The 68047-nt window shown below is 42.7% G+C and overlaps 1 protein-coding gene across 1 annotated transcript; it reads right to left on the reverse strand.

Moving 5' to 3' along the window:
* Positions 1–23690: 23690 nt before the first annotated feature.
* dbpa (D site albumin promoter binding protein a) lies at positions 23691–58377 on the reverse strand. The gene is made up of 5 exons (XM_084379826.1): positions 57402–58377; positions 50316–50587; positions 49611–49848; positions 30989–31242; positions 23691–28465 (listed from the first exon to the last, which is right to left on the reverse strand). Exons 1-5 carry the CDS (start codon positions 57595–57597, stop codon positions 28250–28252), a joined length of 1176 nt encoding a protein of 391 aa, XP_084235952.1. The 5' UTR covers positions 57598–58377; the 3' UTR covers positions 23691–28249.
* Positions 58378–68047: the final 9670 nt, after the last annotated feature.

Here is a 68047-nt window from a genome sequence, read left to right on the forward strand (position 1 = left end):
GGAAGTGGAAACTGCGAGTCAGAGAGTTGAAAGAAATTTGGTCAAAATGGTTAAAACTGACGGTAAAACAGACGTTTAACTAAAGATTTAGTCTGTTTGAATTCTGCATTAAAATGTCGTTAAACAACGAGACCTGTTATATATTTTGTTTCGTTAACGACTTATATTATCCAACAACAATGTTCAAACCAGAGAAATCCAAGTTTACTCAATGCAACAGTTCATTACATGTGGTCGTCTGTCACTATAACCTCCAGGAGAGTCTGAGAGTGAGCAAGTCTGCGATCGTTACCGGTGTTAGTCTTTGCTTACTGCTGCAGTCGGGTCGATGAACAGGAGAGAAGATAAATCCACTTTTTAAACTGGATCAGAGCAGAATCTGATGTGACTGCGGGTGTTTATTCCTCTAGAAAGCCTGGCTCTGCACACATCAGCACAAGTCTTTTGTTTTGATTGTGTAGCGGTAGAAATATTGTGCGTTTAAAGGCAGAAGTTTGACATTTTTGGAAATATGTTTTGCTGAGATTTAGATAAGAATACCGATACCACCACTCTTGTATTTGTTTACTACACAGATACAGCCAGTAGGTAGTTAGCTTAGCTTAGCAATAGGCCTGATAGTAATGATCTTGATCTATCAAATGTTTTCTCGATTAAGCGATCAGTTGTTTGGTTTGGCCGAGCGTTCAAAGATGACGTCCTCAAATGTCTAGTTTAGTCGATAAACTAAAGAAACAATAAAATATTCACATTTAAAGACGCTGGAAAAAACACAAATCAATTAGTCAATTATCAAAATAGTTGGCAGTTAGTTCAGCAGGTGCAGCTCTAGTTAGCATCACAAACTGGAAACAGTTCGCTCCGTCCAAAGACGAAAGGAAATCGACCCACCGGCACCTCAGAGTCTCACTATCAGACGTGTTATATCTCTTTTATTTAATTCATACAAAAACTGAAGTTTAAGTCTCTCCTGGTTGCCTGGCAACACTGTGAGGACAACAAGATGGTTTTATCTACAAATGACTGTAATTCACTTCACATCCAAACGGTGGACAGAATTAATACCCGACTCATTTGTCAGGTATCCGCTTTGGAAAATCAGCGAACAAAAGCACCCGATCCTCCAACTGATCCCACTCCGACCCACACACAGCTCAGCCATTATTCCCATATTAATTACATGAATGGTTCTCCCACTGCCGTTACACACTGCTCATTCAGTTCAGCTGAATAGAGAAGTGATGAGGGGTGAAGAGGAGGTGAGAGGAGAGGGCTGATGTGCAGTAAGGGATTATTGTTTTGGGTTTGTGTTTAAAGCAGGAAGTGAAAAAGACGGTATGAAATGAAAAGGGGAGACTACGGAGAGCAGAGAGAAGAGGAAGAGAAGCGATTCAGCCTCTGAGTCATGAAGAGAAGGAAATGAAAGAAATAGCCAATAAGATGGAGGAAGGATGATGGAGGGAGGTAAAGAGAAGAAAAGACCACAGCAGGAGGAGGATCAGCTCATCCTCTGCTGAGGCATCTTTATCAGGAGGACGTTTCCTGGCTCCGTCCAACAATTTGTGACCAGAGTGGATAAATCTGAAAACAGAGATCTTACAAAGCGACGCCACAAAGTATCAGTATGCTTCAAGAGAAAGTCTTGTCCGGTGGTACTGCGTCCATTTCCAGAACCAACGATCACGGCGACTTCTTGCAGAGTTTTGGCGAGTCGTGTGAGAGTGAGACGCTACGCAGCTTCAAATACTTCTGTCTGAGATGAGTTTGTGTTTCAAGCTCATCTCAGCATCATCGTTGTAGTGCTGCCGGATCGCACAGGACCGCCAGACCATTTGGCCATCTGGCCCGGTCCTCCCGTTTGAGTTTCTCTGCGGCTCTTTGTCAGACACACCCAATGTGCCCTGGTGAACAACAACACAAGCCAGTGGATGCAGTTGTCTTACGCAGAACAGGTTTTGTTTTACATTGGTATTTTCTCACACCTCATATAAATTCTGCGTCCTCAAAATAACTGCAGTGCTCGTAGCCTGTTGGAGAAGCTAAGAACCACGATAATCCTGACTGCAGCTTCCGGCGCTGACCCGCAGCTGAGAACTGGGCCCCGGAGCGCCGGCCCATCTGTCTCCGCTGAGTGGTGGCTACTTAATAAGTGTGTTAAAATCAATAAATAGTAAACTGTGAGCAGCATGTAGACACAGACTGAATTCATCTGTTCGACCACATCGGTAAGAACCCAAAACAAGGAGATTTTGCTGCAATCTGACTGCAATAAATGGATCAAACGACTTTTAAAACGGTTGTTCCCTCGCTTATTTTGTCCCGTCTCGAGTAGATGTGTCATCGTTCAGCTCTGGGTGTCTGCAAACAGCCACGATTAGTGATATTATCCTCTCCTCCAGTGCTGTTCATGAGTGTTCGGACATCAGCGAAGTTAACGCCATGTCGGTCTGTTTTAAAGAAATTAATCTGAACTCAGTTAATCCAACGTTTGTGTCTGTCTTAGCTTTTCACTGCTTTTCTGCTTTAAACTTCATTAATGACAAACTGAGCAGTGTTTGTAACTTACAACTGTTAGCTGATAGCTGCTTCTGCTAATGTGTGTCATGGGTAATGAGCATCAGAAACACGTGTGTGACATCTGGCAACAATAGGCAAACCTCCTCCTCCTCCTCTCATCTCCTCTGGCAACCGGCATCTCCCTTGAATCCTCTGCCCTCCACTCTACCACCCTTCCTCTTCCTCTTCCTCTCTCCTGGCATCCCTCCCCTCTGCTCCTCTTCCACACCCCCACCTCCCTCTCTCCACATCTTAAATCCTGCACTGGACAGATGTAAGCAGATGGGGAGTGACGTAGCCAGAGGGAGGATGGGAGGTTGACAAGAAACGGGGAGATTTGGTAGGAGGTGGGAGGGAGGTGGTGTAAGATGAAGGCTAATGAGGCGGCATGATGAGAGGAGATGGTGAGAGCGAGGAGTCATCGCCGGTGGAGAGCGAATGAAAGAAAATGGCAAAATCATGAAGGGAGATGTGAGGAAGTAGAAACACTCAGAGGACGGGAGGCACTTTGTGGATCACAACAGGAGGAAAGTGGTGGTGAGATGGAGTGAAAGCTGAGGGCGCACACACACACACACACACACACACACACACACACACACACACACACACACACACTCCCTGAGAGCGTACAGACCCATAAATCCCTCGGAAGCCAGCAGCAATGCAGCTCAGCTCTCAGCCACTGGATCCTCTCTCCATGTGCCAAAATCCCATGATGGTCTTATTACCATAATCGGCTCTGAAGGGGAAACACAACGAGAACACACACACACACACACACACACAGCCCGTCAGCCTACAGAACCAAGCATCCAATGGGCCAGTCAACCACGATCTCCAAGTCCCAAGATGTCCCACTCATCTGTGGTTGTGCCGACGCCAAACGTCTATTTGTAGCAGCCCCTGTCCCCTCAAAAGGTCTGCATTCATACGAGAGTCAGCAGAGACTCGAGACATGAGATGTTTTTAACATTTAATCACAATCTTTCCAGAACCTGAAGCAAAGTGCTTCTGTTGACACCTCCTTAGTACAAGAAAAGCCCAGGCAGCAATTTTGTTGTTGCAGCTCAGCTTATTATGAATAAAAATGTAGAAATGTATGAGCGTAATTTCTACGAGGCGGGGAACTTCGTTTGAAAACCGCTCGTTAATTTAAGCAGACGAGCAGAATGAGTTTTAACAAAGAATGAGCTGCAAAAAGGTGATTTATGTTTTATCAAAACTTTTTTTCTGACATTATATTTTGATTTAACAAGAGAGAAGTTTTTAATGACTAATGGGTTTTTGGCAAATATGCATTAGGATAACTTTCTCCAGCGACGTCGCCAGAATAAAATGTTGGTACTGTGCATCTCTGCAAACCACAGATGTACTTTTCATTCGTGTCATATCAACAGATCACACGTGTGTGAGCTTATATTTGTTATGAGGGGATGGTGGGAGAGCTAGGTGACTGCCCAGTGAGCAGCTTGTGGTCATTTTCGTAGCCATGTTTGCGGTGACAAAACACAACTCTTTCCTGACCCGTGTTGTTTTTTTATGCCTAGACTAACCACAGTGTGAGCACAGTGCTGTCACAACATAAAACTGACAACTGAAATGTAAAGTTTCCACATATCATAACGATTCTGGCGACCCAGGTCCGTCTTCCAGTCGGTGGATAAGACTAAAGAAATGTGCAATTAAAAACCAACCAACTGACACAAATCTCACCTGAGGGTTTTGGGCACCTGATGGTGCGTGTCGCCTCGGGGCAGTCGCTCGCTGTCCCCGGCTGGTAATCCAGACCGGCTTATCTCAAGTACACAGACAAAGACGGAGCGTGACTTTGTGTTTTTTTTTTATTTGAATAAGCCTCAAAAAGCTCAATTAATTCAGATATTACAGGTACAGTGTGCAGTAGAGATGCAGCTTAATGAGGAACATGAACTGTGCACGTCACATTTCAAGGTCCATCTTCCCGGCGTGTTTTCTCTGCGGTGGATCGACTCGCAGGCTGATTCACACCTTTTCAGTCAGCTGGTCAATTAGCTTCTCAGTCACCACGACAGCCAAACAGACCGGACGGCCAAACTTTGCTCTCTGAGCAGCTAACCTTTGTTACACCTTCACCTCGGTGACATTACACACAAACTCTCGCACACACTCGGCTCGATAACAAGAGCCTGCAAATGAGGCTAACCCCGTGTAGCGGAGCAGCCAATTAAACCCCAGCAGCCTCGCACTACGCCGCTGCTGCTCATAATAACGATGATGACGGCGATGATGGTTGCCCGCGCCGCCGAGACCAAACAAGACGTGAAACATCGCCCGCCTCTAATCGCTCTTTGATTCCCCGCGGAGACAAAAAAACATGAGCGGAGCGAGAGGAGGAGGAGGAGGTGAAGGGTTGAAAGGGTTTACTGAGGCTTAGTTTAAAATACGCTTTTTATTTCTCCTGTCTTCCATGAACTAAATTTAGACGCTCGCAGAGCTGTGTGGCACTTAACACAGCAAGTTAATGAAGCGTGCACACCACCGCCAACAGCTCCCCACTGTGTGATCCTGCGGTAGCCTTTGGTATATTCATTAAATGGATGTTAGTGGGTTACAGTCGGGGCTGAGTGACCGAGGTCGCTCTAAATAGTTGACTCGCCCTTCTCGCTTTTAAAAAAACACGTGGTTTTGTTTTACTAATCACACATTTCCCAGTTCTGGCAATATACAGAGTCAGTCATAGGGTTTTTTACAGGCTGGGAACTGGCTTATATTCAGGCCAGTTCTGGCAATGATGGCCTCCAGAGTTGGGTCAATTTGTGTGGTCCGGTTCTGGGGTTTTGTTGGGGTGATTGCAGCAGAGAGAGGGCAGTCAGCCTGAGAGTCTGTGGCTTCAGTTGTTGCTGTGTGTCCCGCACCGTTGGCTCTAGTCGGCCCATGTTGGTGGCCGATTGGGTTAGAAAAAGATCCTGGTTTGGCTTAAAATACCTGAATGGGTCAGGGTTAGGGCCGGCTTTCATCACCATCCCCCCCTCCCGACCGCCCCCTCGTATAAAACCAACATCTCCTGACTCGGCGGACTGTAGGAGACGAGTATCAGCGAAGAAGCAACCGAGTAGTTGGATAAATATACATACGGTCACAGCTCAGTCTGCAGGATTAAATGTTGGCAGTAAATGACTCGTGACAAGTTCGCACCATATTGACTTTACGATGAAATGTGTCCTATCACGTTCACATTACATGTTTATGACCTGACTGTTTCATATGGAGAGGAGGAGGCCGTGGAGACGGAGTTACAGGAGAGAAAGCTGCTGAGTCAGCGACGGCAGTGTGAAAGCAGTGAATATTTTGAAGGAGATTAGAGGCATTAGAGGCGCTGGAGGCACGTTACTGGCTCGGGCGCCTTGTTGCCTAACACCACCAGCATCCCCTCCACCTGCTGACATGGAAGTTAGGTCATATGTGACGTGAACGAGAATGTGACTCGTACAAAAGTGAACATTCGTCCTCCTGACACCAGGGTTTCAGTCAACCTACTGTATAAACTAAGCTGGTCATGTGAACTTCTGGATACAGAGTAATAAACAGTAAGACACTTGACTTTCTGTGGTTTTAGTTTAAGTCACAAGCGACAAAGATGAAGACAGAAACAAGAGGATCTAGAGGATTACCACCTCAAATCCTTCTTCTGCTTTATGTTCCTCCTCCTCCTCCTCCTCTGCTGCTGCTCGGACCGAAGCTTCCCTTCAGGGGATCAATAAAAGTTAATCTAAATATTTCACACGATGACTTCGGCGTTGGTTTATTTCTCTTCCTCGAGGCTCTCCTAGTTTCTATTCTTAAAAAATACGATCATTCATAATGTTCTCACTTTATTGAGTTCTGGTGGTATTAATACTGCACGGCCGTCTGGAAATGCATTCGAAACGCGGCGCAAATGAGGTTTTTTTTTTGTTATTTGTCCTGCACAGATGGTTTCTCACTTTAAGGATTAAGGATGTTTTTGTTGTCGTCCGTCGCTGCACTTGTGTTAAACGTCGCCGTTAATCCAGTGGAAGCACGAGCAGAGCTGCTGTCATGCTCGCTTTAAGTCTTCACAAGACGTTCTCGGCCAGATTTGCTTTTTTTTTTCTATCCGTCCTTGTTTTCGCGGATTGTCACCTCATTCTTCCCCCCTGGATCTCGTTTGGCAGCTAAGGGCAACGTTACAAACACAAACACACACACAACACTCACACTCACACAGCTCCAGCTGAGCTGCTCCCTGATGTGGAGAGGGAGCTTAAGTGTGTGTGTGTGTGTGTGTGTGTGTGTGTGTGTGTGTGTGTGTGTGTGTGTGTGTGTAAGCCCATCCTACCTTCAGCTAATGCCACCCACACATACATCCACACGTACACACACTCACGCATGCAGAAAGTATGATTAGGTAGAAAAAATTCAACATTACGCTGCATCGTCACTGACACGCATGAATATTGATGTGCGAACAGGAAGCTGCTGTCAAACACACACACACACAGGAACAGAATACAAATGTACAGGCTGTCGAACACACACACTCATGCATACACAAACACAGCTGAGCATCCAGAGGTGTGGAGAAGACCACACACACACACACACACACACACACACACACTGGTCATGGAAGGTGACTGAACAAACGATATCCTCTCTCTCTCATTATCTCGCCCTCTCACACACACACACACACACACTCTCAGGGTGAGAAATCCATTTCACACACATCATTACACGTGCACGCCACACAAGCACGTCGAGTACAGCAAACTTTTACACGCTCGTCGAGTACAAACACGCCTGAGCACTTAAGCCTTCGCACACACACACACACACACACACACACGTACACGTGCTCAGCTGTAGCAGAGCATCACCTCCTCCACCTCTGCAGGACCAGAGTCCCCCCTCAACCCCCCACCCCCCCTCCGGCGGCCGTTTCCATGACGACATCCAATCGGCAAGCTCGCACAGAGAAACAGCCAGTCACCTTTTTTAGAGCAGAGCGAGGCTGATGAATTCCAACGGAGGGAGGGAGGGAGAGAGGGAGGGGAGGAAGAACAGACGGGAGGGAGGTGAGGAGAGGAAGTACAGACGGGAGGGAGGGAGGGAGGTGAGGAGAGGAAGTACAGACGGGAGGGAGGGAGGGAGGTGAGGAGAGGAAGTACAGACGGGAGGGAGGGAGGGAGAGAGAGGGGAGGAAGTACAGACAGGAGGGAGTGAGGGAGGGAGGGAGGGGAGGAAGAACAGACGGGAGGGAGGGAGGGAGGGAGGGAGGGGAGGAAGTACAGACGGGAGGGAGGGTAGGAAGTATAGACGGGAGGGAGGAAGGGGAGAGTGAATCAGGAAGGAAGGGGGGAGGTAAGGAAGAGAAGAGAAGGAAGGAAGGAAAGAGGAGAGGAATAGAGGAGGGCAAAAGAGGAAGGAAAGAAGGGTGTGAGAAAGGGATGAGGACAAATCAGGAAGGAAATTAAGAAGGAAGGAAAGAAAGGAAAGAGAAAATGACAAGTGGGAAAGAAATGAATAGGTAAGTAGGAAAGACAGACAAGGAAAGTAGGAAAGACAGACGAGGAAGGTAGGAAAGACGGACGAGGAAAGGAGGAAAGACGGACGAGGAAGGTAGGAAAGACAGACGAGGAAAGTCGGAAAGAAAGACAAAGGAAGGAAAGTAGAAATCAAAAGGACAATGAATGTAGAAAAGGGCAGTAAGAAAAAAATAAAGGGAAGGAAAGTAGGAAATAGGAAAGGTGGGAAGAGAGGGGAAGGAAACAACTCATAGTGGTAGAAGCAAAGGAAACAAGGTGAAAAGGAAGATATCAAGGCAGGACATGTAAAGGAGAGAAGGGGTGGAAGTAAATCAGAAAAATAGGAAGGAGGACGTGTGAGAGAGGAAACAGGAGGAAGTAATCAGGCTAAAAGGAAAGAAGAAGAAGTGTAAGGAGGATGGGGAAATATGATAAGGAGGGAGGAAGGAAGGGAAGATGGGAAGGATTCGTAGGGAAGGAGGGGAGAGAGGCGAGGAATTCGGGCGGGTGCAAGTATTAAGGATCAGACGGAGAGCAGGGAGGGAACGAGGAGAGGAGGAATGTGGGGTCAAAGGTCACGTTAAAGCTGGAACAGGAGAGGGAGAGTCGCAGAGATGAAGGGGAGGAGATAACCTGTGATGTAACAGGAGGGAGGCATGACTGGCAAGAACACAGGGGTGTGTGTGTGTGTGTGTGTGTGTGTGTGTGTGTGTGTCTCAGTGTGTGGTCAAACATGTGATGTAACACAGGGGTCCCTTTTTTCCTAGAAAACCTTAAAGCTCTGAGAAAAGTAGTTTCAGGAAAAGCTTCCTCTGACCTGCTGACGCTGCGTGTGTGTGTGTGTGTGTGTGTGTGTGTGTGTGTGTGTGTGTGTGTGTGTGTGTGTGTGTGTGTGTTTTCACCTGTGAGACTGAAAGAAAGTCTTTTTTACTGTTAACACATAAGTCATGTGACTGCATCAACAGCAGCAGCAGCAGCAGTCTGTATGTTTTATACGTCGTCTTGGCAGATTTTATTTATTTTTCCTCGATGAGTTTCCGAGAGCAGCTGTTGCTTTTTGAGAAGAAGCCAGTCAGTCGTGTAAATCCAAGCTGTAGCCAGTAAAAAAAAATAAAAAAACTTTGCTTTTTCAATTACTTCAACATTGATCCAGAATCTGAACTGAATGTTTATCAGGCGTCTACGAAATAATGTCCTCGGCTTCGGTTCAAACGTCAGCGCCACACGATGATGATGGATTACAGTGAAATTCACCTGTCAGTCGTCTTTCTTACATATTTACGGCCACAGACTTGAACCTTTAAACTCTCACTGCATCAGATAACAGAATCGTGGACGTGGTGATAATGTCCAAGACGTCAACCTTTAGGTTGACGTCTTGGACATTATCACCACGTCCACGATTTCTGAAGAGGGAGTGCGAAGCCACACCCTTAATTATGCACGACTTAAAGCCTAAATATAATTTTCTAAAATAATAATATTAAATTATAAAACACGACATCTGAAACACAATCCACCGTTATCAACTCCAATTTTGGGGGATTACCATGAAGACTTACATGCTTTTTATCCAAATCTCTTCTGCTTATGAAACTCATCAAAGAAAAACACATCAAGCAAGAAAACTGTCTTCTCATCCTCCGTCTGATAACGTTTTAACCATCAAAAGTTTTCACCCCGCGACGACGACGTCTACGATAATCACGTTGGATCTTGGAGATCTTTCGTTACGACAAAGTCTCGACCTGACGTCGCTCCTCGTTCACAACGTCGTGCCGTGACGGTCGCTGTGATTAGCCCACGCAGAACAAAGTGGTGATGCAGCCGAGGCCGACGACTCTCTCCGAGGCAACACGACGTTAATTAGTGTGTGTGTGGAGGAGAAACAACTCGATACGCTGAGAGGACACGGTTCAACGGGCAAATGAGACGGCAAATGGGGCAAACCACACTGGTGTGTGTGCTGGAGGGAGGCACATGTGTGTATGTAAATTTTAATCCAAGCATCCGTATGCATGTAGCTCATGTTATCTGTGTGTAGGCAAACAATGTGACATTATATACTGTACGTGTGTGTGTGTGTGTGTGTGTGTGTGTGTGCTCATAGGAGCTTCTTCAAAAAAGCTTTTTTTCCCAGAAAGTCATTAACATTCATTCACACAGGCAGCCTTCCATAAACAGTCATTAGAGGAGGAACACTTAGCGTAACGCCGGATCACTGAGCCTCTTCACGCTTCACATCGCCGCCTTATTCCTCAGTCACCAATTTAATTTGAAAATCTATCAAACGCTGGAAGAAAGAAATTAAGACTTTCAAGCGGCTGGAGCTCCGGGTTTGCAAACTTTGTTTTTTCTAAAAAGGCCGACGTCTCCTCCCCGCCGCTGCGCGGAGACGTGTCACGGTGCGATCGCACAGCTTGTGTTCTTTGTGGAAACGTTTATTTCGTTGCATTTTCTGTTTTTGGGCTCGTTAGTCTAATTACTCCCTGATTTAGAGCTTGTAAACAGAGATTTGGTAATCTGTCATCGTGTCAGGTTTCAGCTCTCACTGATCTTCTGAGGTCTTTTCTCTCCCCTGGTGTTTCATATCCAGTTAAACATTCAGAAATAATCAACATTTTTCTTGTTGTCGTCAAATCCCACGAGAAGCCAAAACCATCCGTGAATTCACGCTAACAATTATGTGCCAATGAAGCCGACGACTAATACATCTTCCTCCTCTGTGCCTGTGAGATCCATTGTTTGCCCAGAAACTATTAAAAACACATTAATGAGCCACAGTGAACACACACACCGCTGCCCCAAATACTCACCAGAGCACCAAATGTGAATTAATATGCAGCAAAAATAGTCTCCAACAAATTTCCTCCTTCCTCCTGTTTTTTTTATTTTTCTCCTGAGTCACACTCGCTAAAACTACAGAGTGCAGCTGTTTTACTGGACGTTAGAAAAGAAAGGAAACACCACAGCGGCTGAATGTGATCGAGCGTCAGGACAGTTTAACTTTATTCTGCTCGGCTCTCTGAGCATACGGACTCAAAAGTGTCAATAATTCGTCTCTTTCTACCTTCAAACTCTGGTGTTTTGGGTCATTTCCTGCAGATGGGCTGGATTTTATTACCATCCCTGAAAAAAAAAAAAAACTCCAAGCTTCTTCTGCCCTCACAAGAGCACAACTACCTTAGGTCAGGTACTTCACCTTACCTTTAACAAGTGTTGGATAACACCAAACAAATTTATGATTAATGACACACAGAAAACCTAAAGCCTTCGAGGCCCCGGGGCAGTTTGCTCCTTTAGCCAGGAAGTAATCCAGCTTTGATAAAAACACAACTAATTCACTGATAGAGATCACAAATTATAAAGTTTTGTTAGCTAGCAAAAGTTAGCCCAAACGTTGCCATCTTACATTTTGGATACATTCAAATTTTAATGTGGCAAATTGACATTTCAACAACGAGGCGAGACGGCTGCCAAGACAGCGTTTGTGAGCATTAAACCCCGGACACTGGATATTTTCAATACATGTTAATGAGACTGAAACTGGATAATTTTAATAAGAACATCTAGACACGTTTGCGGTGACAGAACTGGATATTTTGGATGAAATGTCGAGACATTTTCCAGCCGTGTTAGTGAAAACGGAACAAGCATTTTTAAGCCAAAACATGATTAATAAGTCTGCAGGTTTTGCCGTTCTGTTGCCTCCTTTGTAATCAGACCTTCATTTTTCCAGAAACATGGATGGTGTCATTTTTCTTCAGCTTTTAGTATTTTCTTCAGAATAAGTAGAAGCAAAAAAGTTGTCTATTGCCAGTTTAAATCAATCCCATTATCCCTCCAGGAGGAAAATATCACATCAGAACATGAAGGTAATTAATCTGGTGCATCGTCCATTATTGTGGATGTAAACACAGTAAAACAAATAACATTTAATGAAGTGTTTTATCAGCAACATCAGCCTCAGACAAATACTATAATGTTTCATTTCTTTCTCTCCTGCCTGTCTGCAAATGAAGCTTCTGTTGGGTGTGATTACATAATTAAAGATATTGAAAAACGTCTCCTGCAGCCTCAGTTTGCTTCGATCTGAGCTGAGACTCAAGGAAACACTTTTACTGTTCTCAGAAGGAAGAAGAGGCGCCCATAAACCCAGCAGTGTGAGCTCCTCTCAGCATTGTCAAAGCAGGTGAGCGTTTTTTTAAAGATGTTAGCGGCTCCTCTGTTTTTTCCCTAAAGCTTGTTTAAAGGTCTCTTTTTCCACATGAAGCGCCCTCGGCTGCTCCCTGCAGACCAATTAGACTCGAGCTTTGGGGAGAGTGTCCTCCCTCTCCGCTCGGAGCGATTCCCACCAGCCGCCCGTTTACTTCCTCTTTATTTAACCGGGATAATCCAGTTGGTGCTAAATCGTTTCCCAGGGAGAGCCGGTCAGCTCGAACTGAGAGTCTACAGATGCGGTAAACAGAAAAATATCGATGTGTTAAATCCTTCAGAGCTGCATAAATGTTTATCTGACATTAAATCAGTTTATCACCTTTGGGGAGGCGGAGTTTGTAACACAGTGACCCGTCGTTCACTGATCCATCACTGAATGTTTGCTTATTGTAACAGAAGCATCATTAAATATAGTTTCAGTTGACAACATACTGCTTATTTTCATATTAGGTCACATGTTGACCTAAAACCCAACAGTGTGCACCATAGACGGGTGTTTTACAAAGACTAGTCCGACTTTATCTTCAGCATTCGAGCTAACTGTTAGCACACTGACACGCGACCCATTGATTGATATAACTGAGGTGAAACAGACGTTTTAGTGTTTTTATATATATTTGCAGCTTTAATTGGTTAACAATTAAAGCTGCAACTTTACTATTTTGGCTTTCGTATGCGTTGTATCCAGTTACATCATGAACCGATTTTCAGCACTGAACAATAGTTAATAGCTATAGTTTATAGCTAATGTTGCTCTGCGTGACTATTTGCTAACATGCTCGCCAAATAAACATTAAAACGGCGCTATTATGTCAGTGTTTTGTTCCACCCACTAGCTTGTTTAACTGCCCTGAAGTGGCCAAAAAATCTGGTAAAACATATTTAAATAATTGTAAAATGACGTATTACTATGTGTACATCTCTTTTAATCTTTTTAAAGTTCATTCCTTCAGGTTTTTATACTCTGGTTTTGTGTAAGGGTGGATTTCCACACTCTATTATATTCAGTTACACTGTATATAGCTTAAATCAGCCTTAATTCAATACACTCTAATAGAGAAAACAGAGGCTAATTAAAAAGCTCCTCTCTGCTGGTTATTTGCACACGTGTACTTCGACACGCTTGATTTACCCTGATTTTTCCTGTGTATAATAACTCTTGTTGACAGCCAATATTGGCAATATTCAGTGTATATCTGGAACATTTTCAGCCGTGGTGTTTCGGCGGTGCACCTAATGAGGACAAATCATGCAGAACGAAGCCTCCCACTGTTCCAGCGGCCCCACGAGCGAGCGCTCCGTCACATCGTTAGCGGGTCTCCGAGTCACACCGAGTCAACGTTGTCATCAGGCTCAGGGGCAAAAAGTTGGAGAGCAGGAGAGACGGGGACAATTGATTTATCTGTGGTCACATGGACGGACAGTATAGGGACTATTGACTGCATGAGACTGTATGTACGGGTCAGTTTGATTCACTGTGCGAGTGTCCGACCCGGCTGAAGCCCTAATGAGCTGCGGATGAAACCTCCGTTGGAAATAAAACCTTCTCTCCTTCAGCCTGTTTTTTAATATTTAAAGTCGGGATAAGAAATATTTTAAAAACACGGTCTGGAAGGATTTTTGATCAATAGCAGAAACATGACAGCATTTCACAAACTGAGATCAAAGACGGAGCGAGGTAACTTTCATCTTAACCCCAGATTTGCTCACTCTTCAAAGGTGGCTGACTTTTGACCCGGGTTAAATCACCATGCTAATGTGGCTATCCTGCTGTGTAGCCGCTCAGTTCAGGGATCAGATCTGTGCTTGGACTGGAATAAAAAAGTCAGAGTCGTACGTAACATGCACATGCAGCATTTTGGGGGTATGAATCCGGCACACGTTTTAAATTGGAGGACACAAAATTGCTGATTTGTTGTGCAAAAACAATAATCGATCTATAATATATGAAACAAAGTTAAGACCAACCAACTAAACTACAGCTAAAACTAAACAGAACATCTGGATCTGAATCATTTGTTCCATGAACCGGCTCAATAATTCAATGAAGGCATGAGGCAACGCTGCCGACACTGTTTAAACTTTCAGGTCCACGCTTTCTAGTTTTCAGGCCAGCATTGTTTTGAAACATCAAAATTCATGACCCATTCTCCTTTTAAGACGCCGTCACTCCCCAGAGTCAGACCGCAGCGGAGAGCATCCGAGACAATGTTTACGAATCATAATAAAACAGCACAAACATGTAAAACTGAATTAAAACTGTGTTACATCCTGGAAGATAAATGAAGTGTTAATAGCATTAATGTAGCTACATTAAACAGGAGCGTGTTGTGTTTCCTTCAGGCTGCTCGGTCAGAACAAACCACAGCGATCACATCCGTCTGCACATCAGCCCCGACGCTCTGCTCTTTCAGGTTCACCCCCCCGCCCTCCTCTCGGCTGCCACCCACACTCGTCCATCTTCTCATTAATCACGCTTCACCTTTCCGTTAACTCTCGTCCCCACAGAGGAACCAGGAAATGTCAGCCGGGCCTGACGGGGCCACGTCATCGCGGCGGAGTGGATGATTACTGGACCGAATCACAGGGCGGTTAGGATGCTTTAAAGCTGGAAGTCCACTCTGACAGGATGTTTGCATCGTCAAGATCTGAGCTGAGAAAGTGTCCACACTTTCAGTTTATTACACCTAGGACCTTATTTTTATTAAATGGGGTAGTTGTAGCCACAGTTTCTGTCAGTTATGATAACATTTTACACACCAGGGTCCTCTTTGATCTCAGACAACACTCAATCAGTTCAATTTCTTTAAGAGTTTCCTGAAGCAGCACTTAAGAGCAGCAGTACTGGCTGGTGCTGATGATGATGCTGAACTCTTGAGTGAAGCAGCTGTTCATGACAGCGACAGCCACCCTCCTTCTCCAAACCACTCACAGGTACACTTTCAAATTATTGCCCAATTTATTCATACCCACGGGACATACCTGTTGATGCTGCACCACCAGCCTCACGCCGGTAGGCTGGGCTTTACTTGGACATGGCATGGTTCATCACGGCCCAGGACAGGAGGGCTGATTAAAACCGCCCACAGCATCACTGGTACCTCATCTACAGAGCATCAGCGACATCTGTGAAGTGAGATGTCTGCACTGAGCCCAAACGATACTGAAAGACAACACCCACCCCAAACAGCCTGTTCACCCCGCTGCCATCTGGCAAAAGATACAGAAGTATCTGCTGTCGTAACACCAGACAACACAGCAGCTTCACTCCTCAGGCCGAGAGACTCCTGAAGGCATCCTCAACAACAACACACAACACTCCATTAAATAGATACATATAACAAAAAGTATGACAAAGAATTTAATTTGTTTATTGAGATTCGGGGAAATAAATATCATCAAACATAAACAAACAAAAAAAACGTTTACTTTAATTTCCTCTAAATCTAATCTAATCTAATTTCCATCACTTTTAAACTAGACAGACTAGTAAAAACTAAACTGAAAACTGGAAGTCGAGTCTCAAGTCATTTAGTTTTTCATTAAAATAGCGACTCGAGTCCACATCTGTGAAACGGCTGTGCTGTTGAACACCTGATTTAGATTTCAGGGGGTTTTTTTACCCAAATTTCAAGTGTTCTCATTTTCACTTCATTTTATTCTCATCATCACCTAATAAATGGTGTAAAAAGTCTGGATCCACTTCTGGTTCATCTGACCGCTTGATGTTGCTGTGTTCAGTGAGAGAAGTGTTTTCATTACACAGAGAAATAAAGAAATAACACAAGTTGTAATTAACCACAATTATTCTGAAAATATGTTCTACATCTTGAACTTGCTGCTCGATCGCTGCATTAAATTAGAAGTGCTTGTTTTTTGTGGTTTTATCAGTTTTATTCTGACTCTGCTAGTTTCAAATTGGACCAAACCCCTTTAATGTTAACCCAGTTTTATCATCGTCTCTTCAAATTAATTCAGATTCAATTCTTTATTGTGCAAAACAATGAACCGGTGAAGCATCTCCCTGAGCTGCAAGGTGCAGAGTATGAGATAAAAGCAATTAGAAAATAGAATAAACTCAAATAAAATAGTGCTGACGAAGATGACGAAGATAAAATTGTTACTAAGAATAAAAAAGGCATCAGAAAGGTTGTCAGCACCGCTCCGAACATAAAACAGATAGAAAGAAGAGTTATTTTATGTAACCTGTCAATAAGCACGATGAACAGTACAACACATTACATCACTCGGCCTGTGACGCTGAACTCATGGCGGCATTCATCACACAGATATTGGTGCTAGAGCGTCACACAGAAATCGCCGCGATCGAGGCCCCACAATGCATTTCTGTCTAATAGAGACCCTGCAGAACCTCAGCAGCAGCGGCAGCCTGGAGACAATTAGATCAGAGCGCCTGATTCTCTCATCAGTATGCTGCCGCTGACATTTCACTGCCCGCCTCATCATCACACACACACACACACACACACACCAAAACACCAGAGCTGTCAGGTGTGGAGGAAGGTGTGTGTGTGTGTGTTTGTGTGTTTACTCTTTCAACTGGAATCAAGTGTATAACACAAGAATTAAGATGGTCCTGCATGATCGTGATGTTTCTTTGCTCAGTAAGATCCAGGTCGCACTCCCAAAGGTGTCTGACGCCACACCAAACTGGGAAAAACCATCTCTGTGTGGAGCTGGCTTTGTGCAACGGGGGAGCATTGTCATGTTGAAGCAGCACGCAGCAGCTTTACAATACTGCAGGAGTAGAGTTTCCCCTTCACAGGAACGAAGAGGCCGAGCACAAACCATAGAAACCAAGTCCCAGGCCAAAAAGCATGTGGGGAGCTGAATCTGCAGAGAGAAAGCCGGCATGTTTAGTCTGGTTAGAAACCAGAGGTGGTCAACACAGAAGTGTCTCTCCTCCAGACGGTCAGATACTTGTGTCAAAGAAAAGAAAGACTAAGTAAGAAAGTAAGGACGGACATTTGTGGTCAAAGCTAACTGAAGCTCACGTCATGTTAATATAATTCAAAGACTATTAAAGTTAAAGGTAGAATCAGTAGGATTTGTCCCAGCTGTTCCTGAACGCACCACAAAGATAGTTGATTGTTGAGTCTCATTCCCAAGTGAGAAAATAAAAAACTCTCTTAATAATGGACTGAGAACAATTCCCCTCCTAATCAACACATTCATGATTATAACAGTTACATTTGTGATGTGAATTTCCACACCAGGCGGAGGTTATCTTGTGCAGGAAACTGTGGCGGCAACATGAGAGTAATCAACAGAGCAACAGTGACGATAAGTATCAGGAAACAAGGGAAGTATTGTTCAACTAAAACCACTATAATAGAGAGCAGAGACGAGAATCTAGACACACTTTTGTAAGCCAGGCCGTCGCTCCCATAAAAAGATAAGGACTGAATTAAAATGTAAACAGGAGTTCAGCTGTAAGATTCTATTACGATATGAACAACCATAAACCAAATGTTGGGCGATGATCGAAACAGTTTGCACGGAGGTAATATAAACTCCCCCGAGCTCAGAGCGAGCCACCGGAGGGGAATTCAAATTTATCACTTTGGGACGTTATCAACAAGACCAGCAGATGCAGGAAAAACACTGCAAGAAATTATCTGAGCTGCTTGATTTGTTTTTTTTTTTCATTTGAATGCAAATGAATACGCAGATTGGAAAAAGAATATATAGAGGTTGAAGCGGTGATAATAGCAAACCAGGCAGCCGGCGGCAAGAACACCTGCAAGCATGCAGAAAGCGTAAATGCCAGTGATTCATGTTGAACAGCAGCAGCAGCAGCAGCAGTGAGGACGGACTGAGGAAGAGACGATGCAGCTTCACACCGACGCTGCCAAGCAAAAAAACATGTGACGCCACCAGCCATGAATGAAAACACGACAGCACAGCAGCCTGGCAGAGCGTTCGAAGTCCAGCAGGAGAAACTGGAGCACTGCCTCCGACCAGACAGCCTAACAGACAGCAGTTTGACAACCAGCTGACAAACCGAGGACAGCGCCGCGATTATTCACTCCTTCTTAACGCTGTCCAAAAGAAGAGAAGCAAAGACTGATCATCAGACAGCCCGGACGCCAGGATGTAATGTTGGCAGCAGATACGTCCGAGGTTGACATTTGTACCAAACGTGGCAAATCACAATCACGTTACGTGGTTGTTAGCCACCTGTCGCAGCTGGAGGTGGAGAGGAAGGTGGTGCCACTATTACAAACCAACAAGGCTGCCAAACACCGACCTCGGAGTTACTCCACTGGATTTTTAAGGAGACCCAAGGACATTTCCTTTTTTTTTTGTGGCAACCAAAACCAACTATTTGTCTCAGGACGATCTTCATCTGCAATCGTGGCGACCAAAACAGCTTTTTTCAGCCAAACCTGGATGTTTTACTAACCCTAACACAGTGTTGTGACGAGAAACACAAAAAGATATTTATTCACAAAATCAACAAAGAAACAGGGACGATGCCGTCTTCGAGGAAGAGGGCGGCACCTCAACGCTCGGGCCGTGACAACAGACGTAAAGATGCAACATAAAGAAATGTTCAGTTTCAACTTATCTGTACTTCTGCAGAAACAAACTTAGCTAACAAGACTTTTTCCCAGAAAGATTGAGGTTGAATTACGGCGTATTTTGCAACCGAAACAGGAAGAGGCACTGTTTCCCCAGCCACCATCTCCAGGTCACAGTGGGACAACTGGAATAACTGTGGGAAAGAAGCCAAGAGGGAGTGAAGATGGAGAGCGCCGTTGTGCTCCGGGACTCGGGATGTTTCCCTCTGGTAATGTTGAAGATGTATAAAGTAGCGTACAAGTGGGAATTAGTTATATTTCACTGCTGATCGTACTTCAGAGTCATGATGTGTATTTCTACTTAAATATGACCCCGGTTGTAATAAATCCTTTAATAGACGAGCTTCACCTCGACAGACGGAGACAGAACAACATGTTTTATTTGTGTAAGAATCAATAAATGAAACTCTGACAGAAGACGAGGTTAGTTCAAGGTTCGTGGGGTTTTTTATATTCCCTCACTGTTTCATCTTTGCGTTTGTGGGGAGTGAATACAAACACACACACACACACACACACACACACACTGAGCTGCTTTTCTGTGGAGCTCGGTGGGTCGGAGGAGGCGGCGTGTGATTGACAGCTGGTTGGGATCAGGTGGAGCCGCTGCGCTGAAGGTTTTTGAGGGCAAACGGAGCCTCGGAGAGACATTTAGAGCGACGACGTCACAGAGAGACGGACGGCGACACGGCAACAGATGTGACAGTTAAACCTCGATGTGACCTGCTGCCTGCTCACACACACACACACACACACACACGTGATGGTATTTTTGATAATATCCATTAATGATTCAAGAGTCTCTCGTCCCCTCGCTCCCTGTGTTCAGCAGATAAACACTCAGAGACGTGTTCACCGGAGGGCTGACGTGGCCTCAGACAGTTATTTATTATTATTATTTGAGAAAAACTGAAAAAGATCACGACAGTTTGAAATTAAAGTCGGCCTTGAATCTGCCTCTGAAGTGCCTCTTTCGGGTTCGTCGCCTTAACAAAAAAACAGAAGAAAAAAACACCCGAGTTAAGTCAGTGTGGCCGTCACAAAACAAGACCTCGAACATCAATCACATGAAAGTCGTGAGCAGAAGGATTTAAATGTCTTGTTTAGTTAAAGTTCACAACATTTCTGCAAAATAAAGTGTTTACTTTGACAAACTCAAGTTCAGAAAGGCTTCAATTTTACTGCTTAACTTCAATTTGTGTCAACAGTCCTTGCTCCAGCTGTCATTATAAGCCTGGCACTGACCACCTGTGATAGGCTGCGTATTAACAATTTCAAAATCTTTGCAGCTGCGGGGAAAAACAGAAACCTGCGAGCCTGCAACTACGCTGAGAAGGTGAGTTACCCCAACACTTACCTGTTCACTAACGGCGCGAACATGACAACAGACAAATGCTGGACTTTGCTAGCTGTCCTTGACCGTAGCTAGCGTCTGTTAGCTAGCCGTGGGGCCAGCGGATCTGGAGTTTGTCTGGACCGGGCCTCCGGACCTCAGCGTGACGCTGCCCAGCTCAGCTGAACTTGGCAGCCTGAGAGTGAACACAGCTGGACAACGACCCGGAGCTGAACTCCAAAGTAGCCTAAAATCTATTAACGTTGCCTCGAGCTGAAGACGAGTGGTGCAAATTATCTCAAAATATCTGTAAAACAACTAAATTAATTTTATTAATGAGGAGACAGTTTTCCCTTTGTGTCTTTTGGGTAAAAAGTTGTGTTGTAAACAAAGAGCAAAACTAATTAGACTCCAGTTAACAATTAACAACAACAGTTTAGGATGCGCTTTAATCAATTTCATATGTAATTTAGTTGATAACATAATTACCGCTGCTGAAAGTGAGCCCGAGTTTAATTACTGCTTTATTAGTTCTTTGTGATGATCTTTTTAAAAGAGTCGAGATCGCTGCCGCTTCATAAAAAGACACATTCAAAACACACCCTGACTGATTAATCACTTTCTGTTGTTGCCCTGCAGATGTTTGATTCCTCTCGGCTCCTGAATTTCTCCTCAGTGATGCTTTAAAAGTTTCATCTCAATTCAACGTTATACAGAAACGTGAGCCGACCAGCAGGAGGCGCTGCAGCTTCCCCCTGCATGACCGTGATGAATCTACGCTGATGATGACACTTTTCTGTGGCGGGTTCAGTGAGTGGAAACTGGTGGGGAAGCATTTCTAAGAATTGGAGGAACACACACACACAGAAACACACACACACACACATACCTGTGTTGCCTGTGTTGTTGTCAAGGCAACCGAGCAGACTAAAGGGACGACAGCAGCGTGTCAAAGAGGCAGGAGTGTGTGTTCGCTGCGTCTCGGCGACAATCTTTGAAACAATTAAAGGTTTATTAGAGACTTTAAGTCATTTCAGAGTCCAGATTCTCAGTTTAATCTTCTTTACGGCCTGTTTATGTCGCCTTCTCCCTGAATGTATCTTGATTACTTTAATAAAAGTAATGAAGTTACAGCCTGATGGAGGAGGATTATCAAGATAAACCTCAGTTAGATTCAAATAACTGGCCGTGTGTGAGTGTCACAGCGAGGGATATCGGCCATCTGGTTCCCATCGAGACTCGAGGTGGAACACTGAACTCACCTTTCACCCAGTTCTCCTCTGGGCCTGAAGACGACACACACACACACACACACACACACACACACACACACCTTCATCATACTCTCCTCTCGAGTCAACACAACTTGGTGTCAGTTGAAAAGTTTCTTCACAATGGTCGTCGTCTAATTAAAGGGGACCGCGAATGCGTCCGCAGCAGGGTTGTGTATCACCCGGCACGGCCCGGCACCGGCCCGCGGACCGGGCCCCACCCCCCCGATGTCACACGCTTTGGCATCCGAGTATCTGCCACCAGCTCGGGCAGATGGTCTGCGTGGCGCGACGAGAGGGGGAGAGCTGGTGACGCAAACATCAACCGAACAGCTGAAACAACCCACCAGATACAGGTGGTGAGGTGATCCACTCCCACACACACACACACACACACACACACATATGTACACAAAGGGGCACACAGACGACCGGGCTGGTGTGTGTGTAAGTGTGTGTGTGTGTGTGTGTGTGTGTTACATAACTGAGAGGTTGAGGGGCTTCACTGTGGAGGGGGGACCCATGACTCGTGGCAGTTGTCATGGAAACGCACACACGTGTTCAGTTAGAAAACACGCACATGTAACTTACTGTACGTGCACATGGAAGTGACACACACACACACACACACACACACACACACTCTGTCACCGTGGATCTGATGTCTGAGCAGAGAGAAGCTGTCAGAAGCGTCCGAGTGCCTCCCAACGGTCTGCTGCCGCACCTTCTGTCTGAAACACTCATTTTATTATTCAGTATCTCACACATGCAGACGGCGGGGGGGGCAGCGTAATGACACCAGAGACAGTATGTGTGTAAACTGTGAATGAAACTTCAGATAAAACACATTAAACGCTGCAGGATTTGACAGTGAAACAAGCTGAAATGACCACAGCTGACCAACAACCGTCTGACCTCGCAGCTGTCACATCTCAGGGGTGGATATGGACGCAGCGTCTGCGATGTCACCTTGTTTCTGAAGGATTACGTAGCCGTCTGGGACCAGGACAATCCACAGGTGGAGCTGAGGAGGGACGAGCGAGCGGCGGCCATGACAGCTGACCGTGATTGGCTGAGGTGCCGATCCAAGACACCAATCGAAGCAAAACACGGGCTGACGCGTTCGAGGATAACGCTTGGTCCGTCGCTCAAGACGTACATCTTTAAAAACACGGTTCATTTTTAAAAAAGGCTCAGTAATTTCCTGAAATAACGAGGCTTTGTTGATTTTAGTAAAAGTTCCTCAAACATAAGGAAATCGTGAATTTGCTGGGGACTATTTTTAGCGGTGGATTAATACACATCTGCTGCCCCAGTGAGCATCTGAGGCAGCAGGATGGTGTCTGTGGGGGAAAGACACACGATATTTGATAGCAGCATCAAGACTTTGTTGGTTTTGGGGCTTTTTTTTTTTTACTTTATTGACGAGAAACCAGCCTCCATCTTTTTTTAAGTGCTTTTTCTTTAAGCCATAATATCTTCGGGGGGTAATACATTTTTTAAACCATCAGAGAAAGAAAGAAGTGAGATGAACCTCTTACATTTTTTATTTGTATTATTCGAGTCTTTTCTTGCTTCTTGTGTGCTGCTCGAGCAAAATCACCAGGATGAATGTTGGCAACGTTCATTTCTTAAGCTATATTTTTAAATTTCATGTTGTGACAGCGGTGTGCTTATTGTCTGGTTAAACTCAGGCACAGAAACCACTTGGTTAGGGTTAGAAAATGATCTTGTTCTGGCTGAAATAACTGGTTTAATCACCACAAACACAGCTGGAAAATGTGTCGATGTATCCTAGTTTTGTCGCCACAAACATGATTGAAAATATCTTGACATCTCGTTGGAAACATCCGGTTTTGACGCCTCAAAAATGGCTGAAGATTTTCCAAAGTCTTGTCAAAACTATCCCAGTTCTGTCGCCACAGACATGCCTGGGAGATTTCCTGGCATCTTGTTAAAGATATCCAGTGTTTTCACACATACAGATGTTAAACAGCAGCGGTAATATGTCCAACATTTTATTTAGGCGAAGTTTACTTTGGAAGTTTAATCACTGACCTTATTATTATCGTCCTTTTCGTCTGTAGAAACAGCTTCGAGTGGCCATGTGAAGGAAACGACACATTTGTTTTTGAGTTTGTAGTTTCGGATCGGACAGCAAGACACCAGAAAAGCTCCGTCTGTGAGTAAGTATAAGCCTTTATTGGTGTTTGGAGGGAGAAAAGCCAGACCACATTATGCCATCGTCCCCGTGGACAGCACACAACACTGGTGAGGAGTCGGGGGGAAGTGTCGCGCTCTTGGGACTTGTAGTTCATAACAGTCAGTCACAACATGGAGATAGTTAGCTGAGAATCCACAAAGTTGAAGGAGAAAGAACACGGCTGTGTACATTATTGTTTCATCGTTATTATTGTCATTATTACCCGCAATGCTGTGTGATCAATGTAGCGGCAATGTTCGCTGCCACCAGGTGAAGACGAGCCTCGAGCGCCCGCCAAGGAAAAAGTTGTACCACGCTCAACAACACAGTTACATAGAAAAATAGCAAAAAAGTTTCTGAAACGTCTGTGAAGAAAATCCAAAAATCCCAGGTATCAAAACAGAAAAACAACACATGGCTTTCTTCTCCCATCGACAGATGGAAACGTAAGAAGCTCTGAGACGTTTCTTCTTCCGGGGATTTCAATTCAAAAGTTTGTGTCTGTGTATCAGGTTTAAACATAATCCCAAAAAAACAAGAAAGAAGACGAGGAAAGAGGAAATAACACATATATCAAGGATAGAACTACAACTCCCATGATACACCTGGGGTTCACGTTAGTCTCTGGACGGTGTGGACTCTCGAGAAGTTAAAGTTGTTCTTGGGCATCAAAAAGTTATTTACGTGAGATCTGATCACAGATTCAAGCTTTTCATGAGACGACTTTTATATCAACAACAACAGTTTTATTATACCAGCAACTGTGTCTGTAGAGAAGGCGACAATAACTTTATTTTCCTTTTAAAATAAGGTTTCGGTACCAACTCTGAATAAAGACACGGCAGCTCTGAATGAACCGTTCACTAAACCCCGCCCCCCAAACAGCAGGCAGCCAATCATGCGTTTCCAAAACTGAAAACACGAAAGCAAAAGTAACGAAAAGGAGAAATAAACTTATTGGTTTTTCTAAAGCCTCATTCTGATTCGACACGTCCACCGAGTGTCACCTGCTGTATTCTTGTAACTGTTTTATCTGTTGAGGCGAACACAAGCAGCTCAGACTGAGCTGTAATAAATTTTGGAGAGTTTACACAATACGAGGAAAGTTGTCGTCCTCTTCTGCAAAGAAAAAACATGAAAATACAATAAAGCAAACGGCTGCAACAGAACAACACCGATCAAGATATCGATTAGTGAGCATGCTGACATTTTGCTTCAGACTGTGATAGCCTGTATGACCTTTTACAGACATCTTGTTTTAAAACGAGCGAGCTGGAAACAAAATGTCAGCCGGAGGCAGATTTTTCACAGGTTGGTGTTAGCCTGATTAGCTAGCTAGCCACAACCGATCAAATCTAACAGCTGTAGCCTCGTCGTCATTGGCTTCTTGTGTTTTCTGAATTTTACACTATTTATGTTGCACTCAAAAATGTACATAATGGGATGGAAAGAGTGGTTTATACCTGTCATTTAATTTACTGTCCATATTTTCTTAAAAAAAAACAAATGTCAGAAAAATGTGCCACTGGACCGTACACCACTGCTAACTTAGCATAGCTAACATACTTATTTATACCCAAACCACGGTTTTTCTCTAAACCTGACCAAGCTGCGACTATTTCACATTAATAACCACATATTTATTTAAGTTACGGTGACAAAAAAGGTAATCTGACACTAAAATATAAAGGTTAACTGTTTATATTTTCCGAGCAATGGGCCTTCAGAGCAGTGGGTGTTTGGTTTTCGGGCTAACAAACTGGGCTTTCGATCCAGTGGGTCATCTTTTCGGAACAATGGACTACCCCCGGAAACAAAAAAGGAGTGATTTCAGACCCAGTAATTAAGTTGTTTTTCAGCCAGTGGACTGAAATAAACTGATTTATGTGAAGGTGCTCGATTCTTACTCAGCAGGAAATTAAAGAGCCACATAAATGTTAATGTCATGCATCAGAGAAAGATGTCAGTCATCTCCACAGTAAGCAGACACTTTCCTCCTGACGCTAGTTAAAACGATGGCGGTGGTGTCGGCATCATCACGATCACTTTCCAGGTGAGTGACATGAAAGGAAACCACTGAACGACCTGTCATAAATCAGGTGTATGTGTTAAGGACCCATTGTTTAAAAATAGCAGAATTGTCGCTGTCGACAAAGTAGTGAAGTCCTACAATGCAAAGATTAACGACCGACTGATGGAGCGGGGTTTAGTGAACCAGGACAAAGTCTTCCCTCACATAGTGAGTTAGTAACAAACAGAATCAGAACAATAAAACCCAACAGCTCTAAAAAATAAAATATATAACTCCCCAACAAAACATAAAAAACCAAACCACAAACTCTGTGACCAAATCTTTTTTGTGTTTTCTTTTTTTTTTTAATACGTGTATTTAATACCTCAGACAAAAACACCTGAGAAAAAACTGACAAAATGATTCAGATGGGTTTCTCTGTAATATATTCAATTATGTATATTACAACTATAATCACATAATTCAAGCATATATCATATACATATATATATATCTAGTGAGAGAATAGTTTAATATTCAATAGTACAGTTTGTATGGTACAGTAGCAGTAGGGTGCATTTCTCGTTTCTCATTGGGTAAAAGTTTTAAAAGGAGAGGTATAGACAAGTGTTGGTGTGTAAATCTATAATACGATTTATCGATACAATATGCAACAAAAGAAAAGAAAAAAATAAACTAAAAAGAAGGAATAAAAGACAAAGAAAGGGTTTAGGCAGTTCAGTACTGTGTGTCTGAGATGGTGGAAGTGTTTGCATGTGTGTGTTAAGGATTTCTGTCAGTGTGTGTGTGTGTGTGTGTGTGTGTCAGGTGAAGGATCAGAATCAGCACCATAGAAGTCCATAACAACATCAACAACAACGATAAGGGGTTAAAAACCTGGGTGAGGACCGTGTGTGTGTGTGTGTGTGTGTGTGTCCGTGTTTGTTGTGTGTCTGCATGCTGAAGGTTTTTTTCAGTCACTGTTCAATCCGGGCGAATCAACCCTGAACCAGTTTAGTGTTTCATTTTTGCACTTCCTGGACAAAATCGAGGAGCAAATCGAGAGAGAAAGACCGCAGCCGTGTCGTCGTGTTGTCGTCAAAACACAAAAAATTGCGCGTCTCGTCGTCAAGTGTGTGTTCGAGCGCGGCGTGTGTGTGAGCGAGACACCGAAAAAACTTTGAATGCAAAAAAACCTGCCAGCGAAATCCTCCACCGTGTTTATTTTTCAAGCATCTGCTCACATCCAGATGCTCTGATGGCTAATGACTTCCTGTTTAGTTTCCCCCCTCTCTCTCTCTCTCTCTCTCTCTCTCTCTTTTTCTCTCCTTCGCCTTCACACACAAAAAAAAATAAAAAATAAAAAGCCCTGCGATTTTTATTATTTCCAAAAAAAATCAGACACGGAATCAAAGAGAAGATAACAAAAAAAATCAAGTGCTTCGAACGAGCCCACAAAGAAAAGAAAAAAAACACAAAAATTTCATAAAACTATACAATTTTTGTTTCACCGTCCTCCCCCTCCTCCTCCTCTAACGCCACCCGTGCCCAAAACAATCGTTACTAAGATTACCTTGCCCCTCGTCTCGCACCATGTGAAATACCTGATTCAACCGTGATACATTCTCTGTTTCGCCTCCGACTAACCAGCCCCCTGTGAAATCGAAAATAGATTATTTGTTGTTTAGCAATAAACAGCTGGGAGGAAAAGCGCTTTGTGTGGCCCCGTGACTGTCCAGCTAACAGCCCCTCCCCGCCCCATATATAAAATATACAAAAGATTATCTCCAAAATCCTCCTCCCGACTATCTCTGCTAATAGAAAAATATACAATAATCCTATGTCAAAATCTCTTTGCGTTATGGACGTAAAACCCTGCACCGCTTCCTCCTCCGCCTCCTCCTCTTCCTCTTTGCTGGACTAGTCTCGCCTTCCTGCCCAGTTCAAAAATATACATGTTTTTTTTTTGTCCTATTTATAGAAAAAAATGACACATCTGACCTCTCCTGGCTTGAATCCGTGCCTTGAGCTTAAAAAGTGAGATTTCACTGGCATATTGTGAATTCAACACCCTGTTTGAACTGGCCGGAGCAGCGGCCGCGAACGCACTACCTGCAAAAAACGCCGTGCGACACCGGCCGTAAGCACACAGCACCGGGGGGGGGGAGGGGGGTGACGTAAGCTGCCGAGGTGACACAAGGTGATACAGTACGTCGTGTGGGTTCAACTAAGCAGCATGTACAAAGAGAGTCAAACTGGGGGGGGGGGGGTGGCGCCGCTGTGCTTTCCTGTGACATCCTGAAACACAGCGAGCACGCTCAAAAACACGTTAATGTTTACGCCCGGTGTCGCACAGCGCTTACTGCAGATCTACGCCGGCCTCCCGCCTCGCCACTTCAACTAAAGTGCTGCTGTTGTTGGGTTGCCTTGTACCCTTTTTCTCATTTCCTCCTCCCTCTCTTCCCGCCCCTTTCCTCCTTCATCTTCTTCGCCGTCGCCGTCGCCGTCGTCGCCTTCCTCCTCCTCACAAGTCTCCGTGTCGACTCTCGTACTTGTTGATGACGTTCCTGCAGCGGCCCAGCTCTTTCCTCATGTCGGCCACCTCCAGGCGAAGGGCGGCGTTCTCCCGCTCCAGGAAGGCGGCGCGCACCGAGATCTGGTTCTCCTTCAGCCGCCGGGCGTCCCGCGAGCGCTTCGCCGCCTCGTTGTTCTTGACGCGCCGGCTCCAGTACTTCTCATCCTGCGTCGTCCGCGCCGGTGTGGTATGTTGGGGTGTGTGGGAAGGAAAAAGGTAGGGGGAGGAGAGAGAGGGGGAAAACAAAACACAGGAGAGCGGAGTGAGAAGGGTCAGTTATGTGATGAGAGGAGGAGAAGGTGGAAGAAGAAGAAGAAGAAGAAGGGAAGGAGGAAAGGAGGCAGAAGTTCAACAGCCGCAAATACAGAACACAGAAGCCAAAACAGCATTTACTGGACAGCAAGAAAAGACTGAACATGTCATTTAGACCACAGCCGAGGAGAATACTCACTTCTGATTGGCGGAAAGAAGAGCACGCTAATTGCTAATTTTGTAGCCTCGCCAAAAAAAATGTCAACGTAGCCAAATGAGCTATTTCTTTCATGTCAGGCTTCATCTGAATAAGTATATAAATGTATAAATTTATAAATGTTTTAATCAATTTTAGTATTAAAGGTGCAATATGTAACAACTTTAGTTCAAAACACTCAAAAATGAACTAAAACTATCAAACAGAATGTGAAGAAACCACCGTGTTGATGTTAGCATGCTAACCAGCTAGCCCTGGGACTGAAAACCTCGCTCTCCTAGCGCTGGTGCTAGCGGTTTAAACACCAACACTCCCCTGGTAGTGCGGCTAGTTGCACTGCTAACTGAGCTAACAAAGCTAACAGTCATGGGTATATAGACATAATACAGTTAGCAGCAGTCTGCAGGTCCTCTGGTGATGTGCTGCCCCTATTTGCTGGGTTATTCTTACGTATTGCACCTTTAATATAGATTTTATGCATGTTTTCAAAATAATCGTGTCAATATAACTTCTTCTTTGTGCATGTAGTTGTCGGCCGTGGTATAAAAAGGTGTGAAAAGCAATAACACACTCCAGGATGTTCCCATCGAGAGAATAATGAACTCGTCCTCGTTCATTATTCTCTCGTATCAGAAAACCTCCTCGTGTTTTATTGCTTTAAGCACATGTTGGCATCAGCAGCGTTAACAGACACTTGGAGCTCACAGACGGACACATATAGACACGGAGCAGAGCTTTCTATCTTGTTATATCTATGATGGAGATCAAAGCTGATATAGAGAATAAAAATGACTCGTGAAAACACATCTTGTTTCCGTACAGCCGTGCTGAGCTGCTCAGCTGAATGAATAAATACTCGACGCTGGAGACATAAATACCCTGCAGCCTCACAGAAGTCTGCAGCATTTGTATTTTTGGGGCATGAAAGCAGTTTGTTGGCAGATGAAGGTCTCGTGAGAGAAAGATTGGATTGTTGTGTTAAACTTCTGGACCTAAAGAGCCAAAACAGAGGTCCAGATTGAAAGTAAAACCATGTAGAGATCTCAATCTGAAAGATTTATGCCGCTGGAATCGCAGCCCGCCCAAACAGCTCAGCGTTTCCCTCAGCGGACCTTTCACAGGATCTGTTTACATCTGACAGAGTTAACATTATTCCTCCATTAGAGTCATTTTTCACTAATCTCAAAGCTCTGATCGTTGCTTTGAGATTAGTTTGAGACGTTTCAGCGCAGAGCTGGTATTAAACTGTTGAATCTCATTCATGAGGAGCTGCCGAGCGATCGCAGCTTCGTCTCTTTAACTTTGGTCTGAGATCACTTTTCCCAAAAAACCTGCACACGAATGATTTATACAAAGCGGCTCCGGCTGAAGGCGGCGAGGTGAAGCGCCTTCATCTCTCTATAAATTACAAGCGCCCGAGGAGCTGCAGCTGCTCGGCTCTGAACTGTGAAAACACCGGCCATCGATCAGAGCTTCTCCTGTTGTGCGCTGAACTGAGGACCAAATATTTTAGGGATTCTCGTCATGAGGCATCGATACGAGTGGGCGTCGTGCTCTTCAAGCTTTTTCCACATCGGTGCAGGATGTCAGAGAGCCGCAGCCTCTGTCGTGATGAAGTTCAGGGTTTTTTAAATAAACGCTGCTGAACTGAAAACCTGACCGCTTTTCATCTGCAGCGGAAACATTTAGAGACTCGAGTGGCTCTTTTTTTACTGTCATTTAATTTAACTGATGGTTCAATTTTCTATTTTTTACTTGTATCTAACTTTAACAGTGATTGATTTTGTTCTGTGCTTTTATTCCTGTAAAAATCTGATGTTGTGAATTAATTTCTGTCCCAAAAGTTTTATTTTCTGTCAGTACAGGAAGAATATTTCAGCCTATTTTCATAATCCACTAATTTTTCTGGAAGTTCGTGTCGTTAAGGTTGAAACATCTTTGTTTTACTGGCAGACTTATTCTCTTATTCTAAGAAAATAAGACTTTAAGGACACAAATTACAGATAAAAATGACTTGATGATGAATATTTTTGCAGATTTGAGACAAAAACATCCTAAAAACTCATTAAAGTAAAAGTAAGAAGTTGTTTTTCACGAGTCATTGATAAATACAAGCGTCAGAAGTTAGCTAACACACTTAATCACTGGACCGACACTGAGCAGTTTACAAGCTTGCGTTGCTTTTGTAAGGCAGCAAAGAATTGTGGGAGATGTAGTACCTTCTGCTCGTTGGGGACCAGCATCTTGCGGGCCTTCTTGATCATCGGCTGGGGTTTCAGCTCCTCGTCGGAGAAGCGGTGCCGCCGAGGATCGAACGCCTCCTGGCCCGGAACGCTGGACAGCGCCAGGTCTGCTGGGTCGGGGTCAAAGTTCACCATGACGTCGCTGCTGCCGTTGGCACCTGCGGGAGGTCCGGGGGGTCCCGGAGGGCAGGTAGAAGAAGGTGACGGGTCCTGAGGCACCGCCTGACCACCTGAGGGAGGAGACGGAGAGAGATTTTCAGCTGAGCATCTTTGTTTTGTTGTTATTTTATGCAGGACACTTGAAACTGGTGATTAGTGACAGTCGGATCAATAAAACATCACAGAGAGGATGTCGGGCTGAGGTTAACTGCTGGTTCATACATTTCCAGTGAAGTATAATCTGCTCGACGGTCCGTTCAAACACAGAATCAGCAGGACTGGCTTAATTACTCATTTAGCTGTCCAGTCATCGTCATCTGGTTTCATCTGCAGATTAGAGTCCATCTGCCCTCACAGAGAGAGGTCACATGTCAGAGAGCACGGGCCGAGCTGACGCGCTAGAGATAATGACAAGACAATCCCCGACGGAGGTCTGATCACATCGAACGTGACCTCTGGACGGGATCACGTGACACAACATGATGACGACGTTGTTGTGATGTAGTTTTGACTCGTGTTGTCGACGTTAAGTTGTTTTAAGCTGTTGTTTGTGCACGTTCCTGTCGTGCTCTCCTGTCGTCTTTTAGCGCAGATTGCCATCCTGCGTCTCGCTGCACATATTGTCGAGCATGTGCTAAATAAAACCTTTGAATCCTTTAAATCGTGAAACTAAACGTTGATCCCAGCGGACGGAGAGGAACATAAACAGGAGGCTCAGTCAGTCTGGATCTGACGCTCTAAGAGGCATTTTACCTCCAGCAAGACGACATTTCAGGTTAAAAGATCGATGTTGTCATTTTGTAGCTCAACATTTGTAGTTTAGTTACATATTATTAGTGTCTCCACCGAGGAGGTCGTATCTGAAAGGATTTGTCTCAGCACAGAATAGAGCCCGTTTGCAATAAAAGGGACGGATCCTTGAATATCTTCTCACTTTCTTTAACATCGCTTTAACATAACATTTTTCTTAATTTCTCAGGGATCTTGTTGAAAAAATCAGGCGTATTAAGGTGGCTGGTATCTGTGAGTGAGTACAAAAGGGGGACGGTTGGGCTTTGGCGGAGGTATGCGCTCTACTGAGTGCCTTTCTAAGACCTGCCTTTGGTGCAACAGCAGAAAAACCAATATTGGAGACAACCTTGTATTTGTAATTAAACGTATTTGTGGTCGCATCTTGTTTTTATTCATTAATTAATCAATCCCACTGATCGTCCATCACTGTTCTATAGATCTGTTGTATTATATTACATTAAAGTTAATACAGCTGCACCATAAACAGGCACCTTCACTGCTACATGAGGGTCTGAGGTTCTGGTGTTGAACTCATCTTCAGGCTGCAGGATTCAGATCCAGTGTCACATGTTCTGTACATTCGAGCCAAGAATGAGGCCCAGTGTAGATGAGTTGACCATAAAGAGGATTACCCCTATAGACAGCACACAATGTGTTGAGAAAGTAATTCAAAATGCAGGAGGAGGAGGAGGAGGAGGAGGAGGAGGAGGATGCTTGTCCACCCACTTCTATTTTATCAACTGTTGTCTTGCACGTTTTCTGACAGGTGGAGGCTGAAACTCTCCAAAACAAAACAGCATCTTCTCGTCTGCACTCGCCTGCCGTGACGCTGATTCACCACCAGGTGGCAACATCGAGCCAGAAACGCAGCGAGCGGGGCAGCGAGTTCACATCATGTTGGATTTACAACGTGCAGGAGAGATCAGGTTTGTGTTTAACCCTCTGTGGTGCCTCGTGTGAGAGGAAATCAGCTGAACGCAGACACAGAGCGATGACATCCGAACCACAGCGAGGAAATAAACGAAGACCAGATCAGAAATCAGGAATTTTGTGCGTGTTGAGGTTTAATAATGCTGAAATAAAAGCATTATCTTCCCCTCTAGTTGGACTCCAGCAGGCTAAACCACAAGATGTAAAATGAATCAGTGTTAGAGAGTGAAATAGAATAAACAGGAAGAAAAAAAAACAAGATCTTGGAGCCAAATCAGTTCAACCTATCCTTCAACGCTGCTGCTGGATTGTGTGGCAGTGAATGTGCTTCAACCCTGAAGCTAAATACATTAGTGCTCCTTTTCTTTCCTAAAAAAAAAAAATCAGTGGATCTATTTTTGGCTGTTTCTCCACACAGAATTCAGTCTTTTACATTTCTGATATCTGAAGAAAAACAACTCGTTTTTTCTTCCAAACGATTCCTCTTTGAAACACCAGCGTTAGTTGAGCAATCATCCAGCACCAGTCTGAACTCTATTGTGGCAGCATTTGTAAGACGGCTCTGGGCTCCGAGCCACAGATTATAAATAACTGCAGAGCTGGTGACCAATATCGAGTGAAAACACTAGTGGAGGAGATTTCAGATACTTGAGCAAAAAAGAAGCCGTGTTTACGGCACGTAGTTCGACTCGTGAGTTATTTATACCGGCGCGAGATGAGAGGAAACGACGGTTGGCTTGTTCACAGATAAAAAAAATCCCTTCCCGTTCGTCTCATTAATGATGGATTTTTAAGTGTGAAGCACACAAACACGCCCTCGGCCGCCAGGGACCCGAGCGTTTTGTAAAACCTGGAAATGTCAGTCAGAGCAGCGACGACTGACACTGATTTTCGCTACTCGACGTGCCGCTGTGAGCTGTCAAGTCGTTTTATTATGCACATCGACGACAAAGACCGCAAACCGAAATCCTCCACGGGCTCTGGGAAAAAAAGGGGCTCGTGCTCCGTGGCAGGCGGGGAGGTGGGAACGAGATACACCCCCGTGTTCCCCCCCCCTCCCCGAAATCCAGCTGAAAACACTTGACGACACACTGAGCGTGCAGTGTTGGTACAAGGGAGGGAGCAGCGAGTGTGAAACCTGAAGTGAATGGTGGTTTTTGAGTTCAAACAGATCCGAGAGTTTACGTCTGATCGTGAGAATGGAAAAAATCTTGACTCCTCTTCATGGAAATTCGCATTCGGCTGTTTAACGACGACCTCGTCTTGTTCTAATCGTGTTCGCACCGACTCTGAAACTTTCATCCTTCGTTAATGTTTCAGCTTCTGTTTTCTGCATCCGTCAAAAAGCCTTCAGAGGGTTGTTTGACTACACAGGGCCACCGTACATGCAAACATCACCATCCAAAACGGCATCGGAGAAGCTGATCCGCTGGTTCCAGCTCGCAGCGTAGCAAACTGGACCACCGACGATCCTGAACCAAAGTACAAAAACTGCATTTCCTCCAAATCGCCACTTGAGTCCGGCGCCGAAAGCAAGTCATACTCACACAAGTTGCGAGGTTTAGCTAACTAGTCTCGCTTGAAGCGAGACTAGTTAGCTAAACCTCGCAACTCGCGTGAGTACGACTCGCTTTCGGAGTCGTAATCCACCACAATCCACCTCTTCCAGCATCTAAACACTGGGACTAAATCTAAAATGGCTGCCAAACTTGACAACAAACAAACACATTTCCTACCAGCACTACATGATATATCTGATATATACAGACACTCCAGTGTGGCATGAACGCATCACCCTGCTCTCCAGTCGTTATCCTTTACAGATGATTTTTTTTCTTTGGTTCGAGCCAAGAGTGGAAAAGTTGACTTTTATTTGTGTGTGTTTTTGGTTATTTTGGGCTCCCGGTTGTAATCAGGGCTTGTAAACAAAAGTCACATGGACCTGACGGGTACAGTAGCCCGATGATTGGCCGGCGTCCTGCAGAGTTTGACATTTTGGCAGAGAGTCATGAATCTGATTCCTCTTTTCTCTTCACAGAAGCTTCAGTTTCCAGGCTTCTTGGTGTCGTTACCAGGAGCCACCAGCGTTCAGATGCCAGTTTTGCTACTAAACAAACTAATTAAATGACTCCAGCTCCAACAACCTGCAAATAAACCCGCTCCGAACACGCATGTGATGTCTCTAACGGGCCAACTTTTCTACAAAAAAAAGGGGGATAAAGCAGGAATGTGTACAAACCTCCTGTAGGAAAGTTGCTGTTTGAAATTATTATTAAGAACATGAGTCACATGTTTCTTATTCTGAATGTTTCTGTTGTGGAAATTAAATCAAAAGTTCCCCGAACTATCAGAGTTTTTAGATACAGAAGGATCTTTTGTTGCAGCGAACTCAGCGGCCCGTTTTTAATTTCTGTCCCGTAAATAATCCGTCCGTCGTGGAGCTTTTATTTGTCGTGTTTGCTGTTTTAATAAATCTCTCCAACCTGAATCCTGACAGCCATTTAAAGATATTCCACTATGTGAGCTGCTGTATTGATAATAATCCTAATAATAACCGTCTGTGAAAGGAGCAGCAGCACTGATCGGAGGACAAGGAGCTCTGTTCAACAGACCGAGCAGGTCCGGCCCGTTTGAGTGTTTCCTTTTCCTCCAGTTGATTCTGTTCTTTTGAGGACGGAGGCCTGGTAGTCCTGTTTTCGCGGGTTTGTTTGTTTATTTTATGACGTTTCTCAGTTTAGGGAGGGAAGTTCTGGGTCCTGCAGCTCGCTGCCCGGCTGGCCCGGACTTTCCCCCGAGGCTTTTGTTCACTTTGGCCCGGCCTCCAGGCTCCCGTGGTTTTGGTTAGTTATTTTTGCAAACGTGTCCTCTTGATATGGTGTCTTTGTATGTGTTGCTGAACAAACACAGGGAATTATTACCATTTTATGCTGCTCCAAGGACCATTTTAGCATCTTTCAGCTCAGTGTTTTGGTTTTACGACTGCAACTTTTTACAGTTTTGGTTCAGTCTCGCCGCTGTTATCGGTCTTGTTTCCAGCAGACAGCAAAAGAAACAGATACAGTTAGCAACTAGCTGGTGAACAAAGCGGTGCAGATATTTTTCTCCAGGAGACCAAAAACAAACAGAAATATTATCTTAAAGGTCTCATTAAGCTCATTTTCAGATTCGTATTTTTAGTTTTTGTCTGCTAGAAAATGTCTACATGCTGTGTGGTTCAAAAACCACTTTTCGTTTTTCCCATGGTTCATTGCTGCAACACATTTTAGCTCCCATCTCTTTAATATGGGACCTCATTTAATAAGCAGATAATATGTTGATGTTATGTTGACGGCTTGTTTCTGCTGCCCCCAGTTGGCCAAAAAATTGTAAATTACGAATCTTTGGCTTTTGGACTTATTTGTCAGATAACCAAAAATGTGACGGGATAAAAAAACTTTCCACATGTTTCTGCACTCATCCATACAATCACCATGAATCTCCCATGATGCAACGCACCATATATCCCCCCTCTTTTATCCGTCCATACATCCTCTGGTCCATCTGTTTTTGTCCGTGGAGCAGCGACTCCACCAGATCAGCTGCTGCTGGTTTGATCTGACTCTCTGGCAGCTGGACGGGGCTGATCCTGGATAAGTCTGCGTCCCTAATAACAACCATTTTGGGCAAAAAGTTGAAACCGGTCCAAGAACACGGATCCCGCTGCTGCTGCTCGGGTAGACGGCCGCCAAGCGCTGCTTTCGCCAGGCTTCATTTCCTGTGTGAGCGGGAGCCATTTGGACGAAAGCAGCCGCTGATGCTCGGATTCTCTCTCTGCTTTCATTAATTTATCTCAGATTATGTTTTTCTCTCTCGGCCCGTCAATCTCTGCTTCTCCCTGTCCCTCCCAACATCAACCTACAGTCTGCCTTGTGTTGGATTAAAGCAATTTATACTTGATTATTTTGCCTTTATGATATTTAAAAATTAAACCATTTTCCTGCCATAAAACATCACATCGAGTCCGGTGCTTCTGCCAGAACTGCAACTCTAAATTTAGTCCATTAACTTTGACTTTCTTCCAGACTTTTCAAGGTCTCGTTTGGTGAATCTCAAGGACTGCACCGTTTTCGAATGAGAGCCTTCATTTCTTATTCATATTTGTGTCAAGTCGAGAAATCCTTCATTTTTTAAAACGGCTGCTGAATCATTTTTAAAAATCTCCATCACAGCGTTCAGCCTCAGGATGTGAGGAGCCGATCCTCAGAGCGTACGGAGGCATACTGATGAAGCCGGGCGCCGTATTGTAACTTTAAAAACCTGGAGAACGTTTCGGAAACTTTATTTGAAAAAGTCTTTTCGAGGGTTTGTTTTCCGTCCTTCAGAATCAAACGGCTTCTCTCTCGAGCCGCCATTTTGCTGGAGTGTTTTCACAGAGCGATGCAGGAGGAAGCGGCCGCTGTGGGCAGAGACGCCCACAGAGGCAGAAAATAGACAGGTTGAGGTTTTGAGAGTCAGGTGAGCAACTCTTCCTCTTGACTAATCGCTCACTTGATCTAACTATACTTCCACTGGATCCCACCTACACAGAAAAACCGACAGCTGAACGCTACAACAAAACTCACTGCTGCTTTCTGGGGAGGGGGGTCAGGGGGAAAGGCATTTTGGGAAATGTAGGAAACCCCGAAAACTTAAGTGGACGTCGGAGGATCGTCCTCTGCTTCTGAGCGTCTCCCTTTTAAATCTGTTGAAGCCTTTTTCCTGTTTCAGTGGGCTCTTATTTAATTAAGAGAAACAATGCAATTACTGGAACAATGATCATTATGCTAATTATCCGAGGAAGGCGGGAACGGTTAACTTCTCCTGTAATTGAGACGATCTTTGTGTTCTCGTACTTTTTCCAAGTCGGCTGCAGTTGAGTTTTCATCAAAGTTAAGTACTTAACTGCTATTTAAGCTTCAATTAGTGACTCCACTTCCACTTCATTGTGACTGAATCGCTTCATTTGATGCTTCACTGTGACGATAATTGGACTTTTTGCTTTTCAAGAGAAAGATGACTTGTTAAATCTCTACCGTCAACCGTCAAGAGAAACCAAAATGCCTACAAAAGGCACATTTGAACTGTCGTTTCGATATTTTAAATTATCTCGTTCGCTCAACTTGTAATAATAGAACAGAAAAAAACTGGACAAGTAGATTTAGACATCAGAGCAGGTGCAACAACGGGAGAACAAACACGATGAAACGCCAAAATGTTTAGTCATCAAACACAACATAATGGGTACGTTACATGACTGTTGGTGTCATGTAACTTTACTGTTGAATTGTGGGAAAATACACTGACTCACACTTAGTTTAATCCGTAAAAAACGTCCGTGAGAAGTCAGAGGAGGAATGAACATCCGCCCTGAGCGTCATACCTGCCATTAACTCACTCTGCCGCTCTATATGCAAAAAAACACGTCACTGTGTCGAATGGACATTTTTACACTAAGAAAGGAAAAACTTCATGTGGAATATTTGCCGAATTTACAAGAAGGTCAGAGTAGTTAAGAATTTGTCAGAGATGGAGTTTCACAGCATTTATAAAGTTTCTTCTAACTCAACAACTCACAAAATTAGGCAATTTCTTAAGGGAGTCTGGGGACTTTCTCCACAGGCGACTAACAAGTAGCCTATACTGGTAACTGTATTTATAAAATTTGACATGTTCTCAATAAATTGTTGTCGTCTTCAATACATTTAGTGTAAATTATGAAATTGGTTGAAACGGTGTTGTTAAGACGCACTTTGGACACAGAAGCAGACAGGCTGGTACAGAACTGCTGAGACAAGCTGACACTTTTACAAGAAAATAAACAACTTAATGTGTTGAATTTAATGCCGAATTTACAAGAAGGTCCAAGTAGTTAAGAATTTGTCAGAGATGGTTTTTCACAATGTTTATAAAGTTGTTTCTAACTCAACAACTCACAAAATTAGGTATTTTTTTAAGGGAGTCTGGGGACTTTCTCCACAGGCGACTAAGAAGTCGCCTATATCGGTTACTGTATTTATACAATAAAATTTCTAGTGTGAATTATGTAATTGGTTGAGTTTAAAGCTGAATTTGCACATACTTTTACTCAAGTACTATTCAGATGGATGATTTTCATGTAATATCTGAACACAGTAGTTTTACTTTCCCTCATCTATGACTTCATGGTACTTTTTTATAACCCCGCTTGACACAACCTGTGACTTAACTTGCTGAAGAAAAAAAATGACTTGTGACTTTGTGACTCGAGTCACATGTGTAACTGATGATGAGCTCGTCTTGCATCGTGGTCGGACAAGCGGCTGTAGAAACACTCCTCTTCCCTGCAGCACTGTCAACAGGAGCAGCTTACAAAGCTTTCTATAAATTCTTCATAGTGAAACTGGAGGAAAAAGTTGGGTTTTCACCAGCAGTCATTTTTTAACATCATCATGTCTTGGCCCAACTTGGCATGGGAAGAAAAAAAAAAACTGGTGATGGAAATGGTTTGACTCAGCGTGGCCAGAAGCGCCAGTGGAAAGAAAAAGCCCCGTTGGTATTTTTGGGAGCATAAAAAGTCACAAAAAAACAGCTGGAGGAAAGAAAAAGTCAAATTCTTATATATAAAATAGAAATATGTGAAAAGTGTGCTTCAAAGCTGTTCAAATCAAAGAGTATGGAGTGTGTTGAAACAGCGCTGTGCAGTGTTGGCGGGGCGGGATCAGCACTCAGCATTAGAGCGGCGTGTTATATAACAGCAGCAGCAGCAGCAGCAGCAGTGGGTTTCTCCCATCAGCAGCAGTAATCAGATAAAGAGTCGGAGCAGCGTTTCATTTCCTGTACAGTTTGTTTCTCGCTGGACAACATGGAGATGAAGTGTGAGCTCTGCCAGCAGCTGTTTGTGCCAAACAGAAAAAAACAAAACAAAACAAAAAGCAACACGAGTGGAAACACAATACAGACGTGGAATGTGATATAGGAAGTGCGTTACGTAAAGAGGAGCTCCCCTCCCTGAAACGTAAACACGGCCGTGAACCGTCTGCTGCCGTGTTTAGCTTCTTCCTCTGCGACCTTAAACACATCAGGGCCTTTTCCTCCACAAACAGCAGCTATAAGACCAACTGAGAGCTTTTCCTCTAACTATACGGGCACGAAACAGCTGGAAGACATACTCCTTCATGGATTATTGATCGATCCGTTGATTATGAGTGTTATTAATTGGAAAAAATGGCTTGTTTTCTCATATAAACAGTCAAAATATGAAACGGAGAAAAGAAACATATTCACACGTGTCAAGAAAGACGGAACAAATGTTTAAACTTGAAAACAGAGTTACACTCACACACTTTAACACTTTAACACTGACTTTTTTGTTGAATTTTGATGTGGAAACTGATTTAATCACACGGAAACGTGTCGCTACAGGCGCGGCTGCTTCACAAACAGCTTGAAAAAGGTTGTCGGGTAGAAGAACACGATGTGCTCAATGTTTAATGTTTAATTTGGCTCTTATAAAGTATTGATTGTGTTTTATTCTACAGTACTTTTGTATTGGAGTGACTCGTGACTACAGTCTTGTTCAGACTGAACGCCCAAATCTGTTTTTTCGCACACCAAGATAGATTTTTTTGGGATGTCGCTACTAGCAGAGCGATGTAGGAGATAACGAGCTAGTCTGTTATTTGGAGGGTGAGTCTCCATTTCTAGAGCTTCAGTCGTGGCGTTAATAGCAGGACAGTTAGCAGCAGGCTAACAGCAGTGCTAGCAGTAGTAGTTAATGCTAGCGTACGACCTCTGCTATCAGTACTTTCACATTTAAATTGCAAGAATTAAAAATAAATCTACTTGGTGGTTAAATATAAAGTTTTCTCGCCCCCAGCGTTGTGTTTAATTGCATCACGTGACTTGTTTTCTTCCCACTCTGCAGCGTCTCTCACATCTGGTTTCAGTCTGGCTGTAATTTCAGTTCAAGTCACGGTTACACTGTCAGACACTGAACACACACACGGACGTCCACTCACACACACACACACACACACACACACACACACACACCCCGGGCAGGCTCGGACTCGCCTCTGCACACAAACATACAGTCGGCACGTGCACCTTCACATGAGTGTGCAAGAACACCAGTGGACACACACCCACACACACACACACACACACAAACACATACACAGCAGAAACAATCGAGTCCAGGTGACACACCCCGGGAGTCTTGTTCCTTCTGTCAACACGCTGACTGAGAGTTATGTCATCACAGTGTGGAGATAGTAGTGACCTCCTCCTCCTCCTCCTCCTCCCTCTGCTCACGCTCTGATCACATTATGAGACCCGGTCACATGACAGAACCAGAACCACCACATAGTCTGACACTTTGCAGGTTATCAGAACTTGAGTGTTTGGTTGAACAGGAGATCCGTCTGTGCTCCTCACCAGAAGAACAACAGCGCTGATTGTTTTACTCGTCACAGTTTTCGTGTGTCTGCAACAAACGACATGTCGGCACCGCAGAACCTCTCAAGGAGCGTCTGACTTTGACTAATGTTCGTCTCCATCAATGGTTTCTTTCAGGGCTCGTGACCACCATCACAGACACGTCCTGAAATGAATGTAAACCACCCAAAAAAGTCTTGTTGCGCGACTTCCTATGCGTCCGGTCACTTACCCGAAAACTCGCGCTCATCCTTGTTTTAGAGCGTTTGGTCCGACACGCGATTTATTTGTGAAGATGTAGGTTAGCTACTTCGTCCAGTGAACTATCAACACTGTTATTATTGCTTAGCCAACTTAGCTAACGCTTCTAAAGCCACGAGGGACTGTCAGTTATTATCGTACTGTATTTACCTAACGCTAGCTTCCCAGTAACCTCCTCAGTAACTTCCACAAGGAAAGTCGTGCATAGTTTTTAGTTAAAAAGCATTTAAAATAGTTTTACCGCCAGACTGTTCAGCTGAAGTACTTCAGTATGTTTTCGGCATATCCAGATAGTATCCAGATTGATTTACCTCCTCCGAACAGGTGATGTCTTTACCTGTGTCTGTCTGCTTGTTTGTTTCTTGGTTGGTTGGTTGGCTGGTTGGTGAGGGGAACTACTGAGGGGATTTCCTCATTACTTGGATGGCGGATGGGTTTCTGCCAAGAATAGACTCCCATTACATTTTCATTCGCAGAGAGTAACTTTTTCTCACCTTTCTTTAACATTGTTTCTCACTGGAGGCCCAACACTTGCAGTGTCTTGCAGGATGAGAACACACACAGCAATAGTTGAGTCAGGTCGAGCTTTTCTGCTGGACAAACATGTGTTTTCTTCACTTAATGACTGTGGAGGCTTCATTTCAGTCACTCAGTCTCAGTCTGGACTCGACCTTTTAAGTGCAATGCACATTAGCGGCGGTAATAAACTGACACTTAATGCGTAGACGTGCGTCTGGGTCCAGTCAGTCTGTGTAGAATCAGCTTACAGTCGCTGTGTTGTGACAAATAAGTTAAAAATAGCTTTTCTTTTGAAGAGTTAATGCATGTTGCTGCCGGGTGGAAAGGACAGCGGTGTTCCTACAAGACGATGCACGACACATGCCACCGGTTTGTCCTGCTTTCAACTGTAAAGGTGGCAGGTCCAAACTAAAAAAGGTCACATGAGTCATTCTCTCATCGATGTGTGTGCAAATAACACGACTGTACTGTGCATGCACCAGATTAACCAATAACAAGGTAATGGACATGGTTTGGTTAGCTTGTGTACGTAAGTTAAACTGGCGATACAGTTTTTGTCTTTAACGTTTCAATGGTTGCACAAATGTCATGACATCATCAGCATATAGCGGTTTTGCAGACCAGTTTCCTCTGTAGATATGAGAGGCTCTTTTAAAGGTAATGAAAACACTGATTCTTAGTTTCAGGTGATCGTGTTGACGTTAGAGGGAAAGTCATTAGTGATTATCCTCTGGGAACTGTGAATATCTGCACCAGATTTGAGATTGTGATAACGTCTAAAATGGCGACGAGACTACAAAAGTAAGGGATTTATTTCATCTGACTTGTTGAATTCAAGGTCCTGAATGGTTTGTCGTTACTCTTTGTGTTTCTGTGGCAGAGGAGGAACTTGTTCCTGCAGATCTTGACGTGGTAAACATGTGAATTTGTGCAGTTATTAGACATTAATCAGAAGTCTTTGTTAATATACTTCATCCAGATCTGCTTTAAAATCCAATTAAACCCCTCTCTCCTGTTCCTAACTCCCTGCTCTCTCTCTCTTGTGCTTCGTCCTCGCTGTTTATTCTCTCTGTAATCTTCACTGTTTCCTCTCTCTCTCTCTCTTTATCTCCCTCCACTTTCCTCTTGCCTCGCTCTCTCTTTCCTCCTCCCTTCCCTTCCCCTCCCTTCCCCTCTCGCTCTGATGCTTTCTGCAGCGGCACGTGACGTGGCGGCCGCACATGGCCCGAGCGTGTGAGAGACGGCGAGAGAGATTTCAAAACATGCAAAGCGAACACACACTCTTGACTCGCTCTCCCCCCCTCCAGCGCTGCTCTCTCTCTCTCTCTCTCTCTCTCTCTCTCTCTCTCTGTGCAGAGTGCAGAGTCAGAGTCTCGTTTAACCCTTCGCTCGCCGGGATTAATCACAGTGCTGAATGTTAAACCACTCACCGCCTCAGCGTGGCATTATCCTGCTCTCTCGTCTTTTTTAAAGAGACAGTCAGTCATTTCTCACTCTTTTAATCAATTGCACAGATTCGTCCTTTAATAACTGTATGATGGCATTAAACGTTTTATCTGAGCTGGTGTTTTTGGTGTGTGTTTGAGGTAAAGCAGCTGTGAGGTTAAAGGAGAAAACAGCTCAGCTGGGGGAAGTCATATACGTCGTTCCTCAGGCCGAGGGCGGTCTGATCAGAGCTGAGGTTGTTTGTCTGCAGCGATCGAGGCCGAGCTGAGCTTTTTCGACATATATGTAGTTTGATGTGTTGTGTTTGCAGCCTAGCAACGAATAAATGCAAACAATCATAAGAAACATGTATGTATATTTATTCTGAAAAATAACAGCTAGCTACTGTCCTGTGAACATCTTATCCTTGGATGGTGAAGTCATGACCCGGCCTGCTCTGCCTTTTGATTGGCTCGTACTCCTTGCCCTTTGTTCGTTTGGTTAGTTCAGAGCCCTTGAGTAGAGAGTTGCGATAGCAGATCGTTGAGCTGCTCAATAGCTCCCAGAAGTTTGCTGCAAATACGAGCAGCCCACTGCTGTAAATCAATCAATCAATCAATAAATTATGTATAAACGATAAACTGCAAAACTGTAGTCGCCATAAACCACGAGCCAATCAGAAGCAAAGAAGTGTGAGTCATGCCTTCGCCATCCTATTGGGGGAAAATAAGATACTATGATGCTCACATTAGCATATGATAATGCTAGCATGTGGATGTGTCTGTTAGCATGCTAAGAATTGCTAACTAGTAGGTACGAATCGTCCCTAAGAAATCATGTGTCAGCTTTACTTTCAACCATATCACATGGTCTTCATCAGTGGATGGACTTCTAGCATGTGTTAGCTTCAAGCTACTGAACCAGCTGAGCTCCAGAAAAAGCTCCTAAGTCGTCCATAAGTCGGGATTGTTTTGTCAAAATGATGTTAAGGTAAGAGGTGCAACAGTTTCCAACTTATATTTGTCAGGTGTTGCTGTAATTTAGACTTTTCATTTGCATTCAACTAGCCGACAATGCTAACCTTGAAATTCTGTTTCGTACAATCCAAAGTGCAGACTGTAAGTAGATTGTACGAGACTAAAACAGCTGTAAATGCCCCGTGATATGACGTTAATATGTCCTAGACAGCTAACAGAGGCTAAAAAATTACATTAATGTCCAGACGTTTTACCTCCAGCACTTTAAACTCTGTCCTCAGCATCCGTCTGAAGCACTGTGACCATATCTGTTCAGATTTTTTTGCACATTTTGAGACACAAGAGTGAATTCAGATACTAGAAAATGAGTCATGTGTCACAAAAGGCTGTGAGAAGGTCGAAGTAGTGGATACATGACTAAAAAGAAACCTCCCTCAGGAGTTGATGATGACTTCTGGTTTCAGGTTTGTTTGTTTTTTATCCGTAGTTCACCACTTCTGCTTTTACGTGTCAGTCAGTCACCACGATAAGCAAGCTGAACATATTCCCATGAAGTCTGGTGCACAGATCAGCCTCGAGGCGAAGGAGCAGCTGATTAAGATCTTGGCTGTTAGTCAGATTTTTTGGATTTCTCTCCAGGTGACTTGTTTTATTTTTATCCCGTGTCAAACTGTCTGCTGTTGGATCTCTTGTTTATTCATTATTCACTGCGGCTCGTGTGTTTTTTCACATGCAGCGTTCTTCTTTGTTATCGTCGGTTTAATAAGTGATCACCATTAAGGACCGCCTTTTGTAATAGCAGTGAAACATTCATGCAGCAGATGCTTCCTTCCAAACACATCGCAGGTCAATGAGTTCATGTGTCCTCCGGCGTGCATGAACACACTCGTGGGAATCTGAGGTTTTTAGATTGTTTTTTGATTCGGAGGGTTTGTGACTGAGTGAAGTGACCTGGAAGTGTTGAAGATGCAGCAGATAACAGCTGATCTGAACTGCAAGTAAAAGTGATTCAGGTTTCCTTTCCGCAGAAAACAAAGGGCTGTTTCTGTATCAGGAAAGAAACACGATCTTAAAGTCGCAGTGAGCGCCTTTCTTTAACTTCCAACGAATTCTGAGGAGCAGATTTCCTCCTCTTCGATCACAAAAACGCCAAAACATGTCACCTCGCTGGCTGCAGCTCAGTGGGTGTTAAGGAGCATCAGTAGTGATGATGATAATGCAGATACCATCTAAAATATCAACACTGGGCTGGGCTCTCTGCTGGTTTTTAAACTTTTTTGTGGAAATGTCAAATTTCCAAATGATCGAGCAAAATTAATCTCAGCTTTAGTGCTGATGTGAGGGATACACTGCAGATTTTAAAGGACGCGTTCCTTTTAGCTAATAGTCAACGAAATATTGATCTGAAAAAGTTATTCACACCCTCGACACACAGTCGAGCTGGTGCCTCCACTCCACAGCTACAGTGAAGACTTTGGGTGTAAGTAACATCTCTTCAGATCCATTCAGGCTTTCAGAGACTTGGATTACGTTTTAAAACGAGTCTCCAGCTGCTTCAGTGGTTGAGGAGATGCTGCAACACTGTTTTGCTGTGAAGCTCCATCAGCAGCTGATTAGATGACTGAATCTTTATTTTTGGGTGAATTTTCCCTTTAAATACCAGTTCGTAAGTTGCTAACATTATTATTATCACATTACATACTTTGAGAGGGCTTGTGTCTATATTTCTGTCCAAATCTTGCATAGCATGTGTAGCGTTAGCCAAACTGACAGTAGCTGCCACAAGCGTATTTTACTTCCAGTAAACTGCAGCTATAATGATCGATCGAAAGAAAATTAATCACCAACTATTTTGATCATCGATTTATCATTTCAGTCATGTTTGAAGCACACACATTAAAAAAATAGCTGCTTCTTCAATGTGAGAATCTGCTTATATTGACGAACGATCGATTACAGAATAATCGATAATGAAAATAATTGTGAGTTGCTGCCGACTGTAAACTGTGTTGACTTGGGTTTCCTTGCAGCAGTTATGTGTCCAGCTACGTGACCACGGTCGGTTTAGTCGTAGTTTGATCTCGCAGCATTAATCCACTCGACTCCATTTTTGTCCACTCTCAACTAAAGACCTCCGTTTAATCCTCGCTGATGTCGATATTTCAGATTTATTGCATTTTTTAGGGAACAAACAAACAGAAAAGGATGATATCAAAGCGCCTTATGAAAAACCACAGCTGCATCCATGTTTTTGTTTCCCTCCCTCTGAGCTGTTCATCCATTCTGCCCAGAATAAATTAAAATCAACCTCAAACGTGCATGTGGACGGGATTATTCTCTAACCAGTCTATTTTCCATCTCCGTCTCTGCAGCTCTGTAGTAACACTTCAGCTCCACCACGACCTGAGGGATTTCTGGCTGGATGCATCATGCTCAACCCAGTCACGTGTTTATAATTCAGAATAAAGAGCACACACACACACACACACACACACACACACACACACACAGACACACACACACACACACGAGCATGCTCACATTAAAGCCCAAACAGTTGCATGCAAATGGCTGAAATAAAGAGGACACTCTCATATGCATGTTCGAAGTTCAGCGTACTGCACAGACGCACACAAAAAAAAGCATGTGCACGTGAAGGCATGCACGCAAACACACACTCACGAGGTATATTCATAGACATTTGCAGAGGCACTCAGGCAGATATGCACACACACACACACACACACACGCACACACACAGCCTTGCAGCAGTATCCACTTGTATTCGCTCCTCTGAAGCAGCTCGATCCTGCTTTCTGTCTTTCCTCCTCACATCTGTCTCATTTCACAACGGTTTTTATTTAATTTTCTGATTTTATTTATTTACTCTGCAGCTCTTTATCACACTGAAACGTCTCCTCTCTCATTGTTTATGACTCACAATAAAAAAAACAACACAAACACAATGTTCCAGTCAGATTTCTTCAGATCCTGCTGGGCACTTTTGTCTTTGTCTTTTCTGATGTCTCGTCTCCGCCTGCAGCGGCCTTCAGATAACTGCATACTGTATTAGAGGTATGCAAATGTTTGTGAAAACCAGGAGTTGTGAAAAGCACAGATATGAGGGACCGTGCATACAAATATGAGGTTCACGCTGATTGCGACTGCGTGATAAAAACATCGCTTTTTGCCGTCGAGCCAGTCGGGCAACATTTTCTAAACAATATGTCGAACAACAAAGCGAGAAGCAGTCGTTAAAGCTGATGTCTGCTTTTTGAAACGGGATAGCGCCTCACTGTCAGTCGTAACTCTTCAGTTTCATTGTTTGGATGTTTCCTCATATTTGCAGCTGTAAGCTAGCTATTAGTTTTACAGCTGCACGGATCAGGATTTTCTTACGCTAACAAAGGATCGAGCGGCCAACAGTAATGTGAAAGGTGTCGCTCGTGAAGATGAGCCCACAGAGAATAACTACCCAACTCTGCTGCTCTTTTAGCGTCTTTCAGCCCATTGTTTTGGTTAACTTCACAAATTTCAGCAACAATGCTTCTGCTTGTACGGCTCCAAAGTCAGCGGCCAGTTAGCGAGTATAGTGAAGGAGCTAAGCTGCTAAATCCCACAGAGAATCATTACACAACTCTGCAGCCCCTTTAGCATCTTTCAGCCGATTGTTTTGGTTCACTCTTCCAGCTATCACCTGTGGTGTTTCAGGCTGCAACAGGAAACTACAGTTTCAGGGAGCAAAGGGACATAAAAATCTAATAAAAACAGCTTAAAAGGTTTGATGACTTTGACCAAAAATAAGGTTTAAAATGTGTTTTTTCTCCACAGGTTATATTTCTACTACACATGTACACAGTTTTAAAGACACCAACTTCTAATTCGGGGATCTTGTGCAGTGATTGGCTCGATGTTTCCTGGTTCTGGCTCTTTTATAAAGCAGACAACTGGCTTTAGGAAGAAAAGGATATCTGCCATACACCCGACATCTCCTGCGTTATGGACTCCTACAGTGGTTCGTCTACTCTCGCAAAAGCGTGCGTTTCAGGCTTGCACGTTACAGAACAACAGCCGGGGAAAGGCTCGTGTTTCTTAAACTTCCCTTTAATCTAGCACTTCTGGAGGAGACACTGCCTTAAGGCTGAAGTCGGGGAACAATTAACCATTGTGCAGCATTTCCCGTTACAGTGATTTGCATCTTTAAATCCTCCTGTCCGGTGGTTTGTCAACAGAGTGTCCCTGCAGCGAAGCAGCATCACAGCCCTGCTTCTCTTAAACGTGTAAAAATCTGATCCAACAACCAGAAGAGTTGGTTCAACCCAAAGATTCTCCGTCACAATGATAACAGTTACAAAAAACTTTTGTCTCCTCGTCTCAGTCCAAACATTGACAGAACTTCACACATCTCCATCACTCATTGTCTCATCCTTCCTTTTTAAATGTCTACACAACCGCCGAACATTAACAAAGACCTCTGGCAATCTGTCATCAATAAATCATGAAATTAGCTGCCATGATTCATTCGACGGCTCACAGGATGAACATGACCGTCAGCGTGATAAAGAACGGGTTTCAATTTGAATTGGAAGTTGTCAGACTTGTGAAATCTCCAAGAGGAGGACGGAAAAAATATAAAAGAAAGACGGACAGAAAAGCTCCTCTGATGTTCTGGCAGTTCTGGTTCACATCAAAAGCGGCAGCAGAGAGAAGAAACAATAAATTATGAATATATAACGGATGAAAACAGGCTGTCGGAGGGAGCCGAGGACGGGCCGGAGAACAGGGTGTCAGCCATTTATCAGGAGATATAATTAGAGAAGATCTTACTGCGGTTATTGCTGAAGAGGGTTAGTTAATGTAACGTATCGTGAGTCTGTGTCATCATTACTGCCAGAACACATTAAGGCCTCTGCATGTACGGCTTCATATACGTCTGACTGTATTAGCTGGTGCAGAAAATGTCGCCTTCTCACAAGAAGATGTCAATTTTAATCTCTGTCGCCTCCTCAGAAGCCACGAGAAGAAAAGTGATCTCACATCTCAAAATATCAAATAAATCTTAAAACTTTTGATGGAGAAAGTCGATGTTCACTGTCACTCACCATGTAGACACTCAGGTCCTCCCATCATGCCTTGCTGCTGCTGCTGCTGTTGCTGCTGCTGCTGTTGCCCCTGCTGAGGTGGTGGTGGCGGCGGCGGCGGTTGCGGCTGGACGGTCTCCAGCCCCAGCAGCGAGGAAGAGGAGGATGAAGAGGACATGGAGGAGGACGAGGAGGAGCAGGGCGGAGGGGAGGTCGGAGGACACTGGGAGCTCTGGTTGGGCACCGCCGACTGGGAGCTCTGGGAGGAGAGAGAGAAATATGTGAGGTTATCATCAGTCTAAATCCCAACATAGACAAAGAGAGCAGCACTTAAACTCGGCTCATTAATACACGTACATCCATACGACTCACTGAATTTGTGTATCCAAACTTTGGCTGTACTGTACTTAAGTATTGTTCTTATAGGCCTACTTTACTCAAGTTTTTCTGCATATTTCTGCAGGTCGGTGTGTTTACTGGAGAGACTACAGCTCAGACAGCACTGCACCAGAGCCACAAGGAAAGAGCGATGCAAGGTAGGGACGGCAAACTAGCTTACTTAAACCTAATCTAAGGTTGGCGAGCTAGCTTTAACTTAGCTACGTGGCATGGATCTGTCGTTAGTTGCTTCGTAACGTTAGCTAATAAAGTAATTTGTGAAAAGTCAAGCTAGTTAGTATCGTTTTTGTCTTACAGCTTGGTGCGGTTTAAGTGAACCGGTCTTACCTGGGAGGGGATCTGGGCACTGGTGGAGCTGGGCCCATTGCTGTGCATCCCCATCCCGTTCTCGGTCAAGAACTCCTCCAGGTCCATGTACTGAAGCTGGAACAAGCCTCCGTCACATGGCAGGGTCCTCTCCCACAGCAGCGGGCCCAGGAAGGCCGACTGGGAGAGTGGCCGCACAGCGCTGGACCCGATGGTTCCTGTCACCCCGCCGGGGCCGCCGCCATTGGGGCCCAACGAGTCTTCATCAGAGTCCACGGGCTTGTTGTCTTTGTCTGGAGAGAAGAAGGTACAAGAAGTCTGTTAGATTATTTCATTTTCAAACTCTTTCTGACAACTGACGCTAATTAAATCTCCTTCTCCTTCCTTTGGTTCGTAGACGAGAGCCGATATTCACTCTGACAATCCAGCAGATCGACTCTTACTGCAGAGAAAGAGGCTGATGATCTCATTTTCACTGGTTTCATTTGTTTACCGTTATTAAACCGTCCTCGAACTAATGTACAAATGATTTATTGATGCTTGAATGAAACCCAACAAAGCACTTTTCATGCTTTGTGTCCACGTTGGAAAAAGTGTATGATGATGATGTCAAATCAATTTGCCTGGAAACTTTCATGTGTCCAAATTATTAAGGGAAATATTCCAGCACATACAGGACGTATTAGATCAAGTGCTTAAAGATATGTCTGGCTGCCAGATGGTCCCAGGTTTTGAAGGGTAAATCACACGCTGGTGGAGTATGATGCTCATCAAAACACCCATCTCCTCGCTCTCTGCCAGGACTTTTAGCAACAGGTGACCAGATAAACGCTCCGTAACCTTGAGTCAACTCGTGGATTTCTCTGGATTTCAACATTGTTGGAAACTCTGAGAAGAAGTTCAACGTTTTAATGCAGAAATCCTACATATCACATCTTTAAAAGCATCAATTGATGTGCATCAATCGTAACTACAAGATGTGGCCACAAAGAGATGTCGCTGCCATCTGTCAGCCCTTGAGCAAGGCACATAATGGACATTTTGTTCCACAAGATCTGACTCTTTTCTTGGACCGCAGCCTTGTTCTCAGATTGTTATTTGACGGGCAGATTTTTGGATGTGATCCAGATCTGCGAGGTCTCCTCGCATTAACGTCCAACTGACGAGACTTCTGCCGAAACTCAAAGCTGCACAACAATCGTGTGAATGTTCTTTGTTGTCTGTCTGACGATCAACAAAAACAGCTCCAGAGGCTGTTGTTGTTGTTGTCTGATGAACAGCGGCTGAGGTTTGTGCTTCTGTGTCCTTTGCTTTCTGTTGAGCACTTAGCTGCGATCATTAAAAGGCATCTATAAATAAAGTTGACTTGACTGACCCTGCACTCCGACCTCCCGGAGAGGAACGAAGGGAGGGAGGGGGTCTGATGGAAAGATAGATATAGACATCAGGCATCAATAAACCATCAGCAGAAAAAATAAATGAAAACCCTGAAAGTAAACCGGGAGACTAATTTAATTGGACCGTATGGAAAGAACAAGAGCGATTGTTTAGTACGTCGATGATCCTCTCATAATATTATTCTACAGAATTATGCCTCCAAAAGTGCATATTGAATAAATGGCACGCTGAATAATAAAAACCCAATAAAATAGTAATAAAAGAGCATTTTTAACTGGTGCTGGGAGCAGAGAGAGTAATGAGAAAGCCGGAGAGGCTGAGAGAGAGCATCAGGAAAAGGCCGGAAATTTAAATTTAAAGGGATTAAAGGACATAAAGACAAGAGAGATTACAACGTGAAAACAGCAGAGGAGGGAGGGAGGGAGGGAGGGAGAGGAAGAGCAGAGAGTCAAGGCCATGTCCGTCATAATCTCTCCGCTATCATCCTCATCCTCGTCATCGTCCTCAGCTGCCTGCCAGGTTCTTCTAAATTACTGTGAGTTCATTACCAAAGTCAGGAGAGAAATTTAAAAAGAAGTGACAGAATAAAACGAGCGGTGTGAACAGAAGAAGAGTATTAATTTAAAAGGTGTGTGATGCACTTAGTCTGCAGCCAGACCTCTAGATCTCTGCTGACATGTCAGTCAGATGATCTGGTGTCGTGTTCACTGATGGATGTTGGTCCAATTGGAAAAACAACCAACCGATCAGAGGTTTGTAGGAATAATAATTTTCCTTTCAGAGCAATCCGATCACCATAATAAAGGTTGGCTTTGTAGATTGTAGATCATGTTTTGAGAATTATCCAGTTTTCTTGCCAGAAAAATGGCTCCTATCAGTCGACGCAATCAGTGCTCTGTCGTTTTCATGTGTGAAACTGGGTGAAAGAAATTTTCCCAGGAAAAATATTTTTTTTACATGTGAAACCAGCTAATTTTGTCTTTTGTTTTTTTTTTCAGGAAAAGAAAAAAATATTTTTTGTTTTGACGTGTTCGAGGGAAAAAATAACATTTTCAGGAAAACAAAATTTCATGTGTGAGACAGATTTTTTTTTTCGGGAAACCAAGTGAAACATTTTTTGGGGAAAAGAAAAAAATCATCTGTGAAACTGACAAACTGAAAAAAAAATTTGAACACAACAAATTTTTGTTTTGATGTGTTCGAGGGGGAAAAAACATTTTCAGGAAAAAAAAATGTGTGAGACAGATTTTTTTACGGGAAACCAAGTGAAAATAAAAATAATTTTCATATGTGAAACCAAAGTTTTTTTGTTTGTTTGTTTTCGGGAAGCCAAGTCAAAAAGTTTGGGGAAAAAAACAGTTTCGGTACAAAAAATTTATTTGGGGGGGGGGGGAATTTCAGGAAAAAAAATATATTTTTGGGGTGAAATTTCTTTGTTTCTTGTCTTTCTCCGGAATTTTTATTTTTCTCCTGGGGAAAAAAAAATGTCCACTTAGTTTCACAAAAAAAAAAAAAAAAAAAAATTCTGCAGATAACATAAAAAATAAGGGACTTGAAAAATGAGCCTTACAAAAAAGAAAACATTTCAGTAAAAACATATTTCATGTGTGAAACCAACTGATTTTTTGCGAGGGAGAATTTGTTTTTGAAGGGAAAAAACATTTCAGGAAAAAACTTTTTTTTCTTCAGAATTTTTTTTTTTCACATTTGAAACTGGGTGAAAGAAATTTTCAGGAAACCAAGTAAAAAAAAAATTTCACACAAAAAAAAAATGTGGGGGGCGGGGGGATCTTTTTTTCATGTATGAAACTTTGTGAAGATGAACATTTTAGGGAAAATATTTCAGAAAAAATATTCTTTGGATGAAATTTTTTTCACAATCTTTCTCCAGAATTTGCATTTTCTCCTGGGGAAACCACCCAGTTTCACACATGAAAGAAAAACTCTCCAGAAAACTTTTTTTTTCACCGATGGAAAAATATAAGGCACATGAAGAATGAGCCGTACAAAACCAGTTCCACACATGAAAAAAAAATTTTTCTTTCAGAAAAAAAGTTGGGGGTTTTTTGGCCGAAATTTTTTCACAATCTTTCTCCAGAATTTTTGTTTTTCTCCTGGGGAAAAAAATGTCCACTTTGTTTCACAAATTTCTTTTTTCTCCTGGAAAAAATAAATTCACCTGGAGTCACACATGAAATTCTCTGGAAAAGTTTTTTGTTTTGTTTTCACAGACTGAAAAATTTAAAATTAATCATCCTGGCAAAACTTTTTTTTTAGAAAATAATTAAGATCGGATTTAGAAAATAAATCACCAGAAAAAAAAATCTTCACTGGCCCCTCAGAGCTTCCGTACCAATATAATAATAAGACTATTCATTATTATTTTTTTGGTCTTTATTAACAGTACAGCTTGAGAGACATGCAGCAAAGGGCCCCAGACCAGGACTTGAACCTGGGGCCTCTGCAGCGAGGACAAAGCCTCTGTTCATGGGCTGCCTGCTCTACCAACTGAGCTAACTGGCACCCCATAAGACCAAATCTTACATATTACATCTTTAAGTTCCTCCTCAGGAGCGTAACTTACTGTTTTACACCATATTCATATTCAGCTGTTTATTCTGATTATGGCTGCTATTAGCATTAATCGCTAGATGCTACATGTACTGAGGAAAGAAATGCAAAGTTGAAACTAATCTAATCAGATTTGTGTGCACAAGTTATTTATTCAGATGCACAAATGACAAAATCTTGCACAGAAATGTAAAATAGTGGAATATCTCCTGACACCTGCAGGAAGCCTGCAGGTGTCAGGAGATATTCCCCTATTTTACATTTCTGTGCAAGATAAAAAAATATGAAAGGTCGTCAAAATAAATGGGGAAACAACAAGTTTAAGAATGAAAAGAGGAGCTGAGAGCCGAGTGTCTACTGTAAAAAGACGACACGAAGCCTGAGAAAATGCAAATCAGCAGAGGGACGAGCAGGAGAGCAAGACAGGAACGAGCGAGAGGAAAAACTCAACGACAGACAGAGAGATGTGCGAGATGGAGTGGGTGTTTGTGAAGGCGTCAAACAAAGCCAGCCAGGGAGGAAAAAAAAAAAAAAAAAAAAGCAGGAGGATGAACGAGTGAAACTCTGCAGCGAGAAAAGCCCCAAAAAAAAAACACCACCACCATCTTTGCACCCCTGAACGCTTCACCTATCATTGGGAGACTGTGGCCGCTGACAATGAGGCCGGCCGAGGCCTCTGAGCTGCTTTCTGACTCCATGGAGAGGCTGTCAGCCGCGCTCACCATCATCGCCTCCCCCTCATGCAAAGCAACACAAAAAACCCTCTACAGAAAAGAGGTGCAGTCACACCGACAGGCCACCAGGGGTCGCCAAAAACACACAAAAAAAGCAGGGAGTGCTTTGTTTTTCTCCCTCTCGTGTGTTCAATTTATTTATCTTTGTGTATTTTAGCACGTCGTCACTGTGACAAGAGGCTTATTTTAGGGTTTTAATAGAGTCAGACTTCATATATTGTGTTGAATGAGTCTAAAACCAAACAAAAACCAGTGTGTGTGTGTGTGTGTGTGAGAGAGAGCAGCTGACTGGGAGTTATGACATCCCCACAGCGAGGGAGGAAGGAGAAGGCAGCCTGGTTAATATTTGTCATGGCAGCTGGTGGATGGGAAACAATTCGGTCTCACTCAGAAACCTTTATTTAAACAGAGCGCAGAATCAAAATTCAACACGAACGACTGCTGCTGCTGCTGCCGCTGCTGCTCTGGCTGTATTCTGATGGCATCCACTCCAGATTGTGTTTCTTTTTTTAACCCTCCTCCTCCTCGTCCTCCTCCTCCTCGTCCTCGTCCTCCTCCTGATCACTTCATTTCACCACCAAATGCAAAAAGGAAACATTTAATTTTTTTTTTTTTGTAAATGCAGCGGGGCCAGAAGGAGGAAGGCTGAAGTGAAAACAGTGTGTGTGTGTGTGTGTGTGTGTGTGTGCATGTGAGTGTGTGTGTGTGTTGGATAAGCAGGAGATCTGTCTTTTACAATCACACCTACCCACTCAGTCACATGCACACACACACACACCAGTGAATAATCAGTGTGATATTCCTGTGATTTCTGCATATTGAGCAGATGCTCTGCAACGTATACTTAAGATTTACGTTCTTGATTAATCTACTGTTCATTTTCTTGATTAAAATGTCAAAAAAATACCCGAAATTTGTTGTTTGTTATCCGAACCGACAGTCTAAAATCCAAATATAAGCAGTTTAATATCATATCATGACATTTAAGAAGCTTTAATGAAAGAATTTGTGGTGTTTTTACTTGAAAAAGCCCAAATAGTTGCTTCTAAGGTCCATTTTAATGTTTATGTGTCTTCGAGAGCTCGACCGATAAATCGGCTGGCCGATATTTTTGGCCGATCACAGATATACTCGTGTCGATATATATGATGTTTACTTTTCTTGTAAATGCAGAAAAAAGACGCTCGAGGTAATTTATAATTATCAAATTGACAGTTGACAGTTTCAGTCATTTTGGACAATAGATGTTATTGTCTTTAGAGCTCGACCGATATATATTTATCAGCCGGCTGATATTGGCCCCTTGCAGACACATCGGTATCGTGTATATGTTGGCTGAAAGAGCCTTCAGATGTCTCTAAGATGCAGTTATAGTTACAAGTTTGTCATCTGTTAGAGCCCGACCGATATCAGTTAGCCAATACTGGACGGATACTTTGTATCTACATGTTGTCTGATATGAAAACTTCTCTTTTTAGAGATCATACGGCCACAAATGATGCTCGGGTCATTTATTAAATTGACTGTTTCAGTGAACTGATGTTATTTTAGACAGTAAAGTTCATTGTTTTTAGAGCTCGAATGATTTATCTGTCGACCGATATTAGCCTATCACAGATGCATCAGTATCGGTGTGTATGTTGGCTGATGGACGCTTCAAACATTTCTAATGTGAATTTATAGTTAAAGTTTGTTATGTTTTAGAGCCCCACTGATATATCGGTTGGGTGATACTGATATCAGCCTATCACAGATATATCGGTATCGACAAACATGTTGTCTGTTGAAAATTTCACAGTAAAGTTTCCTGTTTCAGTGAACTGAGTTCATTTTAAACGATAAACTGTTTTTAGAGCGCGACCGATATCAGTCAGCCGATATCTGCCTGTGGCCGGTGTCACAACCACATCTCTACGACATTTTTTTAATTTTTTTTATTGAGAGCATTGCAGAAAGAGATAATAAAGTCGATATGTCAAATGTTTTTTTTTATACATCCTATTATTGTTATCGGTATCAGTATCGCCCCCAGAAATCCAGTATCAGTCTGGTTCTGACTGATTTCCTGTTACCGTTACAAATCTTTGTCACAGGTGTTTATTAACCACAATCTGAGGGATCATAAATATTGATCAGTATCGGCCCCAAAAAACAAGTATCAGCCGGGCTGTACCGACAGAATAAAACCCACCAGAGTCTGACGACACTTCACCTTCAGTAAATCTCTCGTCAGACATGTTAATACACTTGATTTACAGTAAAAGTACATTTCACGATCCTCCTGCAGAGACTTGTTGGTATTTTCCTCACTGTCCCTTTAAGAAGTTTTCGTGCAGATAAGACCTCGCTCTCCCTCCCTCTCTCTCTCCCAAACACACGCACGTGCGCACGTGCACGCACTCACCTTTCATCTCGCAGCAGTCCTTGGGGCCTCTCTGGTCGGCCTTGATCGGCAGCTGGAGCAGTGACTTCAGGTTGGTCATGGAGGTCAGGTGTCCACCTTGGGGGCCACTTCCAGCCGGGTTGCTGGCCCCAAACTGGGGGCTGGTGGCCCCGGCAGGCAGATCCGGCGGTAAGAGCTGAGTTAGAGGCCTTGACATAACTTCCAAGGCAGGAGGAAGGAGGAGGTGGAGGGGGGAGGTGGTGCGGGGAGGAGAAGCTGGACCCGCAGACCGTTTAAGTTCAAGATCGAAATAATCCAATTAGGGGTGCTGACTGACAGGCGCGCCGTCAAAAGGTGCGCGGACGGCGGACAGACAGGTGAGGTGCGCTCAAGATCTCCACCTGATGTCCCGCTTTTCCGCCCGTCCCATGAAGACAAACGTGCAAAAGAAAACGAAGTGGAGGAAGAAAAAAAAAAGAGGGTTTATCTCCGAGATGGCAGCATGTTGGTGTAACTCATCCTCTCAGACTGGCTGAGCCTTCAGGAGCTGCTGCTGCTGCTGCTGCTGTCAAACCTTTAAAACTAACTCCGCAGTAATGAGCGACACAGGAAGACCAAATGAGTGAAGTCCTCCTTTGAGTTTGGGATCACACGGTCCCGGTCCGGTCCCGGTCCGTCGGTCGGTCGGTCGTGTCGGTCGGTCGGTCGGTTGACCCGCCGGAGATCTTGTGAGAAAATAAAAATAAAAAGCAGCGAGAGATGCGGATGTTCAGTCGTCCCGTGCAATGAAAGAGGATTAGAAAGAGTCGAGTCGAGTCTCCGGCAGAGAAAATGAAGCTGGAGACAAGTTGAGCTGAAATCAGAGCGAAAAATATGAAAGATGAAGGAAATAAAGAAGAAGCCCCCCAAAAAATAATAATATCCAGTAGTGTGAGAGTCAGATAGATGGGACTGATGGCTCCTGTTTTCCTCTCTCTCCCTCCCTTTCTCTCTCTCTCTCTCTCTCTCTCACACACACACACTCTCTCTATTTTCGTCGCTCTCTCTCTCTCTCTCTCTCTCTCTCTCTCTCTCTCTCTGCCAGTCAGCTGGAACCAACACGGGCCGCTCGCGTGACGTCACCGCTCACGGGGGAAAGGCGCTTGGGGGCGTGGATCGTTTGCATACATCGGCCACGCCCCGCGGCGACGCCCCCCTCCGCTCGATTCCACCGGAGTGCGTTCGCGGCCCATGGGAAAGCTGGGAAATGTGAACTTCCACGTGGGAAAAGACAACTCCCAATCACAATAATAACAACACACAGGAAGAGAAAAGACGGAGAACAAAGTCAAGAATCATGAACAGACAGATTTTTTTTTAAAGTTTATTAATCCACAAGGGCAATTTCACTTTCATAGCAGCAATTCACATAAAATCACAATAACACATTGTAAAACAGACACAAGAATGGTAAAAACAACACAATATTTACCATCGTCCACCCCCCAACACCTCCAAATAAAAAGGCTCATATTAATGTCACTTTACCCTCAGAAATGTTGATTATGATATGTATAAACGCAGACATTCAAAGTATTGTGGTTTCTTTCTGGTGACTGGGCTACTCAGAGCCATAAATATGGTAACAGAGGTGTGGTCATCCGATAGACCGATGTACGGAAGCCCTGAGGGCAAGTGAAGAATTTTTTTTTCCATCTTTGAAACCGGGCAGAAAACAAAATTTTCCTAGGAAGACAAAAATCCTCACGTGAAACTGGCTGATTTTTGGGGGGAGGAAACCAAGTGATTAAAAAAAAATTCAGGAAAAAAAAAAATCATGTGTGAAACTGACTGAAATTTTTGTTTTTTTTCGGGAAAATTTCTTTTTCCATGTGTGTGTTTTTTGTGTTTATGTGTTCGAGGGGGAAAAAAAAACTTTCATATGTGAGACAGATTTTTTCAGGAGAATATACACAAATTTATATGTGAAACAGGCTAATTTTTTTGTTTGTTTGTTTTCGGGAACCCGAGTGAAGAAAAAAAGTTTCAGGAAAAGAAAAAAATTAATCTGTGAAAACCAACTGAATTTTTGTATTGATGTATTCGAGGGTAAAAAACATTTTTAGGTAAAAAAAAAAAAATTCATGTGAGAGACAGATTTTTTTTTTCTTTCAAGTGTTTAAGTGGAAAAAATAACATGTTCAGGAATAAAAAACTTTCAAAAAATCTTTTTCACGTGTGAAACCAACAGATTTTTGGGGGGCAGACATTTTTTCATGGGAAACCAGCTATTTTTTTTTTTTTTTTTTTTTTCAGGAAACCAAGTCAAAAGAAAAAAAATTTCCATGAAACAGACCAAATTTCTGTTTTGATGTGTTCCAGGGGTAAAAAAACATTTTCAGGAAAAAAGAATTTCATGTGTGGGACAGATTTTTTTTTTTCGGGAAACCAAGTGAAAAAAATTCTTTTCATATGTGAAACCAACAGGTTTTTTTTTTTTGTTTTTTTGGGGGGGAGAATTTTTTTTTTCATGTGTGAAACCGGATGAAGCATATTTTCCCTGGAAAAACTTTTGTATGTGAAACCATTTGTTCTTTTTGGGGGGGGGAAACCAAGTGAAGGAAAACAAATTTCAGGAACAGAAAAAATGTATCTGTGAAAACCGACTGAGCTTTTGGTTTGATGTGTTTCAGGGGGGAAAATAATTTTCAGGAAAAAAAAAATGTCACGTGTGAGACAGATTTGTTTTCGGGAAAACAAGTGAAATTTTTTTTTAAAATGAATGAAACCAACTGTTTTTTTGGGGGGGAGGCATTTTTTCGTGTGAAACCGGCTATTTATTTTTGGGGTTTTTTTCAGGAAACCTAGTGGAAAAAAAAAAAAAATTTGGGGGGGGGGGGGATTTTTTTGTGTGAAACTGGCATTTTGTATATTTTTTTATTGGGAAACCAAGTGAAGGAAAAACAAATTAAGGAAATTGTTTTGGTTTTTTTTTACGTGTTCGAGGGAAAAAAAACTTTCATATGTGAGACAGATTTTTTCAGGAGAATATACACAAATTAATATGTGAAACCGGCTAATTTGTTTTTTTGTTTTTTTCAGGAAACCAAGTCAAAAGAAAAATTTTTTCCATGAAACAGACCAAATTTCTGTTTTGATGTGTTCCAGGGGTAAAAAAACATTTTCAGGGAAAAAAAATGTCATGTGTGGGACAGATTTTTTTTTTTCGGGAAACCAAGTGAAAAGAATTCTTTTCATATGTGAAACCAACAGGTTTTTTTGGGGGGGAGAATTTTTTTTTTTTCATGTGTGAATCTGGATGAAACATATTTTCCCAGGAAAAACTTTTGTATGTGAAACCATTTGTTCTTTTTGGGGGGGAAACCAAGTGAAGGAAAACAAATTTCAGGAACAGAAAAAATGTATCTGTGAAAACCGACTGAGCTTTTGGTTTGATGTGTTTCAGGGGGGAAAATAATTTTCAGGAAAAAAAAATGTCACGTGTGAGACAGATTTGTTTTCGGGAAAACAAGTGAAATTTTTTTTAAAAATGAATGAAACCAACTGTTTTTTTGGGGGGGAGGCATTTTTTCGTGTGAAACCGGCTATTTATTTTTGGGGGGTTTTTTCAGGAAACCTAGTGGAAAAAAGATTTTTTTTGGGGGGGGGGATTTTTTTGTGTGAAACTGGCATTTTGTATATTTTTTTTATTGGGAAACCAAGTGAAGGAAAAACAAATTAAGGAAATTGTTTTTGTTTTTTTTTACGTGTTCGAGGGAAAAAAAACTTTCATATGTGAGACAGATTTTTTCAGGAGAATATACACAAATTAATATGTGAAACCGGCTAATTTTTTTTGTTTGTTTGTTTTCGGGAAACCAAGTGAAGAAAAAAAAGTTTCAGGAAAAGAAAAAAATTAATCTGTGAAAACCGACTGAATTTTTGTATTGATGTATTTGAGGGTAAAAAACATTTTTAGGTAAAAAAAAAAAAAATCATGTGAGAGAGATTTTTTTTTTCTTTCAAGTGTTTAAGTGGAAAAAATAACATGTTCAGGAATAAAAAACTTTCAAAAAATCTTTTTCATGTGTGAAACCAACAGATTTTTGGGGGGCAGACATTTTTTCATGGGAAACCAGCTATTTTTTTATTTTTTTTTCAGGAAACCAAGTCAAAAGAAAAAAAAATTCCATGAAACAGACCAAATTTCTGTTTTGATGTGTTCCAGGGGTAAAAAAACATTTTCATGAAAAAAAAATTTCATGTGTGGGACAGATTTTTTTTTCGGGAAACCAAGTGAAAAAAAATCTTTTCATATGTGAAACCAACAGGTTTTTTTGTTTGTTTTTTTTGGGGGGGAGAATTTTTTTTTTCATGTGTGAAACCGGATGAAACATATTTTCCCAGGAAAAACTTTTGTATGTGAAACCATTTGTTCTTTTTGGGGGGGGAAACCAAGTGAAGGAAAACAAATTTCAGGAACAGAAAAAATGTATCTGTGAAAACCGACTGAGCTTTTGGTTTGATGTGTTTCAGGGGGGGAAATAACTTCAGGAAAAAAAAAAAATCACGTGTGAAACCAACTGTTTTTTGGGGGGGAGGCATTTTTTCGTGTGAAACCGGCTATTTATTTTTGGGGGGTTTTTCAGGAAACCTAGTGGAAAAAAGATTTTTTTTGGGGGGGGGGAATTTTTTTGTGTGAAACTGGCATTTTTTATATTTTTTTATTGGGAAACCAAGTGAAGGAAAAACAAATTAAGGAAACTTTTTTTTTTTTTTTTTTGACGTGTTCGAGGGAGGAACATTTCATAAGAAAAAAAAATTAAAAAGTAATCTGTGAAACCAACCAAATTTTTGTTTTGATATGTTTGAGGGGGAAAAGAACATTTTCAGGGAAAAAAAAAAAAAATTCATGTGTGAGACAGATTTTTTTTTTTTTGTGAAACCAACAGTTGGGTTTTTTTTCGTGAGAATTTTTTTTTTCATGTGTGAAACTGGATGAAACAAATTTTCCCAGGAAAAACATTTCTTTATATGTGAAACCATCTGTTTTCTTTTTTTTGGAAACCAAGTGAAGAAAAAAAATTTCATGAAAAGAAAAAATTAATCTGTGAAACCAACTGAATTTTAGTTTTGATGAGTTCGATGGGAAAAAAATATATTTCCAGGAAAAAAAATGTCATGTGTGAGAAAGATTTTTTTTTTCAGGAAACCAAATGGAAAATTTTGAGGGGAAAAAAATAATTCGTGAAACTATCAGATTTTTTTCTGAGTTGAATTTTTTTTTTAATAGGAAGACTCCACAAAAACATAACATAACAGCATTACATCAAATAACATAATAAAGACAATAAATGATGAGGCAGTCCTCATGATGATAGTTCTGGAGGTGGGTTTTCAGATGTGTTTTGAATGTGTCAATGAAGGAGGGGATGATTTCATTATTTGTGGCAAACTATTCCACAGTTTAACAACTGAAAATGCTCCATCACCTTTGGTTTTTAGTGCTGAGTGGAGAGCAGCAATTTGTGAGCAGATCTGAGAGGTCAGGAGATGAAGCACAGCATGAGCAGTTCTGAAATGAAGCCGGTCCATGCAGTGTTTTAAGAACAAATAAAAGTATCTTAAAATGAAGTAAAGAAAGGCCACAACAGGTGAGATACACTCACTTTACTGATTCCAGCTCCTCAAACATGAGGATTTGAGGCTCTAATGGCAATACCTCTTTAATTTGGGTGGTTGGTCAGACAAAACAAGACAATTTAATCACAGTGGGCTTTTTATTTCACTACAGACTTTATAAGAATGTTTCATATCTGTTGTGTTTTCAAAACAGGCACATTTTTCACATACAGCTTCTCCCCATTTACTTTGCCTCCTGGAACATGAACGCAACACACATTTGCCAATAACACAACACCTCCCGATGATTTCCTCCAATGGGCGGACAGCAGCCGGGACTGTTGCGCGCTCAGGCCACGCCCACACGTTCCGAGCTCCTTCCTGGATGGTCCGTGAACGCACCCCGCCCCTCTCTTCTTCTCTCACGCTGTCATTTAAAACATCGAGGCCGAAACAAACAACGAAGACACAAAAACACTGAGAGTAAAAGCTAAAAAATGACCCGCTGTGATGTGAGACGTGAGGATGTTCTTCACTCTTCTCGGTCTCACCTGAGAAATGTGGGTGAAATGTGAGTCTTTGTCCAGACAACGTGACAGAAAGCAAACACAGACATCAGCTGCTCACATGTGAGGAACAGACGGTCACACTTAACATGTCCCACAGAGCGACGGCCACACTCGGGCTGCTTAACATGTGAAACACAGCCTCCATTTTGTGTTTTATCAGCAGAATGAGCAGAAAAACTGAATTTGCACGTGTTTATTTTAATTAAGTCGATTGCATTTTTTATTTATACAACACTTATGTATCATAAATGTTATAAATCGTCACATTCAGAGAGGTTAAACTGTGATTAATCCCATAAAATCGTTGATAGCGCGTCTGTTTTTCTCCCTGCTCCATGTCCCGGTCTGCCTCTCGCGCTCTCAACACCACAGAAGCACATGGCTCCGGCACGCGCCGACTGTTGCCTACCGGCGACTCTGCCGCGCCGTGATTGGCTGAATCTAGGTCACTCGCTGCCTCTCTCGGCCTCCCATTGGGCAAAAATAGGTCACAGTCTCCGCCCACAGGTTTCCCCATGCCAGTGCCGCGTGACAGCCCGGCTGGAGGGGAGGGGGGGGACACAGAGGGAGGGAGGGGGGAGGAGGAGGAGGGAGGGGGGGAGGGAGGGTGATGTGAGGATTAGTGCTTCACTTCTGATGGAGGAACAAAACGTCATTTGTTTATTTATTTTAAACGACAACCACTAAAAATAAAATACAAAATATTTACAATAAATTTGTGAACATTATGACAGGAAAATTTACACGAATGACGATAAAAGAAGCCAAATAAAAAACAAAATAGGAGACAAAAATGACAAAATTAGAAAAAAAAAAAATATCCAACACTTAATGCAGAATAACACGAGAATGCATTGATTATGAAATCAGCCAATAACTTAAAAAACTTTTTATTTTTTTATTAATTCTTCTAACTTCAGGAAGCCATACAGGTAAACAATAATAATAATTATAATAATAATAAAACATTTTAATAAAAACTCAAATAAAATTTTTAATTTATAGAAAATTATTTTAAAACATTTAATTATAAAAATTAAAAAAATATTAAACATTATAATAAAAAATGTTAAATAAAATGTCCACTTTTTATCTAAATCCTAATAATATTTTTCTTGTTCATTTTTTTTTGTCTTTGTGACTGACGGTACATCTGTCCATGGCTTCATGTAGATAAATCTAAAGGCTGTTTAATTCAACTGTTCAAGTCTGAATTTTATCAGAACTTTAAATAAAACATGCAAAATAAGGCAGAATATATCCTTTGATGCATAACGTTCATGGAGTGGACACGTTTGTTTACAGTCAGACAAAAATGTTGACTAAAAGAAACATTTTCATAAAATCTGAGTATTAATAATACATTTTTTAAAATGTTTTCGCTGCCATCTGGTTTTCTGAGTACAAGAGGATTTATCAGTTATTATTATATTTTATTATAATGTACACAAATCATACAGAGATCATAATCACAGGGAGCAGCCTGGAGATGATGGGAGAGTCGGTCTGAAGAAGCTTCTGGATGTCTGTATATCCCACTGGGATCAATAAAGTATGTCTCAACATGACGAAGACACACAAACACAACACAAACACAACAATCAACTGGAACTGTGGACGAGGCTTTGGGGTCCACCAGCTGGTGACCGGGACCGTTCTGCAGCTTTAATGGATCAAAATGGCTGCCAAGTTTCTGCCCTCAGTAGTGGACCCCATGCATGAAAGGGAGAGGGTACTCCACTACATTTATTTGATTGCTTTAGTTACTAGTTACCTTTCAGATTATATAAAAGTCAGAGTAGCACATTTTTAGATTCATTTCAAAGTAAACTCATCGATTATCTGATCTGATAATCCGTTGACCCACAATACAGTGTGTGAATACATGTAAATATATGTGTAATTTACTTTTACTTACAGTGTCTGATATTAAATGTACTTAAGTACTAATTATATGAGTGATTTCCACTTTTACCAAATATATTTTAACATGATATCTTTACTTTTACTTGTCCAGGAAGCACAGATGTAAAATATCCTTTTGGTAACAATAATAAAAAATAATAATAATAATATTGCACTTTTTTTGTGTATCGTGCTTGTGCATCCCAGCAGAAGCTGAAATATCGACTCTATATCTTTTAATAATAATAGCAGCTTACAGTGGAGTAAATCATAAACAAGCCACATCCTGTTGATCCTGATTGGACTGATTCATAAATCAGAGGCAGCAGCTGCACTGTGGGAACAACAGTTCCTGGAAGGTCCTGGAAAAAAGCCTGCAGGTCCTATCTGGTGACAGAGTGCTGTCACACACACATGACAGGAATGTGCTCGTAGTAAGAGGCCAAAATAACCCTGTCACACACACACACACACACACACGGGCAGGAGTGTGTGTACGCTGGCATGCATCAGGGAAAGTGAGGAAAAGCAGCTTGACGCCACTAATGTGTGATTCCAGTTTCACAAACTGTTTCCAATTCAAATCTTTTTCCCCGGTTTCCTCTCCTGCAGACTTGGGAGGCAGCCACAGTGTCAAGTGTTTTAAAATGGCTCCATCTAGTGGACACATGGCGGTAAAGCAACAGAGCGTCACAGTCAGATGGTCCAAAGTAAAACACTTGTTCACTCTGATTTAAGGAGGACGTGCACGAGAAGTGGTGGAAGAAGTGTTCAGATCTTTTACTCAGGACTGTAAAAATACCCAAAAGTCATACATGTATGATGTTTTTGGCAATAAATGTGTTAACTTTAACTTAAATTACAAGTAAAAGTCAAATTAAACATATATTTACATGTATTTATACACTGTGTACTCTGGATCGACTGACTATCAGGTGATGCACCATGTAATCTGAAAAGTAACTAGTAACTAAAGTTATCAAGTAAATGTAGTGGAGTAAAAACTACAATATTTGCCTCCAAAATGTAGTGGAGTGGAAGTATAATACTGAGATACTCAAGTACAAGTATCTCAAAATTGTACTTGAGTACAGTACTTGTGTAAATGTACTTAGTTACATTCCATCGCTGTATGTTTCTGATATTTGCCTTTAAATTCTAGTGGATTCGAAGTAGTAGAAAATAGAAATACTCAAAATTGTACTTGAGTAAATGTACTTAGTTACTTTCTCCTGTGATCAGTATTAGGTATAAGACGGTTGGGTACTGGTGTAAAGTTAGAAAGGAATAGTGTTGTATAAAAAGTAAAAATATGTTGTTACAAAAAAAGTAAGTAGTAAATAAATAAGTAGTAAGTAAAAAAAAAAAGTATTTGATATTGTAAGTAATTTTCTCGCAATAGAAGTAAAAGTATCTATACATATATCTAAATGTATTTATGTACTGTATAATAATACAGAACTTTTTTTTTTTTATCCGATTGATCAAATTACTTAAAAATGTGCTATTTTGGCTCTGCTGGCGCATGTAATCTGAAAAGTAACTAGTTACTACACTTCAAGTAAATGTAGTGGAGTCAAAAGTACAATATTTGCTTTCAAAATGTAGTGAGGTGGAAGTATAAAGTAGCAGAAAACGGAAACACTGAAGTGAAGACTTGAGTACTGTGCTTGAGTAAATGTACTTAGTTACATTTCATCATTGCTTTTACTGAAGAAAAAGTTACAATATTTTTCTGTGGAAACATGAGTAAAAGTCCTGCATCAAAAACCTTACTGCAGTAAAAGTATGGAAGTAGAAGTAGAAGGTAGTATGAAATAGAATACCTCAAAATTGTACTTAGTTACATTCCATCACTACTTTAACTCGAGTAAAAGTAGCAATACTACTCTGTGAAAGTACTCCACTACAAGTAAAGTCCTGCATTTAAACCTTACTGAAGTAAAAGTATGTGAGTAGAAGTATAAAGTAACATAACATGGAAATACTCATAAAGATGTACTTAGTTACTTTCCATCAGCCCTCTTCTTCTCTTCCTGTATGAGTTCTGGAGCACGTGTCGGTGCCGGAGGCTCTGGAGCTGAGTCGGGGGGCAGCTGCTGAGTGCTGAAGCCTTTCACAGCTCACCTGACCCTCGAGCTCCAGGTGCACCACACCTGACCTCCCGCCATTCATGTGTGTGTGTGTGTGTGTGGAGCTGCAGCGCTCTCAGAGGCTCTTTGTGTTGTGTTGTGTCTCTTTGTGTTGTGTTGTGTCTCTTTGTGTTGTGTGTGGGAGCAGAGAGAGGAACCACTTCAGGGTCCCTGTAGGAGGAGAGGGTGGATGAAAATATACTCGGTGGATTAATTATGATAAACGAGCTCCGAGGGGATGAAGCTGTTGCTTCCACTGTGTTCGAGTGTTTCACAGCAGGAGGGACGACGGTCGCATGTTTCTGACGAGGTCGACGGACACAGACGAGCAGTTTGACTGCAGCTGTGTTCGTCTGAATGTTTTACACAGTGTGATGTGAATATTTGATCCTTACACCGAACACAAGCCTCATTTTAACCACTTCCAGAGATGGAATGTAACTAAGTAAATCTACTCAAG

This window comes from Pagrus pagrus (genome assembly GCF_965226575.1).
Source record: "Pagrus pagrus genome assembly, chromosome: 17".
Classification (NCBI taxonomy): Eukaryota; Metazoa; Chordata; class Actinopteri; order Spariformes; family Sparidae; genus Pagrus; species Pagrus pagrus.

Bases quoted from the DNA above. Each gene is read 5' to 3' on its own strand.
- dbpa (XM_084379826.1), bottom strand. From the start codon at position 57,597: ATGTCAAGGCCTCTAACTCAGCTCTTACCGCCGGATCTGCCTGCCGGG. The intron at 50,588-57,401 runs GTGAGTGCGTGC...TCTTCTCTCCAG, and splicing joins GGACTGCTGCGAGATGAAAG to ACAAAGACAACAAGCCCGTG. The intron at 31,243-49,610 runs GTGAGTGACAGT...CTCCTCCCTCAG, and splicing joins AGGACCTGAGTGTCTACATG to GTGGTCAGGCGGTGCCTCAG.